General features: G+C 41.4%; 1 pseudogene; it reads right to left on the reverse strand.

Annotated features, from left to right (window-relative positions):
* Nucleotides 1-28,819: 28,819 nt before the first annotated feature.
* LOC133799919 (casein kinase 1-like protein 10) lies at nt 28,820-31,509 on the reverse strand (annotated as a pseudogene).
* Between the last annotated feature and the right edge of the window lie 40,580 nt (nt 31,510-72,089).

Here is a 72,089-nt window from a genome sequence, read left to right on the forward strand (position 1 = left end):
TAAATGAGAAGTTAGCCAAATTTGTCATTTACAATATTAATATACGGTTACCAAAAATTATCCATGAGAATCCCATATAAATACCAGGAGAATGGACAATTAAAGGGATCGACTTTCTGTATGCAAAAAGTCTGCTGAAATTGTCATAAACAATTTCTTCCACAGTCGTAAACAGCTCAATAAGAGTGACTCGTGGACTAGGTGGATTTTAACCACTGAACCACATAAAATTGTGTGAGCATTTTGCATTCTTGTTTTTTGCTACTTTTTATACATTCGGTTTACAAGTAGCCTAATATATCTATTGTCAGATTTTTAAATCCACTGTTGCGGAAAAGCCGCATCAACAGATTGGTTCTTTCATTGAGAGCATATTAGGCTTAATTTCCCACACAAATTTCACCCAACAAACACTATGGTGGTCACTCGATCTATGCACGACAATGAGACGGAGCAACCTGATGATACAAAGATTCACCATGCGGGCAACCCCATTGAAGAAGGCACATTTGCACAATGTCGTCCTAGAAAACGGCATGTGGACTAAGACGATGCTGGGAGCTCAGCCTCACACCTACCAAATCCCCATCCTGGGTACCTGACAACCATCGAGATGGAAAATGCCCAGTTAAGGAACCATCTTGCCCAGGCTAACAAGAAGATTGAGGAGATTTTGGCTCGATTACCCCTTCTTGTAACTTATATTAATGTCAGAAGGAGGCAAAGTGGGTCCCATAGATCCCACAGGACTAAGCAACCCAATATTAGTCACTCTGTCAAAACTGCAACTCCGAGTTCCATATGTTCTTAATGGATTCCATGAATCACTCAACCCGCGAATCCCCACAGGAATCATCGACCTCATGTCAGTCATTTTGTTCAAACTGCGACCCCGAGTTTTGTACCTTGTAAAGAGATTCAATGGAATGCTAAACCTATATACCCTCGCAAGAATAATAATTCAACTCACACTCCCAGGAATCAGCCTGGCTAGATGGGGTGAACTGAAGCTGACTAAAGGAGAAGAGACGTCCCAACAAATCCATATGTGCCTCGTCCTGCAGTTCCGGCACAGAGAAACAAATATGCATTGCCTCCAACCCATGAAATTTAAGTAGACCAAGGGAGAGGTAATCTAGTGCATCCTGATGGAACAAGGAAAGCTTCACTGATAAGGCATCCTCCATCGTCGATTCGACATCCACTGTCACCTCGCCCACAGAGGAATGCTTCAGCCCAAGGGAATAGTAGGAGAAATCCTCCCCCCTCAGAAGATGTTCATATCCCATGGTCTCGAGCTAATAATCCAGGTCCTCGGTCCCAGCCATGAGCTGTAAGCTTCATGAATGGAAGCTACTAGACAGAGAGCCAACAAAGAGGCATGCACAAGAGCGACCTACGGACTCATTTAATCTCCGCACAAAACCTTCTCTCCGACCCACATTCCGACATGCGTGATCATTTGAACTCAAAAATAGGACATCCATCTCGCCACGATGATTTGAGTTACACTCAGGAAATGGGAGACCCGTCTATTGTACATGACAATGGGAATGTCTCGCCTAACCAAGCTGAAGCTTGGAGGGCTAATAACCCATCTAGCGCATACAACATGATGGGAGCTGGTAATCAACTCCCAAATAACCTAAAGATCAAGGATCCAACCGTCGAGCAGTTGACCTTATTGGAGAAGCAGATGAAAAGACTTCTCTCTGGAAAATGCATCAATAACTATGATTCTGATGAGGAGCTCGAGCCTTTCGCTTCCCATATTGCGGCAACTCCGAATCGTGCTAGCTTCAGGATTCCAACCATGTGCACATATGATGGAACCATTAATCCTTCTAATCATCTAGTGACCTTCAACACACTACATCTCGAAGCCTAATGGAAAATGGAGAACCTGCATCAATTTCTCGGACCTCAATAAAGCATGTCCTAAGGATTATTTCCCACTGCCTAAGATTGATCAACTAGTAGATGTAACAACTAGTCAAGAGCTCATGTCCTTCATGGACACATATTCTGGATGTAACCAGATCGTAATGAACCCTGTGTACCAAAAGTACACTAGCTTCATGACCGAGTATAACATATACTGTTACAAAATTAGACCATTCAAGCTGAAGAATGCTGGTGCAACATTCTTGTTGATATGTTCGTTAACAAGGGTTTTGTTAACCATGTTGAGAAAAACATGGAGGTGTGTGTCAATGATATGTTCGTTAAGTCAAAGACTACCGATAATAATGTACACATCCTGGAAGAATGTTTTAGTGTGTTGAAAAAAATACAACATTAAGCTAAACTGAAGAAATGTACCTTTGGGGTGTCGTCGGGGAAGTTCTTAGGCTTCATAGTCAATGTGAGGGGGGTCGAGGCAAATAAAAAATTGAATAGGTCGCTATTACAAATGAACACACCAAGGTCATGAAATGATGTCTAGAGCTTAACTAGAAAGGTCGCTGCCTTAAACCAATTTCGTGGTTGAATGTACGAGATTCTAGGATGAACCAATGAGAGAACTTGTATAAAAATTGTGGAAACTCTTCATTGATGGATCGTCGGATGAGAACGTGTCTAGAACTGGAATAATTTTCATTTCACCTAAAGGGCATCGCTTCCATACAGCTCTGAGATTTGGTTTCGTCGCCTCCAACAATGAAGAGGAGTATGAGGCATTATTTGATACAGTTCAGATAGCAAAGGTTATAAAAGTGAGAGCAATTCAATGCATTAGCGATTCTCAGCACGTGGTTAATCAAGTATTAGGCGAGTACGAAGCTCGAGGAATCAAAATGGCAGCTTACCTAGCTAAGGCTAAAGATGAACAATCTGAATTTGAGTTCTATTTCGTCGAGCAGGTCCCTCGCGAACAAAATGCTAATGTTGATGCTCTAGCTTGACTTGTCACCACCAAAGAAGCAGACACATTAAATGTGGTCCCCATAGAATTCTTGTAACTACCAAGTATCGAGAAAGAGTTAGCTGAAGTCGGGGTAATTTGTAGAGAACCGACCTGTATAACTCCCATTGTCGAGTACCTCATGACTGGAAAGATACCAAAAGATCGAAAGAATGTAACAAAATTATTGTATCAGGTCCCTCGGTGTGTTATGGTTGAAGTAATTCTCTATAGGTGAGGCCATTCATTGCCCCTTCTGAGATGTGTTTTGCCCGAGGAAGCACAAACCATCCTTTGAGAAATAGATGAAGGGTTTTGTGGACACCATGCTGGGGGGAAATACTTGGCTCTGAAGGTATTAAGGCAATCTATATTGGCCTACACTCGAAAAATAAATGATCTCGTATGTCCTAAAGTGCGATTAGTGCCAACATTTTGCAACTATTTCTCGAGTACCACCCATTGAGTTGACCATGATCTCCTCGCCTTGGCCATTTGTTGTATGGGGGATCGACTTAATCGGCTCATTGCTAATAGTAAAGGGCGGAGTTCGCTATGCAGTTTTTGCCATCGAGTACATTACTAAGAGGGTTGAGGCAGAGCCCCTAGTGACTATAACCTCAAAGAGACTCTTAGATTTCATTGTTTTTAACAACAGGACTAAGTTTGACAGTGACCTATTCACAACCTTTTGCAATATATATATTGCATAATGAAGAGTTTCTCCTTACTAGTGTACCCTTAAGCAAATGGGCAGGTCGTGGCAGTAAAAAAAACATTGAAGGGGAGCTTAAAGAAGTGACTAAAAGATGGTAAAGGGCTATGGCTAGACCAGCTCCCACAATTTCTCTGGGCCTACCAGACTTCACATCGCACATCAACTAGGTACACACCTTTCTCTTTGACATTCACAAGTGAGGCTATGCTCCAGTGGAGGCTCTAGTGTTGTCACAAAGGAAAATAACCTACAACTAGGATCAGAATAATGACCTGCTTAATGCGTCCCTGATTTTATTGAAGAGCAGCGGGAGGAGTCTCAACTACAACTCGCCCATTACCAGCAATGGGTTACTCACTATTTTTACTCAAAAGACAAAGGACGAAGACTCGAACTGGTTGACTAAGTGCTCTGAAAGATTTTTCTAGCAAATAAAGATCCTAAAGATGGTGTATTAGGACCGTATTAGATTGTAGAAGTCTTAGGTGAAGGAACCTTCAAACTAGCTCGGTTAAGTGGAGAATCGGTCCCGCGGACCTAGAACATCTCAAAAAATACTATCAGTAATAGGTTGATTTTTTAGTTTTGAATGTTATTATTATTTTTCCGTGAAAGGATAATTTATAAAAGCCATTTTATTTTAATCACACATGATTTCTACGTAATTCAAACTTGGAATAAATATTTTATCTTAATCTTGTGATGTATCACGAGTACATTTTGTAAAAGCGATCTATAAATTTTGATCGCTTGGGGGGATATAACCCTCGAAGAGACTTTGAAGTATTCAATAAATTTAGAAAAAATTTGGCAACTTAGAATTTAGAAAATTGATTATTCTACGACATTTTAAAGCTCGAATTTTTAAAGAAATTCCAAATATGAACTAAGTTAAGAAAATTCAAAGTAAAACAAAACCTAGAAATCGACAAGGAAAACTCCTGGATATAACCAAGTATGAGGTCTGATTCCTAACAGGTATAACGCTATTAGGTAAGCAAACTCCTGGATATAACCAGGTCCGATGCCTGATTCCTAACAGGTATAGTGCCATTAGGCAAGCAAACTCTTGGATATAACCAGGTCATCGACCATAATTAACTAGCCAAGCCATCAGGCGTTAATCTGGACCTAATAGGTATAACGGTATTAGGCGAGCAAAGTCCTTGTACATTTGCAGTCATAGGGTACACCTGGCAGACAATTGTATGAAGAAAGCTAAACACTAACTCTAGAGTGAACAGGTCGAGTCAAACTTGATAGCTTACGATAACCAGATAATCTCCAGATCGCCTCTTGTGCCAACATTTTAGTTCGAGATGTGCGTCATCCAAATTGCCTTCGTTAAGCTCTGAACATGACTTGTCCTGAGAGGCCCTCTCCACTCGGCCATTCCTCAGGTGTCGGTCATTGCGAGTGTGGGGCACAAGAGGATCTTTTGACAACTTTTGGTGGGCCTCGATTAGTGGGGTTGACTTCGTACTCTCAAAAATCAACATTTCCCACAACGCCGCCCGACACGAGCAAACGTGCACCGCACCCTGACACACAAAGATATGTTCCCCATAAATTTTGTATGCGAATTGCTGCAATGGGCCTGATACAATATTCCTTGGCTGTAGTCTCTATTTAGTGCAGTCCTTTTTGTATTAATTCAGCATTACCACTCCAGAATAAGGGAATTTTGTATTAATGATAGATAATTAACATTAATGACCCCAGCCTCTATAAATAGGGATAATGTATCTCTTTGTAAAGGGTTCAGATTTTTAGAGAGAGAAACTCTGTAACTCAAGGCAATATATACATTGTTTAAGAATCACTATTGAATCTTGCTAAACAAGCTTCAAGCTCACTAAATACAAGAGACTTGTGGACTAGGGCTCTTTTATAGACTAAACAACGTAAAACCCTTGTGTTCTTTACATTATTTTATTTATACTCTCATATTTAGTTGATAGTGAAAAAGGCAATCAATATTTTGGTGCTTTCATTCAGAGTTTGAAGAGAGCTTGAAGAACATAGCCATGGTGTCCACTCAGAGAAATGCACCAGACGATGCAGCTCCTCCCTCCAGAGTTGAGGGAGGAGAAACCAGCCTTCCACCACCCAGGACCTTCTTGAGATGGTGGAAGACTAGGATGAAAATGTAGAATACGACGGCATGTCTGACTAGTATTATGAGGAGGAATACCCTCAGCCCATGGACGCGAAGGAGACGCCAGAGGTGCTGGTACTCCACGACCAGGTGGCCACTAAGCAGCAAAATCTCTACACCCAAGAGGGTAATATTACCATCCTATAGGATATGTTTACCGCCTTGAGGGCTACTCTGGCGGCCCAAGGGCTACGAGTGGACGCTCTGGAGAAGTACCTTCAAGGTAGCCAGCTGTTGTGCCATCAGTGCACCCAGCTGGAGTGCCACTTGTTGACCCATTCAGTGTGCCTCCATGGCACCCATATGATGTGGCAAAAGATCCGCCAGCTGGCATGCCCCCCGTGCACGCAGTTTGAGTTGGAGCCCCACCTGTGCCACAAGATCGTGGCAAGGGTAAGATCGACGGCAATCCTGCTCCCATGGAAAAGAAGGCTCGTCGGAATCCCGAAGACAACCAGACCTTAAGGTCAGCCAGTAAGGGTAAAGGCCTAGGTGCCCGAGGACACTGCCAGGTCATCAGCACCTGTGGAGGCCCGGAGGTGGTGCATGTTGGCAATAGTGTCCTTATATCAATTGTAGTTGAAAAATGTTTTAAATGAAATAAATAATTCAATTGAATTTTTATATATATAGACTATGTCCGATATTATGTTGATAATATTAAGTAAATTTCATAAAATTCCAAAGTTAGTCTATGTGGACATAATCTCATATTGGTATGAGAGGAGTGAGATTGAAATAATCAACTTAAAATAGTTCACAGTAAAATAAAGTTATGGAATCTTTAGATTAATTACTGCTAGTATAGTTCCCTACAGTATTTTGAATAGGCGTGACCTAGATCCGAGTCACTAGTGTAGTAGGATACTTTAGTGAAGGTACTTTATATATAGTGATATATAGAACTGGATCAGATGTGATTTTTTAATAGTTGATTAAACACCATGTTTCATAGTATTAATGAAACACACACACGATGATCTTAATCCTGAGGTTGCTATGAACTCCTATATATGTCATTTGATCCTTGGATTCATGCATTAGGTTTATCAGAATGATCACGTTAAATACAATTGTTTTGGGGACTCAATGATATATATGTCTGGGGACATAGTTTAACAAATATGGAATCTATACCTTCTAATAGATTGAATAATGGTTCCTTATTGGGTTGAGTTTTGGAACTAAAAAGGTTATGAGCGCTCACGTTGCAAACTTATTGTGACACAACCTTCACTAGTAAACCAATGGTACTCTATGAGCAAGATATAGCTAAAACAGTAACTTTATTTCTTTTTACTTATGAACCATTAATAGAGGATTAACTTTGCATGTAATGATTATAACAATTGATACTTTATTCTTTAATAAAGTACTATGTAAATATATGTCAATAATTATCAAGAGTTCAATCTCATTTTATAGTGGAGTAGTTAGGAGATTAATAAATATGATTATTTAATCAAAGAGCTTTGATTAATAATCTAATATTTATTGGAGTTTGATATTATAGGTCCATAGGTCCCTAGGGTGGCTCTATCAACACTATATCAAGGTAAGAGTTAATAAAGGGTAAAATTATAATTTGGAAATTTAAGAAGAGTTTTATTCTTCGGGTCAAGTATACAATTATATGATAATTGAGATTAAATAAAAAATTTATAATTAACTATTAAATTTTCAAAAATATGTTTATTAAATTAAATATATAATTTTGAAATTCATATATATATAAATAAATAAATAAAATTATGAAATTATTTATGTTATTTCAATGGGAGAGAATAAAATTGGTACGTCAAATAAAGTTTTTTTATTTATTGAATTTTAAAAGATGATGGTAATAATGATCATCAATTTGAATTTTGAATTGTGAATTTAAAATTTAAATTTTGAAATATAGTTGTCATCTTTTCCTTAAAAAGATAAATACCTTATTTTGTGGAAATATTGATTTTAGTTAAATAAATAAATAAAAGAAAAATGAAATATCCTTGAAAAGGGAATATATCAGGTCACACATGGCACAGTCCAGGCACTGTGCCATGTGTGTAGCAGTGCACTGGTATTGTATCAGTGATGTTTTCATTCTATTTTTTTAATTAATTAATAATTTGAAAATATATTTTTTCAAATTTGTTAAGTTAGATTTTTACCTAAATAAATTCATGTCATCATTATGATATTATTATATTACTATTATTATTAGGAATAATAAGATTATACAATAATCTCTATATATATGATATAGAATAATAAGAAGGAAATACACAAGTTAGTAAGGATTCAGAATAAGTTTCAAAATTTTTGTGAGACAAGATTATCTTCTTATTTATTCTGACATTTCTCAGACCATAATCCAAGTTCTCATGTGTTGAGAAATACTTATGATTACTAAATTATAAACTCATGTTCTCTGTGTGCCCACACACATCTTGAGGTGTAGAGAACACTCCGAAGATTGTGGTTTGAGTACTTAAAGCGTTGGATAGGAAGATCGATATATATATATACGAAAAGACTCAAAGACAATTGATAGGCTTCAAGATGTAAATACTCATGTTCTTGAATATTTATGTACGCGTTGCATGATTAATAATATTGTATTTTAGTGTTTCTGTCTGAATGTTTTCTTAATCAAAATGTTGTACACACTGGGCCCTCCACGCCTATTTCCCTGTGTACTCTGATGGTTTTTTCAACAATTGGTACCAGAGCAGGTCATTAATCTATGCATATTATTAATTACTGTGTGGGAATATGTGCATTTTTATATTATATGTGATATATGTTTGAATTGACGGATATTTATTTTCATGATGATAGATTCTTAAAGTTTCTTTAATAATGGTGCTTTTGGGTTTATGAATTGTTCTTAAAATTTCTAGATGAAAAATTGTAAGCCATTTTGGGGCAAAGTAATTTTGTAATTTATTTTTAAATTCTGGATAAAATTCTGTTGTGGCCCGAGCCCCGAGCTCGACCTCCAAGGCCCGAGCCTGTTCCCCACACCATGCGCGCCTGTACCCCGCGTCCATGTGCCTCGTGCGTGCCTTCACCTCGCGCCCATCCGCCCCATGCACGCCTGCACCCCACGCCCTTGCTACGCCTCCACGCCCAGCCACACGCCTCTGTCAGTCCCACCGGGGTAGTGGCCTCCTCCACCACCGGACCTCCCTGCCGCCGCCCCACATGGTCCACACCATACAAACCCTAACGTGTTGTTACCATAATTTTTTTCATTATTGATTTAATTAATAATTAGAAATTGAATTAAAATTGTTTAATTTGGAAATATCTTTAATTGAAATAATATTGATTATTTTCCTTAATTAAAAATATTTTAATTATTATCTTCCATAATTAAAAAAAATTATTTAAATATCCAAAATTGAAATTATCTTGAATTTTAATTTATTAAAATTAAATTGTTTAATTTTATTTTTGAATTAAATTACACAAATTCAAATTGGGCCTTAGCAACTTTTTGGGTGTTGTTATCCATAAAATTAGCATTGATGACGTGACAAGTGATCCCTGGACATGTGGCTGACACCTGGAAAGGCTCTGCTAGAGCATCGACCAGAAGACGCATTAGAACCAGTAAGCAGCGCAGTCTTACCTGCGACCAGTCTGGTCGATGGTTCCGCATACAAAGCAACATTACTGTGAAGATCTTTGTAAATCCTGAATTTAACTCACACAATCTTCTGAGTATCCGATTATTCTGGAAAGAATATCTGTAACAATCTTTTGTAATCCCCCTTGAGCCTATAAATAGCAAGAGATAGCTCAAGGAAGGGACTTTTGGCTTTTGAATCATGTGAGACTATAGTAATTCTCCTAGTGATATTGTATTGTTCTTGAGAGGTTAGTGAAACTCATTGAACCCTTGTTCTTTGATCACTCCTTTGGTTCTTATATCAATAACAGTCTAAGTGGACGTAGGTTATTACCAGATCCTGGGGCCGAACCACTATAAAAATATCGTGTTGTTATTACTTTTTGTCATTACGTTCTTCTCTACACATTCATTCATATCAAGCATATTATGACTCCGTGTCAGTTGGCCAAATCCTGGGTCAACATTCTGGTGCTTTCATTGAGAGCTTGATTTATCATTGCTGAGAAAACTAATGGCGAAAACTGGAAGGAAAGCTGGACAGGCGGCCGCTGCTGCGCCATCAAATCCACCTCCTCCTCCCCCTGCAAGCGTGGTGGAGGATGAGCCACATCTGGACTTTGAGGAGGAAGAAATGGATGATGCAACGCTGAAGAGTACCCTGGGCGCGTTGCAGGAAGAGCTGGCTAATCTGAGAGCCAGTCAGGAGACTACTGCCGGAGTTGTCGCACGGCAGCAGCAGGAGATTGAACGGCATCGCGCGGAACTAAGCGAAAGGCAAGCGGAGATGGACCGCCGCCAGAGCGAAGCCATGGCAGCCCTCGAGGCGGCCTTGCAGCAGGCAAGGAATCAGGCCGCACCTGTTTCGCAACCTGACCAACCTGGCAATGGGCCACCCCAGAGGGGTCCTAATCCAAGCCCACCGATCCAGCCTTCAAGTCCACAAAGGCCCGAGCAGCCTCAAGCGCCCCATGACGACGTCCCGCTGGACCCTGAGGCGCAGCCACCATCCCAGGCTGGTCGCGGCAATCCCCCGCAACAAAGGCAGAATAGGGCCGAGCATCAGCCTCGTAGTCCTAGACATCGTAGGGGTGATGAGCCAAACCTACCGAACAGAGGTCAGTATCCCCCTGGTAACAGGAGGGACTCAGAGTTAGGCTCTGCGGTCCGGGGTCCCCCACGGCACGATGATGCACGGGGACACCACGACCAGCGCAGGCCACCCTCTAATGCTCGGGACGTTTCAGCCAGGAATGGAAATCGAGGGAACAGTCGATCCCACCATAGCCAGTCGAGGTTCAGAGATGGCCATGGATATAATGAGGCTGACTCAGGCAAGGGGAACGCTGGCCGAAGGAATGAAGAAAGAGGTAAAGGCAGGAGCCAGGAACCTCAAGAGGACCAACCCAATAGATGGGATGCTGGGGGGCAGCCCAAACAAAATAATGTCTTCAACCGGCTCGGGGGTAGCGAGCAGCGGAGAAGAGATGAGGATTTGCGTGATGTACTTAATGATCGCCGCGAGCGGCATGGTGAGAACGTCCCCCCAGCAACAGTGGCCACAGCGATTCCTGCCGCTGTACAGGCCTAGATAGACGCCCTCAACCAGGCAGTGCAACAGCTGGTCGGGGGAAGGACATCTTACATCGACTACGATAGGAGGAAAGGCACTCCTTTCGTACAGAGGATAGCTAATGCCGAAACTCCAAGCAAGTTCAAAATGCCTACACTCCCAAACTTTGACGGGTATGGAGACCCAGTGTCTCATGTCAACAAGTTTGAAATTCAAATGGACATTCAGAAAGTGTCCGAAGACACTCGGTGTAGGATCTTCCCTGCAACACTTTCTGAAGCTGCGCAGGAATGGTTTTTTAAGTTCACTCCCGCAAGCATAGTTTCCTGGGAAATGTTCGTAAGGGAATTTTACGGACAGTTCTATGCAGGTCGTGTGCATCCAACCGAAGCAAACCAGCTGGTTGAAATTCGCCAGCAGGATGGGGTGTCAGTAAAGGACTACATCCAGCGCTTTATGCGAGAGGCGGCTGGAGCAAAAATGGTGGGGGACAAAGGAAAAATGATGGCCATTACCGCAGGGGTTAAACGTCGTTCTCCCCTCTGGAAAAGTCTCCGAAAGGAAGGAGTGAGAACTACCCAAGAATTTTTGGACCGGGCTGATCGCTACATCAAGCTCGAAGAAGCCATCGCTGACGACGGAAAGCCCTCAAGCAAGGATAAGAAGGCTTCCGAACCTACCAAAGCCGCCAATGGTTCCAAACCTAATGGCAACGGCAAAGGCAACAACAATGGCAAGAATGGTGGAAAACGACTGTATAACGAGCCTTCGACCTTCGACAATAAACGACCCAAGGGTAATCGTTATGAACCTCGATTCACTAACTACACTGCCCTCGTCGAGTCTCGGGGAGAGGTTTATCAGGCACAAGTTCTAGTGTGCCTTACAAAAAACTTGGCCCCATTCTAAAGGATATTTCGAAAAGAGACACTACCAAGTTCTGTCGTTATCATAACGACTACGGACATGACACCAATGAATGCAACCTATTAAAAGATGAAATCGAGTTCCTTATTAGACAAGGACACTTGAGAAGATACGTACGCGCCTCGGGAAATTCCCAACGAGAAGCTCCGGGTAGCAACGAGCAGGCGCCCACGCGCCAGCGCTCGCCACCCTTACAGCCTGCCCCCGTGACTAGCACACTCTTAACCATCTGTGGAGGCCCGCACCTCACGGGAAATAGCGGAAAGGCCAGGGAACGATATGCTCGGAATCTGTGCCACGACCAGGACATCGAGATGATGACTATGGAGGACCGTGCACCAAAAAAGGCTCGGTTAGAGGAAGGTGAGATAACCTTCTCTGATGGCGACGCCCAAAACGTCAAGTTCCCACATTCCGATCCACTGGTCGTGGACATCCAGATGGCCAACATGATGGTGAAGAGAGTACTGGTCGATACAGGAAGTTCAGTGAATATCCTGTATAAATCAACACTGGAACGCATGAAATTGTCCGTTAAGGACTTGGAGCCCTGCAACCAAACGAGATACGGCTTCTCTGGAGAAGGACTCGCCCCCGCCAGATTGATCAAACTGCCAGTAACGACAGGTACAGCGCCCGCAACAAGGACATTACTCACCACTTTTGTAGTGGTCGACTGTCCTTCGGCGTACAATGCCGTTATTGGAAGGCCTATATTGGTTGATCTACGGGCTGTCATCTCTATGTGGCACTTGGCCATGAAGTTCCCAACAGACGCGGGGGTAGGATGCATGTTGGGGAACCAGAGGGAAGCCAGGGAGTGCTACAACGCCTCAATCACAAAGGCAAAGAATGGAACGTCGAAGAGCACTACCTCAGACAGGTTGTAGATGGCACTAGATACACAAGCCCAATCCGGTGATGAAGTCACCAAATAGGGTGTTGCCCAAAGTGAGGATAAAGATTTGGATCCTCGCTTTGGGGATTTTGAAGAAAACGTTGGACCCGTCGAGGACCTGGAGGAGGTCCAACTCGACAAAGAAGACCCGACCAGAGTCGTAAAGGTTGGAAAAAACTTAGAGCCTACCACGAAGCATGCACTAGTGGAATTTTTGCGAAAGAACCAGGAGGTTTTTGCCTGGTCGCATAAAGACATGGCTGGGATAGATCCTGCAGTAATCAGCCATGTCCTGAATATAGACAAGACCTTTCCACCCGTGCAACAAAAGAGAACGCTGCTCGATAAAGATAGATCGAGAGCCTTAAAAGAAGAAGTCGAAAGACTAAAGGAGAATGGGTTCATCAGGGTGGCATTTTATCCATCGTGGGTCTCCAATCCAGTGCTGGTTCCCAAGCCTAACGGCAAGTGGCGGACCTGTGTTGATTTTACAGACCTCAATAAAGCCTGCCCAAAAGACTGTTTCCCACTCCCGAGGATCGACCAGTTGATCGATGCAACTACAGGACACGAGATCCTCTCATTCATGGATGCATATTCAGGCTACAACCAGATTAGCATGCATCCCCCTGACGAGGATCACACCAGCTTTCGAACCGATACCGGCTTATACTGTTACAAAGTAATGCCTTTCGGATTGAAAAACGCAGGTGCAACTTACCAACGGTTAGTCAACCACATGTTTAAGGAGCAAATCGGTGTAAACATGGAGGTATACGTGGACGACATGCTGGTAAAGTCTAAGAAGGCAGATGGACATGTGAGGGATTTACAAGAGTGCTTTGATGTATTAAACAAATACCAGATGAAGTTAAATCCCCTCAAATGTTCCTTCGGAGTTGGATCAGGGAAATTTTTGGGGTTTATTGTAAATTCAAGAGGAATCGAGGCCAACCCCGACAAGATAAAAGCCCTGATCGACATGAAATCGCCTGAAAGGATCACAGATGTACAAAGTTTAACTGGGAGAATCGCAACCCTAAGCAGGTTTATTTCCAAATCAACAGACAAGTGCGTCCCTTTTTTCAACCTACTTAGAGGAAATAAGAAGTTTGAATGGACATGAGATTGTGAGCAAGCATTCCAGGCCTTGAAAGCCCATATGGCACAACCTCCCATCTTATCAAAGCCAATCGAAGGAGAAACTTTGTTTATTTACCTGGCGATCACTGAAGTTGCTGCTAGCGCGGTACTAGTGCGAGAGGAAGAAGGCGTACAAAAAGCAGTCTACTATGTTAGCAAGAGACTGATCGGGGCAGAATTAAGATATCCACCAATTAAGAGGTTAGCATATTGCTTGATCCTGGCCTCTAGGAAGCTACGCCCTTACTTTCAAGCCCATCCTATTACAGTTCTAACTGACCAGCCCCTTCGGCAAGTCCTCCAAAAACCAGAGGCGGCTGGGCGATTATTAAAATGGGTAGTCGAATTAGGGCAGTTCGACATAACTTATTCACCGCGAGTAGCAGTCAAGGGACAAGTCTTGGCCGACCTTATTGCAGAGTTCACCGAACTCCCAGACAGCGAACAGTGCGAACAGCCTAAAGCGCCTGAGCCTCGAGACAAAGCTCCTTCGTGGAAGTTATTCACGGATGGTTCATCCAACGAATCCCATGCTGGAGCGGAAGTGATATTGATAACGCCGGAGGCGCATCGATTTCACTGCGCCATGAGGTTCAACTTCACCGCGTCAAATAATGAAGCGGAATACGAAGCACTCCTCGCTGGGTTGAGAATGGCGAAGGATATGAGCATAAAGATGCTTGATATCTACAGTGATTCACAGCTGGTGGTGAATCAAGTTCTAGGAGAATATCGAGCACGAGGTTTAAAAATGGTGGCCTACTTAAATAAAACAAAAGACCTGCTAGCCCAGTTCGCTAAATATACCCTCCAGCAAATTCCGCGAGATCACAATTCAAACGCAGATGCCTTAGCCAAACTCGCGAGCGCGAAGGATGCTGACACTTTGAACATTGTGCCAGTAGAAAGACTGAGTAAGCCAAGCATACAAGCGGCCGAATCCAGTATGGAGATTTGAACGGAAGATACATGGATGGCACCTTATTTGGAGTATCTGACAAATGGTACGCTACCAACAGATAGAAACAAAGCCAGAACTCTACAAAGGCGAGCTGCTAGGTACATACTGGTCGATGGTGTTATGTACCGAAGAGGATATTCAATGCCACTACTCAGATGCGTTACACCTGAAAAAGCTAAGGAACTCATGAAAGAGGTGCATGAAGGCTTCTGCGGGGATCACGCAGGGGGGCAAAGTTTGGCAAAGAAGATTCTAAGGCAAGGCTACTTCTGGCCAACTATGAACGAGGATTCGATGGAGTTTGTACGAAGATGCGATAAATGTCAAAGATTCTCCAAGATTCCACGAGCAGCTCCAAACGAATTAAAACAGATGCAAAGTCCGTGGCCTTTTGCAGTATGGGGGATAGATTTGATTGGATCCCTACCTAGGCAGAGTAAAGTACGCAGTCGTAGCAGTCGATTACTTCACCAAATGGGCCGAAGCTGAACCGCCGCTACCATCACGACCAAGAAAATCCTTGACTTCGTTATCAAGAACATTGTCTGTCGATAAGGTTTGCCTAGAAAGATAGTTTCAGACAACGGGACCCAATTTGACAGCGACTTATTCACCGATTTCTGCGAAAGACATAGAGTCATTAAAATCTTTTCTTCAGTTGCACACCCCCAGGCGAATGGGCAGGTCGAAGCCGTGAATAAAACTCTTAAAGACACCCTGAATAAGAGGCTCGAAGAAGCTAAGGGAGCGTGGCCAGAGCAATTGCCTGAAGTCCTCTAGTCATATAGAACGTCTCACCGAACAGCGACAGGACATACCCCATTTTCCTTGGCCTACGGATATGAGGCGATGTTTCCTGTCGAATTAGATCCCCCCTCACATCGACGTCTAACATACGAACAGGACCAGAACAACCAACTGATGATGGAATCCCTAGACTCGATTGACGAAATACGGGAGAAGGCCCAACTCCGAGTTGCTGCATACCAACAAAAAGTCGCCCGGTACTTTAACTCCAAAGTTAAAGAAAGAAAATTCAACGTCGGAGACTTGGTGCTACGACGAGTTTTCTTAAATACCCGCGACCCTACTGCTGGAGTGCTCGGACCTAATTGGGAAGGACCTTACCAAATTGAAGAAGTCCTTCATCCGGGCACCTACAAACTTGCATGCTTAAACGGAGATCTCGTTCTGCATTATTGGAATGGAGAACACCTGCGCAAGTATTATCAGTGAACAGTTCTTCTAAAAGGACTGGCTTGTATTAATTTTTCTTTTTACAAGTTTAGAAAAAAGGGTTAGCCACGCTATATGGCTAATCGCTCGTATATGTAAGATTCTATTTCAGAATCACTCGTAAAGACATGTTTAGTCCATTCTTAATATGAGATTATAAGGGACTGTGCGCAGCCAGTCATTCTTGCCAACCTTTGTGAATTTATATTTACAAATATTTGTTCATTACGTGTGTTATTTTGCTGTAACAAGTATTATTTTTCACCCGAGCAGAAATGTTCGAACAGGTCGTGGTCAAGGCAAGTGACCAAGGACCTAAAGCTCCTCGATCACTTGGGGGGCATATAAGGCACATCGATAGCAAAGCATACCATGAGGTATGTAAACACATGAACAAAATGAGTGAAAGCATGCTGAGGTACTTAGAAGTATTTTTCAAAATTTATATTTTGTTAAATCATGCCAAAGTACTATGCTAAGTTCGGTCATACGGACAAATGTTATAAATGAAAATGTTACAGCATCATGCAATCTTTTACATCACAAGCATCACTGCTTGGATATAATTGTTCAAGTAAAAGAGAAAAGATTTACTGCCCGTGCAGCAAAGTTTAAAATGAAAATATTGTCTTTACATCACGACCCGTGGGTCATGTAATCAAAAGAAAAAATAAAAGAAAAAGCTTAAGAGGCATTGGGAGCCGGAGGGTCCTTAGCAGCATTCTGGGTGACAGCATCCTCAGCAGCCCCTTCTTCCTCTGCGCCAGAGATGCTTGGAGAAGCAGGGATCCTTGCTCTTGCCTCCTCTTCAGCTAGTTGGGTAGTGCAGCGAGCCAGCTCGGCAGCCCTGACATCCTCTGAAAGATAGCTGAAGTCGGCTCCCTGATTGTGTTTCCAGAAGTTGTAGAAACATCAGAGCGTCGTCCTCTTATACCTTTCCAGATTTTTGGAGTTGTCGAGCTCCAGCTGCTTTATTTTGCCCTCAAGAGTGGCGATGGCCACGTCCTTGGGCTTAAGCACCTCTTCCAATCTCCTGACTTCGCGAAGATGGGTTCGGCTGGCATCCTGATACTCCTGCCTCGACTTTATCGCATCTGCCTTTGCAGCTTCAACCTCTGACAACTTGGTCACCGCAGCATCCCTCTATTGAACTATCGCCTCCATCTCCTTAGTATGCCTGGCCTCTGCAGCCGAAAGCTCCTCGACTGCTTTCACCTGATACCTCTCAATGGCCTTTGCCCTAGCCTGCTCGATGGTGGCTTGGGTGCGAGTGCGAGCAGTGGTAGCAGACAGCAATGCCTGAGAACAGAGGATAAAGGTTAGAACCTTTGGCAAAGACCAAAAGACTGAAGCTAAAAAGATTAAAGAAGTACTTACGCTGGCTATTTCGTTTAAGGTCCTGTTCAGGATCAGGTCGACCATCATATTTTCTGCCTCAACCATTGCATCCTTGACGCGATCATTTTTCCCGATGTGCGTAATGCGGTCTTTGGCTGCTTGTATGGCACAGCTCGAGAGTTTGGCCCCAAGAGTTTCCTCCCGTCTGTCTTGTTCCCTTCTGGGCGCAGCCGGAGGAGGGTTCATTAGAGCAGGGGGAGTCTCCTTCCCGACAGGGGCCGGAGGATGAACAGAAGTTTGCCCAGCAGGCATGTCTCTAGGAGGTCTTCTGTTCGACTCTTTCTCGCAGGACCCTGGCTCGTCTCGCCAGTTTGTTTCCGTGACGACTTCCTCCGAAGCTGAGGAACTTCCTCTTCCTCCTCAATCTGGTATAGGTCGATGACATTGGGAGTGGCCATATCTGCACACAAGTAAAAACATGCAATGGGTAAAGATAAAAGTAGATGAAGACTCTCTATCAAAACGAAAAAGAAGGTCACAAAGTTAGTACCTGAGCTACAACTACTGGTCGGTATACTATTGACTCTATTAGTCACACACTCATTATCTGGCATGAAGAACTCTGGCCCTAAATTTGGAGTATATGTAAAGTTGCCCTCCCCGTCAAACAAATGACAGGGAATTGGCAAGCTACTTAAAAGAAAAATAACTTTACCATTTTCATCAGAGGATTCCCCCAGGTCCACAACTGGCTCTTTGGCCTTTTGTTTCCCCTTGCCTTGGGGAGCAGAAGGCCTTTCTGCGGAAGGATTTCCCGTGGGCTCCCTGATTGTAACCCCCGTTGGCCTCCTTCGAGGAGGGGACGCGGGAGGTTGCTGCTCGGGAACCCCCTCGGCAGTGGCATAATCTACCACAGACCCTCTTGTTTCACGGCGAGGAGCCAGGAGGCCAGACAACCTCAAGTTTTCATCAGTAACCAGGGACTTAACGCTTTTTTCTGCGTCTGTCATCCTGGGCAGTCTATTGGACCTCAACACCATGTCTGGTGTTGGGGTCGGACGTAACCATGGGCCTGAAAGATAGATTACAGTTTGAAAAAAATGAAAGGAGACACCTTGATTAAAAGTATCGACCAGTCAAAAACGGCACTTACCTCCTCGAGCGAAGGCCAGGTTGTTGCTGGTTATGTCCGGTGTAAGGAAGTACTCCTTACTATACTGCCCCACATTCGATATATGCGTGGTGTCACTCAGGAACGTCTGGTTGGTCTCCTGGTGACAGAAGTGGAAGAAACCCGTTCCATATTGTTGCAGGTTGGATTTAAGGTCAAAAAGATAGTTAACCTCATGAGGAGTAGGTTCTGGCCATTTCTTAAGTTTGTACAGGATATAGAGTGCGACCAGCATTCTATATCCACTTGGAGTAATTTGGAAGGGGGCGACACCGAAATAATTGGCCACCCCCTCATAAAAAGGATGTAGAGGGAGGTAAGCCCCCGCCTCTAGGTGATACCGAGACCAGGCACTATATATGGCCCCAGGGAGGTTAGCCCTTTGGTCCGCGGCAGGAATTGTAATGGAAACCCCTGTAAAAGGGTATTTCCTGAAGTAATTAGCAACCATCCGAAGGGTCACTGAGCTGGTCGGGGAAGTATACCACTCGACATCAGGCAGATTCTGATGGCGAGGGCGGGCCCTGGTTTGGATATTAGGGTCAGGAGCAGGATTTTCTCGACCACTGGTCGAGGGAACCCTAGCCTGCGAATCAGGCTGGGCAGGAAGGTTTGGACTGTTTTCAGACTTAGGCCTTTTCTTGCCTACGGATTTGGAACGGGCCATTTGAGGAGGAGAAGGACGAGGTCTAGTAGAGGATCGTGAGAAGGGAATCTCGTGAACTCGGTCGGCCGGTTGTTCTTCGCCCTCGAGAAGCTGGGCGAGAAGGTCGTCTTCGATGGGCCGTTCACCTCCCCACAAATCTGGCATCAATGTCTGCAAACAGAAGAATGGGGAGGTGAGGATAAAGAATTTTTAAAGGCTTTTTCGAATGACGATGTTCGTGTATAAAAGCCAAGCTTTTGTACAACAACATTCTAACGAAAAGCTAAATTTTCCGCACGAATAGTTTGAAAGACGGAGTAAAGGGTGAAAGTAAAAAGTTTTTTCAAGAAAGCTTTTTCAACTCCCCTTAGGGCGGGAAAAACCTATTTTCCAACTAGCCTAAAGATCGAACTTTTACTTCGATTTTACGTCCTAAAAGTATGATCCTGACTATTAAACTAACTTGTAACCCTTTTTTGCCTACAAAACATTCTATTCACAAGCGTCTCAAACTAGAAACAGATAAACTCAAACAGTCAACATACAGAAGCATGCACCGCGAAAATTTGAAGCATGAGAATTCAGAAACTTACCAAGAAAATGATCGTGGAGATGGAAAAAGGGTCTTCGGAGATCAGGGAAATCTCGGACTGGGTCTTGCAAATGCAGAAGAACGGTCTCCGGAGAAGTTAAAAACTCTTGTTTTTAGGGTATCTTGTGAAGACAATGGCGTGCGTAAAAAGAAAAGGAAGATTTCGAAGGTATTATATAAGTTTGTTTGTGGCATTAAAAAGGTGTAATCATCAGTTTCCCTTTTTCGAAGTATGGGGAAGCGGAATGGCCGTCGAATTATTTCTGGGGAACCGAAAAGATGTGATTAGACAGAAGTAGGTTACTTTTTCCGAGAACACACGAAGGGTTCTGACACGTAAGGCGAGGTTACTGAAGAGTCGTTCGTTCAAAAGTTTATTTATTGCTCGTGATAAATAAACTTGGGGGGCAAATGTTATCTAAAAAATTAGCATTGATGACGTGGCAAGTGATCCCTGGACACGTGGCTGACACCTGGAAAGGCTCTGCTAGAGCATCGACCAGAAGACGCATTAAAAGAGAAAAATGCATTTTTAAGTTTTCGCATATGAAATTTAGATTCATCTCAAAATTAATTTGGAGTTAGTCTGACCTACCCCAAGGTGGTCCATTAATTTTGAAATTAATTTATCATGGATTAGTATATATTTTAAGTGTTTTTATATGTTGCATTCATGCATCATGTTTACTTTTCCAAATAAAATATGATATTTATTATGTGTTTTAATCAATTATATTTTATTTATTTATTTCCAGCAACAATTCTCTTTATCCTGATGAAGAACCTCAAAATGTGAAAGAACCAGTGAATCCTTGTGACAGCTACCTAAGTAATTTTCATTTAGACTTCAATAATCTTGATGTTTGGTACAGAAACATACACATAGTTATGAGTGAACTAAAAGTGTATGATGCAATCATTGATGTGCCTCCAGATGAGCCATCAACTTTATCTGATTATGATAGTCATAAAAAATATGTGAATTGGATTAGATATGATTATTTGGCTCGTCATTGCATACTAAAGACTATGTTTGGCGATATTAAATCGAGATATATGAACCTTAGATCTACATATGAGATATGGGAAAGGATCAAAAGAGATTCTTTTGATCACTTGAGAAGTTTGCAAGAGGAAAGGGTAAGTATGATTTGCTCATCTCCTTTTAATATATTTGAATAGTTTATTCAAATTTTTATGCCACAAACCATATTTTTGTCATGTTTTTAGGGACACATTATCCAAGAAAAGAAAATAATGCAAGAGAAAAACAAAAAAATGATTGCAGATTGGTAGACCAAGAAATAACTGACATGAAAATTAGTTTTTTTCATTTTCAACTTTGTATTAAGTCATTTCTTTTAGTTAGTTCTAGAATTCTTTATAGAAACTATGTTTTTAGATTCCTTTATTTGATGAATGAACAAGTTTAACATTTCTTTTGAATAATAAATTCAGTTGTTATCTTTGGAATTAACTTGTTCCACCTATTTCATCAATGTGTATAAATGATAATTATGAATTATTCATTATTGTGCAAATCATAGATTTAATAAATAAGACATGTTATTCCAACCACAATTAAGTAAAAGATATTTGTGAATTATTTTTGAGATTGACTTGTAGTTAATTAGACACATAAAACAAATAAAAGAGAGTATTTTATTAGAACCATTCATTGGTTCTCACCCTGTCTATATAGTTTGTTAATTAAAGTTAACCAAAAGACCTTTCTCTTATAATGGCTCAAAAATAACATAATCATTAAGTTAATACATAGAGATGTTTATCGAACCTTTTAATGTTCAACGCTAAAAGAAATAATAAATAGTAAGTCAATATTGATTGACGTTTATTTAAGATATGTTTAACTTTTATTGAATGCAAAGAAAATTTCTATAAATTTTCGTGCAACATTCAAAGTAAAGTCACTTAGAGACTTGTTTGACCTGATCAAAAGGAAGTCTAAACTCGAATTTAAAATTCAACTAATTTGCATGTGAACTTGGAATTCAAACCCAACTCACATACAACTATTGCTAGGAAAAACTAGTATTTTGGAAATGGAGTATAATCATATTAGATAAGATTAAATAGATAATGAGTGATCATTATTGTCTTTGTTATTTCTATTATTTTAACACTTGTTATACTCTGTACATGTTTGATTGTACAACATCAAAGACTTAGAAGGTGAGGTTCACAAGTGATTATGTTAATAAATTGAAATTTTTTCCATGAAGTCATTTAGTGAAACAGTTTAATAATCATAAAAGATTACAAAAGAGTTTGATCTCTTCAATGCTACTTTAATGAAGCACGGTTATTATAATCACTATATTTTCTAGTTAAGTTGTACTAGAAATAATGATTGCAAGTCAAGTAAGCAAGTTACTGATAATGAACAATGATAAAACCAAAGAATATCACAAATTCTTTAAAGCATTGTTGTAGTGGGAGCTTTAGTTAGTGACTACTCCATTACAAACGTAAAGATAGTTAAATTGTGTGTAACAAAATCTAACTATACTTCATTCACATACTAGTATGAAATGAAAAAGATTTTACGGAAAACAATGGTTGAAACACCATGAATCTAGAAATGGAATTTGGAATTCTATGACATCTGGATTCTTGAACATCCAACTAAAGTTCATTGAACTTCAGTTTGAAACATGATATTCAAGATGAAGAGCAGAACAGAGGAAAGTACAGAGTTTTCAAAGTTAGGTTAATTTCCTAAGGATGTGAACAGAAAGAAGAATTTATTACTTGAATAAATATCTTCTACTGTAACCAAACTTAAATTTGTTTACATATTCGTATCCATTGCTTTATGCATAGATTATGAGATTAATTTAAATGAATGTATAAGGCTATGAATGGTTGACATGACAAAATCATTTGAAGATCTCGACCAAAAAGATTTTGTTGTGATTCTTGGGAATGATGTAGAGAAATTGTCAATAGAAAAGAATTGGTTAGCTGAACATTTCTAAATATTAGATTTAGAAAAGGCAAGAATGTTCTATACATTCAAGTCTATAGAGATTGAGAGAACAATCCTTAGGTACCGTCTCAAGCAACTTATATAGATAAGAATCTTAAATGCTTTAGTTTGCAAAATCCAAAAAAAGATTTTTTCCTTCTCAGTCAAGAGTATGTTTTATCTAAATAATAATGTCTATTTATTATTTTACTAGAAAAGGAGGACATGGGACAGTATTCCTACAACTCAATGATAAACTATTTTATGTATCAAATGTTATGTTTTCGAATCGACATTTGTTAGATGGTGGGAATATTCAGCAGTTGTCAATCCAATCACTACAAGAAAAAACAGTGTTCATAACACTTAAAAACTGCTAACCGGGAGTATTGATAACGCTTCTGAAAACGCTAACATAGCCCATGTTATTAAAAATTCTGTCCTTTCTATAACAGTATTCAAATGTTATGTTCGATGTTATCTTAAACTATTCAATAACACATTTTTAGTTGCTATAATATTCAATTAATAACATTTAGTTAGAGTATTTGGTTATAAATTTGAAGTTTAATCTTATACTTTATGCATAACACTTTCCAACTGTTATGAAAATTGTTATATTTGATCATTTTATAACGTTTTTAGTTCATTCTATTATATAAATCATAACTTTTTGTCCCAATTATAATATATTATACAAAACAACCATAATTATTATAAATTCTCTAAGTAATAACATTTTGTTATTTTGTAGTATGCATTTTTAATTATTGTAAAAAGTTTTTATTATTGTATTTTGATTAAAAAAATCACAATTGATCACAAGTGTAATATTAAATAGATAAAAAAATATAAAATATTCAATATATATGATAAACCATGAGTATTTTTACATTTGAAGACGAACTACTTCAAACCATGACACTGTCCACTTCAAAAGTTCTTAGTTCGAACTTGAGTTTGAAAGCATACATAATAAAATTCTATAGTCTTGCACATCTTTTGCTTCAAAAGTAAAAAACAGAAACATAACAAGATACACAAAAAGTAAACCATGAAGCTTGCTCCGCCCTCCAATTCATCCATTCCATTGTGTACTTGTCTTTGTTGTGAGGTTGATTTGCTTAGCTACACAAGAGTTTAAATAATTAATGCTTAAACTTAGAGTTAATAGTAAACTAAAAGATTACAAAAAGAAAGAAAGTTAATAACCTCCTTACGACTTTATAAGCTGGCCATGCAATTACACTAACTAAGTTGGCCATGCAATTACACTAACTATAGCACATAGGCATGAAAGATTGAAGATTTATGCTTGGTAAAATACTCATTAGAAAAGTTAGCTCAAACACTTTATGATTATGAAATGAAAATGAAAATGATACACCAACCAAACATATAAATATATATATATACAATACAACAACTAATTTATAAAGAAAACCAATAGCATAGACACATGCACTAGAATTAGATCAAATATAAAGTTCCAAATAACAAGAGTAATGAATTTTCCATTTTTATTGTAGATTTCACTACTGGACAATTAAAGGTCTCTCAAAATCCTACATACCTAGTTTCCATAAGCTAATCAACTAAATTAAAATGTCACAATGGAGTGAAAGTATTGTTCTATTGAGATTATATATGAAACACTACAAAGAGTACAAAGCATATACTAAGCACAATGATAGAAGTCAAAGATAAATGTATTTCTAAGAATGAGACAAATTAAAAGCATTTAACAACATGGTATTTAAAAGAAAAGGAAAGAGACTTGACAAGATGCTCATCCAAATAAGCATAGATTCTTTACACATGGCTAAGAAACTAGTAGTCATCATGTATTAAGATCAAAAGTTGAGAACATGGAAGGATTCTAAGGCCTCAGACACATAATTATTTTAAACCCATTCCAGCAAAGAAATCATCCTAAAAAATAGTACAAAAGAGGAGGTATGTTGTTCCCATTTCATTGCTTAACCAACCTTCATTTAAATAATTTCTAACCATCCAATGAGTGGCCTAACAATCCCTTTTAGAGAAGACTTCTTTATTGATCTTGCTTCACTCTTGAATGAATTGTGATCTACAAATCCATTACAATCTAGAAATTAGCATAGACAATTTTGGCTCTCTTTTTTTTCTTCTTCTTCTTCTTCTGAGAGAAGAAGAAAATGGTTTAGAAAATGATCTAGCCACTAATTTTGAGAGTTGTGTGTTCATGTTCTCTTCCATTACTTTCTGAAGTTTACCACACTTTACTTAAAGTGATATATTCCAAAAAATTCTAGTACTGTTTCATTCACTTAAGGTATATTTTGATGAAATAATTTACTTTTAATGAATAATGACCTAATTACTTGAGTTGAGATTATTAAGCTTCTTGAACTTTGATTTAAAATGTGAACTCTGCTAGAAAACATTCAGGCAAGGATTACTTTAGCTTTGATAAGAAAAAGTTTGTGTCCCTGTGGATATGGGACATGCCTAACACATCTAATTGCAATTGTATCATGTGATTGCACAAGGACTATGCCTCACTAGACCCCATCTAGCAAATTTCCTCTATATAGTCTAGACCATTCATTTCAATACAAAAGATATATCTATTTTACATATCTTTTCAAGGTTCTGGAATATAAATACACATAAACTTGAGATCACTACCATCCCAAGTCCTCGAATTCCCAAGTATCAAACATTCTTACTTTGCTTGACTTAAGCAGTTGCTGAAATAAAGTTACAAATCTTATATTTTGGCTCTTTCTAAAAAACAAACTTTGCTACCTTAGCAAAATACTTGGCAGTACTATAGTCACATTTCATAATCTAATTGTGATATACATGAAAAAAAGTTACTTTAGTTTCACATGTACAACCACATTGTAGAGAAGAATTCATATAGGAAAACCTCACTTATTAGTTTTATTTGTGTAGAAAGAGGCTGTGACTTTTGTGGCAAGTCAAATGATATTGGTATTGAAAAATATTTCTCTACATTTTGTTGACAAAAAATAGCTTGTAAATAATGAAAAAAGCCTTCAATATGCAGAATTCTAGTAGAAAATGAGATAAGTAAGCAACCCTTAGTATAGCAGATAATGACATGTCCTATTATGCATCAATAAGATTGGAAGAGAAGATAATGGTTTTAAATGGTTATGGCTGCTCTAATTTTGATATGAAAATGTGTCCCTTCAGATATTAGACATGCCTAAGACATCTTATTACAAATTTTAAATTTCATGTTCTGAGGTTGTTTGGTGGGGTTGGGGACCAAGAAAAATGAACTGATATTTTATTTTAGGCCAAGCAAACACAATTCAATTATAAAATTGTTATACTAGATAAGTCTATATAAAATCAAACACCATTTCCCCTAGACTAGCAACTAACCATCTGCCAATATCAATTCAAGTAATTCAAAAACACATGCATATTTTCTTCCTTATCTCGTCACAGCACACAAATTTCTCAGATCCTACTTCACTAAGACACACAAGTTCTCAACCTTCCTTTATCACCGCAACACACAACAATGATCTCAGAACCTATTTCACCATGGATGAATATTTAAGATATTCAAACTCCTCTAACATTTGCATAATATTAAAACAAAGGTGTACGTCTTGGAAAATGCAAACAAAAGTATGAATCTCTCATGAGAGATTGCTTGCACACCAAATATCTTTCCTCTTCTCTTTGTGGCAGCCTACCAGAAAAGTTTTAACTATATTTGAAAGAGAATAAAAATATAGAGATAGAGACATATATAAGCAATATGACAGCACCAAACAAAAATCTCATTATTTATGATCAAAACCCATACAATCAATATTATATATTGTAAAGACCCAACTACTCTAGACTTTGGACCATTAACGAAAACTATACATAGACCCTAATCTTTAATAGAACTTACAAGTGAAAAAGATCATACTTTATTAAAAACTTGTAAAAACCAATGTTTAAACTTACATAACTCAAAGCAGGATATGGGATCCCATTGTTTTAAAAAGAAAACATATCTTAATTGAAATGAAAAGAGATTACATAAATAGGTGCGGAAAAATACACATAAACCATAAATAAAGACTACATCCTCGAAATCGAACTCTCGACTCCTTGAATCCATGCATCACCGATACACATTCCCCAAGCATCCACGAACCTTACCCGCCACTATAGCTATTTTCCTACACATATAAACGAAAAGGAATGAGCCTAATGCCCAGCAAGGAAAATCTACCACATAGTTCATATACATAAATTTCATAAGAAACATAAAAACATAACATAACACTTATATCATACACATACTATTATGGCCATTATTACTTGGGGTCCCATAGACTAAACAAGTCATATGCCCATTAGATTAGTGGGGTCCTACTAGCTAAGCAGGTCATATGCCCATAATCTATTTGGGGCTTGTTAGTCATATGGGTCATATGCCCAAGCCTACATACATACATAACATAACACATTTCATAACATAAAACATAAGATAACATATAAAACATATAACATATGAATTCTACCCTATTTTCCTTACCAAAATTACCGGGATAAGAGGACAGAGTTGGGACTTTCAAACACTCCTAAGAACCATTTGAAAAAGAGTGAGTATAGTGAAGAAGAGAAATGAAAGGAATGGAAGGACTAAACCATTGAGAAAATACTTACCAAAAACTTATGTGCAAGTTCTTAGATTTCCTAACCAAAATAAAGATTAAGGTTAGAAGGCTGAGTAGAAGACTATGAGAACTTAAAATAATACCAATGAACTAAAGTGTGGAAATACCTTGAAGACTTGTAAGACCAATCTAAACCTCGAACCGAAATACTATAAAACCTTACTTCCCCAAGTGTTTGATAAGCTTATGATGATCAAGCTTATGATTCCCAACCCAAGTGTTTACACTCTCACACTCACCTAGCAACTTGCAACCTCTGAACTTAGAGCAAAAGATGAATAATGGCTGGGTACTAGGTTCTATTTATAAAGTTTAGGAATGAAAGGATCTTAATTTTACTTGAATAAAAATAAAGGCTTTTTAGGTGAAAATAATTTGAATTGTTGTTTAGCAGAGGCTGAAGACTTGTTTAGAAAGGTGCTGGACTTATCAAGAGGTTGAAGGGTTGAATGGAAAATGATTTCAAAAAACATTCAAAATATGCTGAAGGAGGCGATATATTGCCCCCTATAGGCGATATATCACCTAGACCATTATGCCCGAGGCAAACGTGCATCGTTTCGTGTTTTCCGTATTTACGTGCTGCGATATATCGCCCCCTTTAGCTGCGATATATCGGCATACGCTGATTATTTAAACACGAAATTACACATTTTTAGCTTAATTCAAATTGAGTAAACAGCCTTGACTAAGCCCTCAAACGTATTCAAAGCTGCTGACTGACCTTAGAGCATTCAAATTTTACCCTTATTAAATTTAATCCTCAAAATACTTAATCCTTAATCACCCATACATAACATGTGCTTAAAATCCTATTGGTTCTTATCTAAACCTTATAGTATAATAAATATTATCCTCAATATCAGCCATATTAATGAAACCTTAAGTTAAAAATTAATATTTTTAAACTATAGGTTAAACTTAGAAAATCTACAAGTACTACTATGAGTGTCCAAATAATTCCCGGTCTGAACCAAAAATCCACAGTCATAAAGATAATACTATTAATACTATAATACTACTATCTAACTAGCTAAGTAAAGTTCTTGGACTCTACAATTCTCCCCTACTAAAAAGAATTTCGTCCTCGAAATTTACTTACCAAATAATTCCCTGCAAAAAATAAATTCTCACTCAGATAAGATTAACTCTCAAAAGATCCATCATCTAAAAAGTCAAATGCATCACTAACATAATGGTGACAAAGGCTTTGAAATTGAAGGCTTAAGAATCTTTTAATGATTAACCTTCTCGAATAAATAAGTCTCAAAAAAGCCTCTTCAGATATGAGTAGTCTGGTTTGTCTTCAAACAGTAATGACAAACAATAATAGAAGTACGATGTAAATTCTGATGGATATGATTTACAAAGAACCTGTCAAAGTAGTAGGCATATCAGTATCTCCCATGCCTTTACTTTAAAAAATAACAATACATGGTATCAATGGAAATGAGCTACAAAATTCACCACCAACCATCTGTAATGAGCTAATAATACCATATTCTCATATGAGAGTTATAAATGCTAACTTCACCCTACACTACTTGTAAGAGCTTAAGATCATACCTGTATGGGAGTAAGCATCTTCTTTTCACTGATCTTGTCGTATTTCTGTTTTTTCGTACCTGCTTTTAATCCCTGCCAAGGAAGACTAGTAAAGAAAATAAAATAAGTAAATAATATGGTGAAACAGAGCAATGAAACAAAGGAAAATGGATTTCAGCATATCACATAAGTATTCAACCGTCCCCTGAAAAAATACATAAGCACATAACCAAGAGACTCCAAATCATCTCTTCTACTTTGCTCTGCATAAAGATTACATTCACAATTAGATAAAGCCCAAAAGTCTCAAGCATTACAGGGAGAAAGAAATAACATATTCTCTAATTATGAATTATAAATGGCTCACCAACTCCAAGGTGAGTGTTAACACTTGCATAACAAGTTGTTCCTGTGAGATTCTTGTTTTCCCTGAAGCAATAAATGAACATAATGAGCAGAAATTTGAAGGTTGAAGCAAATTTGGATCCAAGAACACAAAATTGATAATGAGAAACACATAAGTGTCACCCTAATGTTTGCCCAAACCAATCTAAAAACTCAGCACCCTAATGTTATTTAATATTAACATATATAAGTTAAAACTCAGCACAGTGATAATCATTATACATGATATAAACACCTTTCAATTTACTTAAGACCATACTATTTCTCAAATATCTGTTACCTATATGGACTGTGCTTGTGCGTCTGAAGATCCCTATACTTTTTTCGCAAGACCGTAGTCGATGATATATACCTGCAATAAAGATTAAAAATAAAATTAAAAAATAGAGTGTTAGGCTGTCCCAACATCAAACTGTGAATTAATTATTCTAGCTTTGATTGATAGCATAACCAAGGTCAGGTGAACTTAACAAAAGTGACTCATCCCTACTCCAATTCATAAAGGTTCACAATCAATGAAAATATGAATTCAAATTTAAGGTGTAGTAACACAAGAGCCAAGGTTCCAACTATCCTAGTTTATCATTATATGAAATTCTGTTCTTAGAAACTACAACTTACAAAAGTTAAATAACAAATAAAGTTTAAAACACAAAGGCGAGAAGTTGGGAAAGTAGCTAGCAAACTGAAAAAAAATAATAGTAAAGACCAACAACAACACAACAAATGTATCAAAAGTAGTTTCCAGATGTATCAAAAGTCCAAATGGAATATTTAAAGCACGAGGTCTATTGATTTTGCCCAAAAAAAAAAACAGATCTACTAGAACTCATAAACCAACCCAGAAAGTTATTAAAGTCTAAACCCTTATGTTCAATTTAATTTTTAGCGTAAAAAACAATTGGAGAAAAATCGCAAACCAGTACAAATATTAAGAAGAATAAATTTGAACTAAAGGGGAAAGGGCTTACCTTCATCAACTACAGCAAAAGAAATTATTAAAAACAAAAGCAATAGCACAAACCAAAGAAATAATATTTAAGCAAAACCAACAAATTAAAGCCCACTTAAAGGATCTTGACACGACCATAATGTGAAAATATAAGGTTTATCTATAAAAGTTCTAGCAACAAAAAACAAACATATTATAAAGCTGAAAATATAAATAATCAGTATTAAAAAAACACATAAAATTATGTCAAATAATAAAACATAATGAGTCATGTAATGAAAATTTGTTGCATAATGATTAAAAATAAATCAAAGATCACTTTAACATACATTTTAAATCAAGTTAATGGTACTATAGTACTTTAGAAAACACAATCAAAACTATTGTTCTTTTAACTATACTTTAGAAGAAAAACTGTTAAAACAACACTACATCTGTATGAAAAGAAGAAAGACTTAAAATTTGTATATTACCAAAACAAGCTAAACCAGCAGCAGAGGAGGCTAATCCAGCAGTGGTGGGGAAGTTGTTGTATGAAGAAATGTGTATATGAAATTTTCCCCAGTCCTCCTTCAAAATCTTGATATCCTTTTCCTTGTCCTCAACATCACCAGCACGACTGCGAAGTTCCCTAAGACAGCTTTGGAACCTGCCTCCAGAAAGGGAAATCTCCTACACTAACCAGTAAAAGTGCCACGAATCAGCACAAGACCAAAAGGGCAGTACATGTAATGAATGGGCTTAAAAACAAGAAAAATTCAGTTTTTACACAAAATTCATTGTTAAAAAGATCAAAAATTCACCTTAACCAAGTTTAAATAACAAATATGGCTGATTCTGATCATATTCTCTTCATTTTTGGAATAAAATGATTTAAAAAAAATATGATATTCTTAAATTGTTTGCATTGCTTAAAAATTGAAAAGAAAAAAAAAATTGTTACCTACATGGGTTAAAAGCTAAGGATACAATTGACCTGATAAACAAATTTTCTTCTCCACTGACTTTTGTTAATTCTTCTAACCTTCATCTCCGAAAGACATTCTCTAAACAACCAACCAAAAATAAGGATTGAATTTAACACCCACAAAATTCAACTCCTCCATATTATATTAAACCCAGAACCATAGAGTCTACTTCAAAACCAAAACCCCATAACTATTTTTTTTTTCCTTCAAATGCAAACCACAAATCTGAAAAAATAAGAACCAATCCTAACCAATAACCTAATCAATTTCATATGACACAACCAGACCTAAGCCAAAAATTTGTAGAACTTTACCCGTTGCAGAGATGAGACAGCAGCGATCACGGGCTATTCCTCAACATCGCACTCTGAACCAAACCCAAGTGTACCTCCTTCTTCATGACTGGAGTGCCAAAGCTCGGAGTTTGGAAAGACTGTGACAGAGAAGGGAAGAAAAGGGAGGGAAATTGAATGTTAAGAACAAATACTACAGAAATTGGAATGCTCATGAAAAACAATAATGGAAAATCACTTGTAGAAAAATTAGGTTAAGGGCATATAATAATCTGAGCAACAAATCATCTCGTGTACCAAAAAATTAGAAACAAAAAAAATGACAAAATCACTTTCTAAATCCAAGAAAGACTCACCTGAACTACTCCATGAAAGACATCACCCCTGAGAGCTTTATTAGTTGCAGATACGAGACAACTGTGATGCCCGGTGCTTCCTCAATGTCGCACTCTAAACCAATCCCCAAGGGTGTCGCATGCTTCATGACTAGAGCGTCAGATCTTGGAGTTTTCCAAGACTACGATGGAGAAGGAGAAGAAAAGGAAAGGAAATAGAAAAAGGCAGAGAGACGGGAAATAAGAAGAGAAAGAAAGAGTTAACAAAGAAAAAATATGATATTATATTATTAGATTGAAAGGATAGAAAATGAGAATGATGAGTAAAATAATGGGGGAAAAAAGACTAAATGCGCCATTATATTCATTCACTTGGCGCTAGAATTTCGTTCCCTCCGTGTTTTTTTTTTATTTAGCAAATCAGTAATAACACTTTTAAAAATGTGTAATATTATACTGTGATATTTAGTACAAATTGTTGTAGTGAATGCTGGATTGAGTCATTAAATACTTATAAGGACATAATTTTGAGTATCTTGAATATAATAGAGATTATATGTATGTGGATTTAGGCAGTGACCTAAAATCCCAAAGGATGAAGTGATTTTATATCTTCAAAGATTGATATCAAAATAAACTTCCATAACTATGGAGGAGACACATTAATCTGGATATGTATTAGAAATTTCAGATTTGTATGTCTCTCCACTAAATCCAAAATGTAATAGCTATGAGTAGTTAAATAGGCTAATTGATTTAGTTGAGTTCTTTGTCACTCTAGAAAGGGTTTCAAATTAATAAACAACTAGTATATCATTGCGAAAGCAATGGAGATACAACTATTCCATAAGAACTAGAAATCATGAGAGGGCAAAGCACATAAAATAAAGTATCATTTAATTCAAGACAAAATTACTTAATTGATGTAATGATCTTGAAGATCACTTCTAAATAGTTTCTTACAAAACTGTTACAAAGACTTTGTTAGACAAATTCGGTCAGGAGAATGTGAATGACATATTGAAAGAGATACCTCAATTTGCTCTAGGGAAAGTGGGAGACTGTTGGGAATAGTGCCCTTAAAGCAATTGTAGTTGACAAATGTTTTAAATGAAATAAATAATTGAATTGAATTATTATATATATATAGAATATATCTAATATGATTTTAATAATGTTAAGTAAATATCAGAAAATTCCAAAGTTTATCTATGTGGTCTTAATCGCATATTGGTATGAGAGGATCGAAATTAAGATAATAAACTTAAAACAGTTCACAATAATATAAAGTTATGGAATCTTTACATTAATTACTGCTAGTACGGTTTGCTAGTATTATGAATAAAAGTGACCTAGATCCGGGTCACTAGTGTAGCAGGATACTTTAGTGATGGTACTTTATATATAGTGATATATCGAACTGGATCAGATGTGATTTTTTAATACTTGTTTAAACATCATTTCATAGTATTAATCAAACACATCAAACGATGATCATATACACGTAGATCTTAGTCATGAGGTTGCTATGAACTCCTATATATGTCATCTGATCCTTTGATTCATGCTTTAAGGTTTGTCATACTCATCACGCTAAGAACAATTATTTTGGGGGCTCAATGATGTATATGCTTGTGGACGTAGTTTAACAGATATGGAATCTATACCTTCTTATAGTTTAAAAAGTTATGAGCGCTCACGTCGCAAACTTGTTGTGACTCAACCTTTACTAGTAAAGTCAATGGTACTCTAGGAACAAGATATAGCTAAAAGGGTAAAACAACCATTTTATTACCTTTTAATTATGAACCATTAATAGAGGATTAACGTTGTATGTAATGATTATATCAATGGATACTTTATTCTTAATAAAGTACTTAGTAAATATATGTCTATAATTATCAAGAGTTCAATCTCATATTTATAGTGGAGTAATCATGAGATTAATAATCTAATATTTGTTGGAGCTTGATATTATAGGTCCATAGGTCCCCACAGTGGCTTTATCAACATCATATTAAGGTAAGAGTTGATACAATGGTAAATCTGTAATTTGGAAATTTGAGAAGAATTTTATTCTTCTGGTCAATTATACAATTATATGATAATTGAGGTTAATTAATTAATTTGGAATTAATTATTAAATTTTTGAAATTATGTTTATTAATTTAAATATATAATTTTGAAATTCATATATATAAATAAATAAATAAAAATTTTGAACTTAATTATTTTATTTGAGTGGGAGGATATAAAATTGGTAGTCAAAAATAGTTTTTTATTTATTGAATTTTAAAAGATGATGACAACGATGATCATAAATTTGAATTATGAATTGTGAATTTAAAATATAAAATTTGAAATATGGTTGTCATCTTTTCCTTAAAAAGATAAATAACTTATTTTGGGGAATGATTGATTTTAGTTAAATAAATAAATAAAAGAAAAATGAAATATCCCTGCAAAGGGAATATATCAATTCACGCATGACACAGTCCAAAGAATGTGCCATGCATGTAGTAGTACATTGATATTGTATCACTGTTGTTTTTATTTATTTAATTAATTAATTAATAATTTCAAAACAAATATTTTCAAATTTGGTCCTAAATCAATTCCTACCATGATTATGATATTATTATTATTATTATATTAGTATTATTATTAGGAATAATAAGGTAGGACAATAATCTCTATATATATTATATGGAATAATATGAAGGAAATATACAAGAAGCAATACACAAGTTCGTAAGAATTCAGAATAGTTTTCAGAATTTATGTTAGACAAAAGATTATCTTCTTCTTCTTTATTATAACCTTTCTTAGACCATAATCTCAGTTCTCATGTGCTAAGAAATACTTGTGATTCCTAAATTACAATCCCATGTTCTCTATGTACCCACACACATCTTGAGGTGTAGAGAACACTCCCGAAGTTCGTGGTTTGAGTACTCAAATTGTTGGATAGGAAGATCGATATACATACGAAAAGACTCAAGGATACTTGATAGGCTTCAAGAGGTAAATACTCATGTTCTTGAATATTTATGTATGTGTTTATATGATATATATAAATATATTGTCTATTTATATATATGTTGCATGATTAATAATATTGTATGTGAATGTTTCTGTCTGGATGTTTTCTTAATCATATAAATTGTTTATATGTGAGATGGAAAATTAAATTGTTCTACACATTGGGCCCACCACGCCTATTCCCCTGTGTACTCTGATTGCTTTTCTAATAGTGCTCCCTCAACAACTCGCCATCACCATAGGAACAATGGCCAAGGTGCCAACATGCGAAACTTCTCCATTAGCTGAGAGCGCAGCATCAACATCTTTGTAACAGTAAAAATGTTGAGTCCGATAGAGAAATGGAAGTAGCATACCCCGAGGGCAGTGGTGCATTCCAAAGCCAAATTGACATGTGAGAAGGCCTGAACACTCATAGGTGTAATAAGGCTTTTGGGCATAAACCCAGGGTGAAGAACTAGTCAGTCCTCCATGACATCATCAATGCCTGAAAGAAGGATAACCTGGCACAAATTGCGAACCAAGATCGTGACCCCCTATGCACACAATTAGAGAGCTTGAAGAGGGTAATGCTCATAATGGCCCGACATTAGGGCCATGACTCCAACTCGAAGGACGAGGATGGGGAGTCGTGTGCTCCTAACATTTTAGAAGCCCCATTACCGCGAGGCTTTAAGATGCCTACCATCATGTGCTATGATTGCAGTACGAATCCCACTAACCACCTTTCGAAGTTCAATAGGTTGATGTCCGTGCATGGCGTCTCCAAAGATGCCAAGTGTCATGTGTTCCCGATAACCTTGACAGGGCCAGCAGATGAATGGTTCAAGAAGCATGGGCCAGGATCCATCCATTCGTGGCAAAAAATGTCGTCTTCATTCCGAAGAAAATTCATAGCAAATCGGAAGGTGAGATTTGAGCTCAATTCTTTGGCCAATATAAAGCAAGGACCCTTCAAGACCTTCAAAGCTTACATCAAATGCTTCAAGGAGGAATCTACAAGGACCAAGAGGGTCGACGACAGCCAGCAGTTAATTTCCTTATAGGCCGACATCCATGTAGGGTCCGTGTTGTGGGATGACCTCTAGCAAAGAAGGTGTCGAAGGCTCAAAGATTTCATTCGTCGAGCATAGGAATATATCAGTTGGGAGGACGCCCAGATCGAAGCATTTGGGGGGCCCATCACCTTTCCCACTATTAAGACGCCTGGCCCCATGGATTCGAGCACCTAGTATCCACCCTACGCTCCTATCCAACCAGGTATTACAGGAGCCCAATCCAGTCCAAGCGTCTCGACAGCTGGGTTTTGTGCTCTGCCGCTAGCTGGTTTCAGTGCAGCTTCGATGGGATATGGAGCAATACCTACTGGATACAGTGCTTATCATCCTCCATAAAGAGCTGGAGTTATTGCTCCCTCCCAGTTCCTTACACCCAGTTGGACCCCCAGCAGTAGTAGATGCGGGGCAAGGGCAAGGACAAAAAGCTTAAAGGAAAGGGGACAACACATACTAGACAAGGAACTGCCCCCGATGGGATGTATGTCTCACAATATTCCAAGTACACTGACTTAGTGGACTCTCAAGAGAACATCTATGTGGCCACGGAATAACACGTCCATTACCGGAAGCCATAGCCCATTCGAAGAGACTGAGAAAGGAGAGATCCCATAAATTTTGCTGTTTTGATAACGATATGGGGCACTACACCAATGAGTGGCTCCAACTAAAAGAGGAGATCAAAAACCTCATCTAGTTGGGACACCTCCACCAGTACGCTCAGGATGGAGTATAACAAGCATAGCTACTGACCGTAGGAGCCCCATCTCCTGCAGCTCCCCCGGCTCCAAATGCGATGCCCACAGCTTCACAGTATTAGATAGTCCACAGACCTCCCCCAGTGAATGGGCGAGTAGGGACCATCTCTAGAGGACCCCACTTGGGGGGCACCTCCCAAGGCTCATAGAATAGGTATGCGCAGACCTTAAACCCTGATGATGACATGTTGGCATTAGCTCAATTGCCATCCCTGATGCCATGGAAGACCGACCAAGTCATCACACCCTTCAAGGACGACGCTCGAAGAGTGAACTTTCCACTCCTTAATCCTTTGGTGATCGAGTGCTAGGTTTCCAATAAGATTGGGGCTCAGATCTTGGGGCACAGCGGGAGTTTTGTGAACATCGTGTTCAAGTCAGTCTATGAGAGGATCGGGTTAACCACAAGCGACTTGTCCCCATGCACCTCTACTCCCTACGGGTTCTAGGGGGAAGGTGTCATCCCAATGGGCCAGATAGACAATTAAGTATTGCACATTCGTGGTAGTGGATTTCTCCTTGGCATATAACACCATCTTGGGGTGTCCAACCTTAGAGAAGTTTAGGACAGTTACCACCATTCGGCACCTATGCATGAAGTTCCCCACGGAGTCGGGGATCGGCACAGTTCGAGGAGAAAAAATAGAGGCAAGACAATGCGACAATGTGTCCCTTAGGTGACCAATAATGGTTATTAAGGTGTTGGCCCTCGAACACCCCCCTCCTGAGGAACTAGAGGTGCATGTTGCTCGGGATGATGAAACCATCGAGTTAGACCTGCGGGTTCAAGAAGAGAGGGCTATTGAGCCCATGAAGGAGGATGAGGAAGTGACCCTCAATGCCCCCTTCCTTGAAAGGAAGACAAAGGTTTGGAAGTGCCTACAAGCTGAAGTTCGAGAAGCCATAGTGGGATTTATACGAGACAATTAGGACATTTTTCCTGGTCTCACTCCGACATGACTGGCATTGAAACGAATATAATTTGTCATACCTTGAATGTCGATCTGAACATCTCTCCATCCCAGCATAAGCAAAGGACTTTCGACTAGACCAGAGATGAGGCTTTAAAGGTAGTGGTGGACAAGCTACTTGCGAATGGATTCATTTAGGATGCCCAATATCCCAAGTGGGTATCTAATCTAGTCCTAGTGGCCAAGCCAAATGGCACCTGGAGGACCTTCATAGACTTCTCTAACCTCAATAAGGCATGCCTTAAGGACTGTTTCTAGCTGCCAAAGATAGACCAGATGGTCGATGCCACCTCTGGGTATGAGCTCTTGTCATTTATGGATGCGTTCTCAAGCTATAATCTGATTTCCATGCATGTCGCGGATCCAGAACACACCATCTTCTAAACCATTAAAGGAGTTTACTATTATATATTAATGCCTTTCGGGCTGAATAATACTGGTGCCACCTACAAAAGGCTTGTGAATCGTATGTTCAAGGAACAACTGAGATGGAACATGGAGGTTTATATAGACGACTTGTTGGTCAAGTCTAGAACAGCCCCTGGCAACGTAAAGGACCTGGCAGAAATGTTGTTCATACATCGCATGTTTGGGATGAAACTAAATCCCAAGAAATACACTTTTGGAGTTGCATTTGGAAAGTTCTTAGGGTTCATCATTAGTGCTTAGGGATAGAGGTAAACTCCAAGAACATCAAAGCCCTAATTGATATGCCATCCAAGAACATCGCATGTTCAAAGCCTCACAAGGAGGATCGCTGCCCTGAGTCACTTTGTTTCCAAGGAAACTGACAAGTGCATCCCATTCCACCAGTTGAAGGCGCACATGGAAAATCAACCTATCTTATCGAACCTTGTAGATGGGGAGCCCCTCCTACTTTACATGGCTTCCTTGTAGTGTGCCATCAGTGCTGCCTTAGTATGGGAGGAAGGCCACGTCCAACATCCTGTATACTATGTAAGCAAGATACTCCTCGGAGCGGAATCCAGGTACCTACTCATCGAGAAGCTAATCATTTGCCTAATGGTAGATTCTTAGAAGCTAAGGCCCTATTTCCAGGCTCATCCCATAAAGGTCCTCACAAACCATCCCTTGCGACACATCCTCCAAAACCGAAGTCATCTGGCATCCACAAGTGGTTTGTCGAACTTAGTCAGATTGACATCACCTATCATTCGAGGACTGCCATAAAGGGGCATGCATTGCCAGATTTCATCGCCGACCAAACGAGAAACGACGAGAGACTAGAGGACGCCCCAGAGGATGGGCCTGTGTGGAAGTTATATGTCGATGGATCGTCGAGTGAAAATGGTGCTGGGGCAGACCTCATTTTGGTATACCCCAAGGGGCACAAGGTTCACAGTAGTCTGAGGTTTGGGTTTGGCACCTCAAACAACGAAGCAGAGTATGAGGCGCTCATTGCTAGTTTCTAAGTAGCACTAGAGCTCAAATCTGAGAGCACTGAAATTTTCAGTGACTCGCAGCTTGTAGTTAATAAGTTACTCGAGGAAAAAGGCCAATCTAAAACTCAGAGAAGTCCATGAGGGTTTTTTCTGGGACCATGTCAGGGGGCAGAGCCTCACCAAGAAGATCTTGGGATAAGGATACTTTTGGCCCACCATGAATGAAGATGCAATGGACTATGTCAAGAAGTTTGACGAGTATCAATGCTTCACTAATATACCTCGAGCTCCTCCAAATGAGCTCACCCTAATGACCAGCCTTTGGCCCTTTGCTATCTGGGGGATTGACCTTATCGGGTCATTGCCCATGGGTAAAGGAGGCGTGAGCCACTCGCTACAATCACTTTGAAGAAGGCATTGGATTTTGTCTTGAAGAACATCATTTGTTGCTACAGGCTCCCAAGGAAAATAGTCTCCAACAACGGCTTGTAGTTTGACAATGAAGTTTTCACAGATTTCTGTCAGTGGCACATGGTTGTGAAGAGCATTTCCTCTGTGGCCCACCCGGAGGAAAATGGTCCGGTGGAAGCAATCAATAAGATGCTTAAAGCCTCCTTGAAGAAAATGCTTGAATAGACAAAAGGTGCTTGGCCCGAGCAGTGGCCTAGGGCATTGTGGAGCTACCGTACCACTGTCAAGACCTCCACTGGCCACTCACCATTCTCTTTAGCATATGGGTGTGAGGCCATGCTCCCAGAGTAGGCAACAATCTCCACGGACCGACGGGATACGTATGATCCAACCACAAACCACGGTTTACTCCGAGAGTCCCTGGACCTTGTGTTGGGGCTCCATAAAGCTTCTCAACTTCAAGTAGCATCGTACAAGAAAAAAGTGGCTAGTTCAACTATAAAGGGAAGGATAGGATGTTTGGGGTCGAAGATTTGGTGTTGGAAGAGTTTCTTACCCACCTGTGACCCTAGTGTGTGAGTGTTGAGACCCAATTGGGAGGCCCGACTAAGCGGGGAATTAATACCCAATGCCTGGAATGTCGAGCATCTATGCCAGTATTACTAGTAATATGAGCAATAAATTTGTTAATTTTTGTAATCTCCTTGTATCATTCGGGCACAGTTAATGGAAACCGTGTAGACAAAACACAGTAAAAAATTTCAAGAGATTTTGCTTATAATGTTTTAGTTTCCTATATTATGTATGTACTACTCGTAGAGCACCTGCTTGCAGGCTTGGACAAGTGAACGAAGAGCAGTCTCCAATCACTTGGGGACATGGAGTTAGGGGAGCCTCGCAAAGTTAGACTTAGGAAGCTAAGCTTGTAAAAAGCGGAGTAAACCTTTTGTCAATGTCTCGATAATAGAAAAAAGTCTTGAGTCTGTGACCTAAGAAACCAAGCTTATTCAGAGCGGGGTAGGCTTAGAGTCTAGGGAATGGATACTAAGAATCCTAGTAGTGCGAGAACAGACTTAGGTCACCTCCCGTGGACATTGCGTCCAAGGAGAACAAACCAAATCTTTTGATCTCGAGATGCGAATTGAAGACCGATTAATCTGTACTCAGTCCTGAGTCATAGGATTAGGTTACCTCCAGTGGAAACTAGGCTCGGGAGCGCTGTCCAAGTCATTGGTAACCCTAATATCATGAGACCCCATAGCTAACTGGCATCGGAAATACCCATTGCCAAATAGTATTATGCTTAGGTTGTTTAAGACTTAAGAAAAATACTCTTCAAAAGCTTGTACGAATTACCCCAAAATAGTGCGAGAATGGACTTAGGGTTACCTTCCGTGGACTTTGTGCCAAAGAAGTAACAACCAAGTCCCTTGATCTCGAGATGTGAGTGGGGGCTTGAGTCACTAGAACTCAGAGTCAGGAATTGAGCAAGAGTAAAAAACCCAAGTAGCACAAGAACAGACTTTGGTCACCTCCTGTGGACATTGTGCCTGGGGAGCCATAACCTAGTCCTATGATCACGAAATTCCAACAGAAGGTTAAGTCATTGAAACTCGGAGCTAGGCCTTGAGTGCTGAAATTTGAGTGTCGCGAAGTCTAAGGGCGGGGAACTCGATCGCTTGAACCTAGGATGACAAGTTCACGACTTCCTCGTGATTAAGTCCAGAGTTGCATACTCAGGAGGAAAATCGAAAGGCCTAAGCTGACCCATCGATGGTCACGTACCCCGGGGGCAGGTGGCTTAGTGTGAATGACCTCCTAGGGACCCAAGTCATTGAAACTCGAAAACATAGGAAGACATTAAAGTTACTTTCAAGGACATCGAGACTGGAAGACAAAACTAAATTTCCCAAGCGTCGAGCACTAAGACAAACCATATAGTGCAAACAGACCTCATCAAAGCCCGAGTCATTAAAACTCGAAGGCACAGCATAGTTAAGTGCCCTCACTTGACCACCCATCAAAGTTACTCTTAGGACCACAAGCCAAAGATGAAACACTAAATGCATAAGCGTGTAGAGACTGTAGGAAGATCCTCAAGCTCTAAGTACCGCAAGGCTGAGCCCGTCCTAAGTCATTGGAATTTGAGGACGTAGGGCCGCATCAAGTTTTAATTGACTTCGCGTTAAAGTTACTCTTGAGGACCATGAGGCTACAGAGCAACACTAAAGACCTAAAAATTGTCTATGTACTAAGAGAAGTCAATAAAGACTCGAGTATTCAGGACTCGAGCACGAGACCTAAATCGATGAGTTGGAACTATCGTGAGCTGTGTTATGACAAGTTGCATTAACAAAGTCCATGTTGCCTAATTATTAAATATAAATTTGATAACAATACATGAATCATGGAAATAAAGTACTGCAAGCTACATAGGTTTAATTGGAAAAATAGTTACAAAAATTCTCGGGGACTCAAGAGTTGATTGTCTATACCCAATAAATTATGCCACGCAAGCCTACTTAGCTAAATATGTATAATACAGGAAATTTTTTTTGGGGCCCTTGGCCTGGAGGCACCTCTGCCACTAGCTCGATCACAGGGTCGTATTCGGGGATGCAACCCGCCACCGAAGTTCCCTCTCCTAGGTTGGCCTGGCCTCCTCTACCTCAAGGAGCACCTCAAGCATTGTCCTCATGTAGGCTCCACGATGAATGAGAGATCCATATTTCAGTTTCTCTACCACGCAACAAAGAGTGTATCGTCAACTATCATGTCATGATCCTCAACACGAGCAATGGCTCATGGAGCATCCTCCCTGGGCTTGATCATCTCCTCAGGGAGGGCCAAAGACTCTGCCCAAGTCAGCTAGAGTTCCTTACGAGCCTTAGTCAGTTCCTCCTCCACGGCCTGGGTGCGACCAGCGGTGTCCTCTAGCAACTTTGAGGAAATGTCATCTAGAATGGACAACTTTGACCCCTGAGTGGCCAAAAGACTCTGCACCTAGGGGACACAGGCCCTCATGTCCTCCACTTCCTTCTACAGTCGTGAGTGCTCCTCCAAAGGGTCCACGATTTCCTGGAACCGCGCCCGCTTCTCCAGAGCCTCCGTCAGCTCATAGAACTGCATCTGTGCGATGTCTCCAAGCCGTTGATTGAGAGTCGCATTTTGCACCACATTAGAATATCATATCAGTAAAAATATGAAGAAATAGATAATGAACTGGGATAAAAATTTGAAGACTTACCCTTATGGAGGAATGGCGGCTGGTGATTACTAGCAATACCTCATTGTCGCTGGCATAACGACCGAGGCTGCGAGAAGGAAACTCGCACAGGGACCCCACAATCCCTTGGAGAAGCTCCACTGCGAGCGGACAAGCCTTCTCTCCTACTCTCCCCACGAGGAGTGGCTCTAACTCCTCACGGATAGGAGGAGTAAGTCCTCATCGACCACATCGATACAGACATTGTAGTACTCAACAACTGCTTATGCTACTCAAATTCTTCCCCATCATAGTGTTCGGGAAGATTATTAATAGAGGTGCCCTGAACGGAGGGGAGTCGGGCCTCTTAGAATGGATTTCCTTACCCTTCCTGGAGAATTCACCATCTTGAGGGGAGGAAACCTCAAGGTAAATGTCCTCATCTAGAGCCACCAACCTCGGGGTGAGGACCGGTGGAGCAGCTGCACGGGCTGCGGGGGCCACCAGGGCTAGAGCTGCAGCAGCTAGGAGCATGGACGTCGTGTTTGACACCATCGAGAGATCTATCTCTGAGGGTCCCGACACCTTCTGACGCTTTGACCTAACCAATTCGGACAGACCCATGCTTTCTGCACAAAGGAAACGAGCTGGTTAAATCCTCATAAGGGAAGGAAAGCAATAAAAAAAGTAAACATGCATGCAAGACTAAGTATAATTCTCCTCGGGACCCCATCGCGATCAGGATCCTCTAAGTGGAGGATGGAGTGGGTGAATTTTTAGATGAGCTGACCCAGCTCCTACGTAAGGTTGGTCTCATACTAACAAAACCAAGTGGCATGCATAGACGTCACATCGTCCAAAGGCACAAGACCTTGGGGGTGTCTCTTCCTCTTTAGATTGTGGAGGGATACATAGATGAGATCCTAATAGAATTGATACTCTTCCGTGGACCAACAATGCCCCAAGATTAGCCGACAATTGAGAAGCGAGGGTGAAAACAAAGAATGGTCGGGACTAATACCCTCCCCTACGTGCTTAGCATAATGAAGAACAATTAGGGATTTACCTTGAGGCATGGAAGATGACTAGATTCCCGCCTCGAGTTCCACCATGAGCTCTTCGTCTTCCATTGCCTCCGCAGTGACAATGATGGCAAGGATGCTCTCTGCATGTTCCTCATGAAGGTGTTGCGTGTATATAAATTGCGCCTTAACTGCCATATAGTTCTTGTGGAGCCTCACCTCATGGCATGATTACTTCGAGTTCCAAATTATGGTGAGGACCACCGGGCTTATACTCTGGAGGTGGGCATCAGTGACGAGGAAGGTGAGTTCTGTTGGATAACCATTTTGGAGCACGTAGCGAAAACTCATGCGTTGTGAGCCTATTGTTGTTTTATATGAACAACAGAACAACTATAAAAAAAAATTCAATGATCATATAAACAATTTATATGACTAAGAAAATAATCCTAAAATATTATCATACAATACTATTAATCATGCAACAAATATGTATACAAATATACAATATATTTGTATAAAATATATAAATAAATAAAAATAAAGAACGTAAACTTTTACCTCTTGAAGCTTATCAAGTGTCCTTGAGTCTTTTTGTAATTTTAATGATCTTCCTATCCAAAGCTTTAAGTACTCAACCGCGATCTTTCTGAGTGTTCTCTACACCTCATGATGTGTGTGGGCACATAGAGAACATGTGTTTGTATTTTCGGGGTCACAAGTATTTCTCAACACATGAGAACATGGATTATGGTCTGAGAATGGCAATAATAAAGTAGAAGAAATAGAGAGAGTTTTTGTCTAACAAAATCCTCTGAGAACTATTCTGAATTGTATATTGTAGTATCTGATGTATTTTTTTTGTTCTCTTCTTCTATATCATATATGTAGAGATTTATGCTACCTTATTATTCTCAATAATAATAGTAATATAAATATATTATAATAATGATGACAGGATTAGATTTTAGGTAAATGTCTAACTTACCATATTTAAAAAATCTATTTTCAAATTATTAAATAATTAAATAAATAAAATAAAAACTACATAGATACAATATCTTTATAGGTAGTACAGGCATGGCATAGTCCTTAGATTGTGTTAGGTATGTACTTGTATTCCATTTTCAGGGATTTTACATTTTTCTTTTATTTAATTATTGAACTAAATCAATCTCTCAGAAAATAAGGTGTTAATCTTTTAAAGGAAGAGATGACAACCATATTTCAAAATTTAAATTCTAAATTAAAAATTTAAAATTCAAATTGATGATCATCATTATCATAATCTTTTAAAATTCAATAAATCAAAAACTATTTTTGACTTGGCAATTTTATTTTTCTCCCACTTGAATAAAATAAATAATTACAAAAATTAATTAATTTATTTATATATATGAAATTCGAAAATTTATATTGTTATCCCGAAAATTAGAAGTGAATGACGTGGCAGGAATTAATTGCGCGTGGCTGACACCTGGAAAACCAGTGTTCGACTATCAACCAGGAAGATGTTCGGAGTTATGCGATCAATCTCTTCATACGACCAGTCTGGTCGTATGCACGTAACACGCTGAGGAAATCTTAGGCAGTTATGATGGAATCCGAAATTCTCTCCCATAATTTCCTGAGTATCCGATTATTTAGGAAATAATATCTGTAACAAATCAATGTGAATCTTCCCTGAGCTTATAAATAGAAGAAGAAGGCTCAGAGGAGGGGATCCGATCTTTTTTCTCCTTTTCTGACTTCTAAATCGCTAGAGTTTAGAGTTATCATATCAATCATATTGTATTGTTCTTCAGAGGTCAGTGAAACTCATTGAACCCTAGTTCTTTGATCACTCCTTTGACTCTCATATCAATAACAATTTAAGTGGACGTAGGTTATTACCAGATTCTAGGGCTGAACCACTATAAAATATCGTGTTCTTATTACTTTCGCTATTACGTTCTTTTCAACGCATTCATCCACATCAAGCGTATTTCGACTCCGTGTCAGTTGCCCAAAATCAAGGTCAACATTCTGGTGCTTTCATTGAGAGCTTGATATATCATAGTTGAAGAAACCAATGGCGAAAACTGCAAGGAAAACTGGACAGGCGGCCACCGCTGCACCATCAACCCTCCTCCTCCTCCCCCTGCAAGCGTGGCTGAGGATGAGCCACATTTGGACTTTGAGGAGGAAGAAATGGATGACGCGATGCTAAAGAGTACTCTGGGAGCGTTGCATGAAGAGCTGGCTAATCTAAGAGCCAGCCAAGAGAGCGCTTCCAAAATCATGGCGCGGAAGCAGCAGGAAATCGAACGGCAGCGCCTGGAGTTGAGCGAGAGGCAGGCAGAGATGGACCGCCACCAGAGCGAGGCCATGGAAGCCCTAGAGGCAGCCTTGCAGTTGGCCAGGAATCAGGCTGCACCTGTCTCGCAGCCTGATCAACCTGCGAATGGGCCACCCCACAGGGGTCCCAATCCTAGCCCGCCTATCCAACCCTCGAGCTCGCAAAGGCATGACCAGCCTCAGGTGCCTCATGACGATGTCCCACAGGACCCTGAGGCACAGCCTCCATCCCAGGCTAGTCGCGGCAATCCCCCGCATCAGAGGCAGAATAGGACCAAGCATCAGCCTCGTAGTCCTAGACGCCATAAAGGAGACAAGTCGAACCTTCCGAACAGAGGTTAGAATCCTCCTGGTAATAGGAGGAACTCAGAGTTAGGCTCTGCGGTCCGGGGTCCCCCACGGCATGATAATGCACGGGGACACAACGACCAGCGCAGGCCACCCTCTAACGCTCGGGACGTTTCAGCCTGGGACGGAAATCGAGGGAAAAGTCGATCCCACCATAGCCAATCAAGATTTAGAGATGGCCATGGGTATAATGAAGCCGACTCTGGCAGAGGAAATGTCGATCGGAGGAATGACGAAAGAGGTGGAAACAGGAATCAGCCACCTCAGGATGACCAACCCGGCAGACGGGACACTGGGGGGAAATCCAGACAGAATAACGTCTTCAACCGGCTCGGAGCTAGTGAGCAGCGGAGAAGAGACGAGGACTTGAGAGATGTGCTCAACGATCGCCACGAGCAGCATGGCGAGAACGTTCCCCCAGCAACAGAGGCCACAACAATTTATGTCGCTGTGCAGGCCCAGATAGATGCCCTTAACCAGGCTGTGCAACAGCTGGTCGGGGGAAGAACATCTTACATCAACCACGACAGGAGGAAAGGTACTCCTTTCATCCAGAGGATAGCTATGGCAGAGACTCCTAGCAAGTTTAAAATGCCTACGCTTCTGAATTTTGATGGATACGGTGACCCGGTATCTCACGTTAATAAGTTTGAGATACAAATGGACATTCAGAAAGTGTCCGAAGATGCTCTGTGCAGGGTCTTCCCTGCCACACTTTCAGACGGTGCGCAAGAGTGGTTTTTCAAATTCCCTCCTGCAAGCAAAGTTTCCTGGGAAATGTTTGTAAGGGAGTTTTACAGAAAGTTCTACGCAGGTCGTGTACACCCGACCGAGGCAAACCAGCTGGTTGAAATTCTCCAGCAGGATGGAGAATCGCTGAAGGAGTACATCCAGCGCTTTATGCGAGCAGCGGCTGGAGTGAAAACAGTGGGGGATGAGGGCAAAATGATGGCCATAACCGCAGGGGTTAGGCGTCGCTCCCCCCTTTGGAAGAGCCTTTGCAAAGATGGGGTTAGAACTACCCAGGAATTCTTGGACCGGGCTGATCGTTACATCAAGCTCGAAGATGCCATTGCCGATGATGGGAAGCCTTTAGGCAAGGATAAGAAGGCTGCCGAGCCCGCCGAAGCTGCCAATGGGTCTAAACCCAATGGTAATGGCAAAGGCAATGGGAACGATAACGGAAATGGCAAGAATGGTGGTAAACGGCCACACAATGAGCCATCCACCTCCGACAATAAAAGAGCCAAGGGTAACTGTTATGAACCTCGGTTCACTAACTACACTGCCCTTGTTGAGTCTCGGGGAGAGGTTTATCAGGCCACGAGTTCCAGTGTGCCTTACAAGAAGCCTGCCTTGATTCGAAAGGATATTTCGAAAAGAGACACTACCAAGTTCTGTCATTATCATAATGACTACAAACATGACACCAACGAATGCAACCAGTTGAAGGATGAAATCGAGTTCCTTATTAGACTAGGACACTTGAGAAGATACGTACGGGCCTCGAGAAATTCCCAATGAGAAGCTCCGGGTGGCACCGAGCAAGCACCAGCATGCCAACGCTGGCCAACTTTGCAGCCTACCCCCATAACTGCCACGCTGTTAACCATCTGTGGAGGCCCGTACCTCGCGGGAAATAGCGGAATGGCCAGGGAACGATACGCTCGGACTCTGCGCCATGACCAGGACATCGAGATGATGACTGTGGAGGACCGCGCATCAAAAAAGGCTCGGTCAGAAGAGGGCGGGATAACCTTCTCTGATAGAGATGCCCAACATGTCCAGTTCCCACATTCCGATCCGTTGGTCGTGGATATCCAAATGGCCAACATGATGGTCAAGAGAATGCTAGTCGATACAGGAAGTTCGGTGAATATCCTGTATAAGTCTTCGCTGGAATGCATGAAATTGTCCGTTAAGGACTTGGAGCCTTGCAACCAAACAATATACGGCTTCTCTGGTGAGGGACTCGCCGTCACCGGATCAATCAAGCTACTAGAGATGACAGGTACAGTGCCAGCTACCAGGACATTACTCCCTACTTTTGTAGTAGTCGATTGTCCTTCGGCGTACAATGCCGTCATTGGGAGGCCTATACTGGTTGATCTATAGGCTGTCATCTCTATGTGGCACTTAGCCGTGAAGTTCCCGATGGACGCAGGAGTAAGATGCGTGTTGGGGAACTAGAGGGGAGCCAGAGAGTGCTATAACGCCTCAGTCACGAAGGCAAAAAAGGGAACATTGAAGAGTACTACCTCAGAAAGGTTGCAAATGGCAGTTGATACACAAGCCCAATCCGGTGATGAGGTCACTAAATAGGGTGTTGCCCAAAGTGAGGATAGAGATTTAGATCGTCGCTTTGGGGATTTCGAAGAGAACGTTGGACCCATTGAGGACCTGGAAGAGGTCCAACTCGACGAAAAAGACTCGACCAGAGTCGTGAAGGTCGGGAAAAACCTAGAACCAACCACGAAGCATACACTGGTGGAATTTTTGTGGAGAAACTAGGAAGTCTTTGTCTGGTCGCACAAAGACATGGCTGGAATAGACCCTGCAGTTATCAGCCATGTCCTAAACATAGACAAGAATTTTCCACCCATGCAACAAAAAAGAAGGCTGCTCGATAAGGATCGATCGAGAGCCTTAAAAGAAGAATTTGAAAGATTAAAAGAGAATGGGTTCATCAGGGTGGCATTTTATCCATCGTGGTTCTCCAATCAAGTGCTGGTTCCCAAGCCTAATGGCAAATGGCGAGCCGTGTGGATTTTACAGACCTCAATAAAGCCTGCCCATAGGATTGCTTCCCACTCCCAAGAATCGACCAACTGGTCGATGCTACCGCAGGACACAAGATGTAACGACCCAAATTTGCTAATAAGGCTTAAGGACCTTGATTAGCGTGCCAGGAGGGCATGATGGGAATTATGTGTGATTTGTATGAATTAAATGCATGATTATGATTTAAAGCATGTTATATGACTATTTGTTTATCTGAGATGCATGACTATGTATATTCGTATGCATGTAGGTCCGGATCGTGTTAGAAGGGCATAACTGTAATTTTGGCCTTGTTGGGCATAACTGCATTGATATGTGATAATTGTATTCCGTGATTTGTACCACGTGAGTGTTGTGTTATTGTTGTGATGCACGTGCCGAGACGGTCCTAGAGAGCTAGTTAACTTAAGAGTCACAACGGGATTTCTATACCCGGCTCGGGAGGAGCCTAGGGGTACCTCGGGATTTTATGGTTAAGTTGAGATTTAGCGGGTAATGGTTATTGGAGATTTAGTAACCTGGGTAACCATTAGTTACTGCTGAGAGTAACAAGTTTTAGAAAGAAAATGGTAGAAATGAAATAGTAATGAAAGGACTTAAGTGCCCTTGAGGTTTAAGTAGGAAAGGATAGGCAAGGAGGGGCAAAATGGTCATTTGGTTGGGAAATAGATAAATGGCAGCTGGGATTTAGGGGTATGAGGTTTGGGGCATTTATGCCACTTGAGGCTTGATAGAAATTGAAGAGAAGCTAGAAGAAGGAAAGAAGAAGAGGGGAAGGAGCTGATTTTGGAGACTTGGAGATGGGTTCAAGGAAGCAAAGGGTGGGTTCTCCACTTAAAGGTAAGGATCCTAGACAATTTTAAGAGTTTTATCTGTTGTGGTTTAAGATTTTTGAGGTATGGTTTGGGTTTTTCAAGTTTGGGTTTGTGTTTTTGGCCTATGGGTTTAAGTTGTTGAAGTTGAAATCAATTGGGTGGATTTGTGAGTGTGATTGTGTTTTGAGCTTGAATCTAGTGTTTATGGGTTGTTAGAGGGTCCATTTAAAGTCTTAAATTGATTTTGGGGTTTGGGTATTGGTTTGGTATGATTTGGGAAGGTTTTAGCTCGGTGAAAACGCAAGAGAAAACCCAGAAATCTGGGTTCGCGTATGAGCGCCGCGGCCCTGTTCTTGGGCGCCGCGACGCGAGGAGGCTTCAGGATGGGAGCTTGGGCTCTGGGCGCCGCGGCCCTTGAGGGGTGTGCCGCGGCCCTAGGCCAATTTTGACACCCAAAATTCTGGTTTTTAGGGCTTTTGCCCGGGGACTCGGGGGATGATTCCGGTGTATTGTTTTAGGGAATTAGAGGTGCCGAGAGTGCGGGATTGGTCCCGGGAAATGGTTTTGGGTTGGTCAGTATTAAAAAGTGTTTTATGTGTGTTGTGACTAGGCTATTGGAGAGGCTCATGCTTGAGGACCGTGCTCGCGGCTTTAGTGCATCAGGAGGCTCGGAGTACAGGTAAGAAAACCGTAACACTCGAGATTGGGGCATGGCCCCACTGTGTGATTGTAGGGCATGGCCCCGGATTGTATTACGTGCAAATGCTTAACCTTAAATGAACCGTAATGTGTGTGAATGTTTATTCTGAATGTACTATATGTGTGATTATGATGAATTGAACGGCAAGGGCCGAGTACGGCGTAGGCCGGGGCGGCCGTGGGGCCGAAAGTAACACACAACACATGGGATTCTTATATTCAGGGTGGGACCCAAGGGATACATGAGTTATCCTCGCGGTGAGAACCGAAACTCCTGGCTTTGGTAAGGCCTTGGGGGCGGCATGGCCGTACTTGTTTATTATGATGGTTTTTCCTATGTGTCAGTGAATTATGCCAGCTATTTGATTTGCATATGTTATGTTCTGCATGAGTTTTCTTGCTGGACTTCGGCTCGCGGGTGCTCTGTGTTACAGGTAAGGGCAATGACTGAGTCAACCAACCATGAGTACGGAGAGCGTGAAGCGACGCGTACATGTTTGGCCTGCCCGACTGCTTTGGTTGGGGGTTTATTTGAAAATGGCTGTAATAATCTATAATTTTATAATTTCTCAACTGTAACCTTATTTCAAGATGTAATTAGTTTTCAAACCTTATTTTGGGATCCCAACTGTTTAATAATAGAAGTTTTGATGAAACGACGCATTTTCAAAGATTACAGCCTTAACTTTTAATTAGTCACACTTTTGTTTCAAAACCTCGGTTAGCGAGTTCATTGCACACTGTTTTGTCTTAAAAACTCACTTAGTAACGGCTCTAAGGAAGTAGGACGTTACACGAGATCCTCTCATTCATGGATGTATATTCGGGCTACAATCAGATTAGCATGCATCCCCCTGATGAGGATCACACCAGCTTTCGGACCGATACGGGCTTATACTGTTATAAAGTAATGCCCTTCAGAATGAAAAACGCAGGTGCGACTTACCAGCGGCTAGTCAACCACATGCTTAAGGAGCTGATCAGAGTAAACATGGAGGTGTACGTGGACGACATGCTGGTAAAGTCTAAAAAGGCAGAAGGACATGTGCAGGATTTATAAGAATGCTTTGATGTACTCAACAAGTACCAGATGAAATTAAATCCTCTAAAATGTTCCTTTGGAGTTGGATCAGGGAAGTTTTTGGGGTTCATTGTAAATTCAAGAGGAATCGAAGCCAACCCCGACAAGATAAAAGCCCTGATCGACATGAAATCGCCAGAGAAAATTAAAGATGTACAAAGTCTGACCGGGAGAATCGCAGCCCTAAATATATTTATTTCGAAGTCAACGGACAAGTGCGTCCCCTTTTTTAATCTACTTAGAGGCAACAAGAAATTTGAATGGACAGAAGACTGCGAGCAAGCCTTTCAAGCCTTGAAAGCGCATATGGCACAGCCTCCCGTTTTATCAAAGCCGGTCGAAGGAGAGACTTTATTCATTTACCTGGCGATCACTGAAGTTGCTGCTAGTGCAGTATTAGTACGAGAGGAAGAAGGCGTACAAAAAGCGGTATACTATGTTAGCAAGAGGCTGATTGGGGCAGAACTAAGATATCCGCCCATTGAAAGGTTAGCATACTGCTTAATCCTGGCCTCGAGGAAGTTACGCCCTTACTTCCAAGCCCATTCCATCACAGTGCTAACCGACTAGCCCCTTCGGCAAGTTCTCCAAAAACCAGAGGCAGCTAGATGATTATTAAAATGGGCAGTCGAACTAGGGCAGTTAGATATCACATATTCACCGCGAGCAGCAGTAAAAGGACAAGTCTTGGCTGATCTTATTGCAGAGTTCAATGAACTCCCAAACAGCGAACAGTGCGAACAGCCTAGCGCGCCTGAGCCTCAAGAGAAAGCTCCTTCGTGGAAGTTATTCACGGATGGGTCATCCAACGAATCCCACGCAGGAGCAGGAGTGATATTGATAACGTCGGAAAGGCATCGTTTTCACTGCGCTATTAGGTTCGACTTCACCGCATCAAATAATGAAGCCGAATACGAAGCCCTCCTCACTGGACTGAGAATGGCCAAAGACACGAGCATAAAGATGCTTGATATTTATAGCGATTCACAGCTGGTGGTGAATCAAGCCCTAGGGGAATATCAAGCGCGGGGCTTAAAAATGGTAGCCTACTTGAAAAAAACTAAAGACCTGCTAGCCCAGTTCACGAAGTATACCCTCCAGCAAATACCGCGGGATCAAAATTCAAACACAGACGCCTTAGCCAAACTCACGAGCGCGAAAGATGCTGACACTCTGAACATTGTGCCAGTAGAAAGATTGAGTGGGCCGAGCATACGAGCGGTTGAAGCCATTATGGAAATTCGAATGGAGGATACATGGATGACACCTTACTTGGAGTATCTGACAAATGGTGTACTACCAACGGACAGAAACAAAGCCAGAACTCTACAAAGGTAGGCTGCTAGGTACATACTGGTCGATGGTATTATGTACCGAAGAGGATTTTCCATACCACTACTAAGGTGTATCACACCAGAAAAAGCTAAGGAGCTAATGAGAGAGGTACATGAAGGCTTCTGCGGGGATCACGCTAGGGGGCAGAGTTTGGCAAAAAAGATTCTAAGGCAAGGATACTTCTGGCCAACTATGAACGAGGATTCGATGGAATTTGTACGAAGATGTGATAAATGTCAAAGGTTCTCCAAAATTCCATGAGCAACTCCAAACAAGTTGAAACAGATGCAGAGCCCGTGGCCTTTTGCGGTATGGGGGATAGATTTGATTGGATCCCTGCCAACGGGAAAAGGCAGAGTAAAGTACGCAGTCGTGGCAGTTGATTACTTCACCAAATGGGTCGAAGCTGAACTACTCGCTACCATAACATCCAAGAAAGTTCTTGACTTTGTCATCAAGAACATTGTTTGCCGGTATGGCTTGCCCCGAAAGATAGTTTCAGACAACGGAACCCAATTTGACAGCGACTTATTCACCGACTTCTGCAAGAGGCACGGAGTTATCAAAAGCTTTTCTTCAGTTGCGCATCCCCAAGCAAACGAACAGGTCGAGGCTGTGAATAAGACTCTTAAGGACACCCTAGAAAAAAGGCTTGAAGACGCTAAAGGAGCATGGCCGGAGCAGCTGCCTGAAGTCCTCTGGTCGTATAGAACGTCACACCGAATAGCAACAGGTCATACCCCATTTTCCCTAGCCTACGGATACGAGGCTATGCTACCTGTCGAGTTAGATCCCCCCTCACATCGACGCTTAACATACGATCAGGACCAGAATAGCCAACTGATGATGGAGTCCCTAGACTCAATTGATGAGATACGAGAAAAAGCCCAACTCCGAGTTGCTGCGTACCAGCAAAAGGTCGCCCGGTACTTTAACTCAAAAGTAAAAGATAGAAAATTCAACGTTGGTGATTTGGTGCTACGACGAGTTTCTTGAACACCCGCGACCCCACTGCTGGAGTACTCGGACCTAACTGGGAAGGATCTTACCAGATTGAAGAAGTCCTTCATCCGGGCACCTACAAACTTGCACGCCTAAATGGAGATCTCGTTCCATGATTTTGGAATGGAGAACACCTGCGCAAGTATTATCAGTGAACAGTCCTTTTTAAAGAAATGGCTTGTATTAAAATTCTACTTTTTTCAAGTTTTGCAAAAAAGGGTTAGCCACGTTGTATGGCTAATCGCTTATAAATGTAAGATCTTTTTTAAGATCACTCGTAAAGACATGTTTAGTCCATTTTTAATACGAGATTATAAGGGACTGTGCGCAGCCAGTCATTCTTGCCAACTATTGTAAATTTATTTTTACAAGTATTTGTTCATTACGTGTGTTGTTTTGCTGTATTACAAGTGTTAAATGTTGCAACGAGCAGTAATGTTCGGGCAGGTCGTGGTCAAGGCAAGTGACCCAGGACATAAAGCTCCTTGATCACTAGGGGGGCATATAAGGTACATCGATAACAAAGCATACCGCAAGGTATGTAAACACATGAACAAAATAAGTGAAAGCATGCTACGGTACTTAACAGTATTTTTCAAAATTTATGATTTTGTTAAATCAAACCAAAGTACTATGCTAAGTTCGGTCATGCGAGCAGGTATTATAATAAAAATATTATAATATCAAAGGCGAACGTTTACACCGCGAGCATTAGCGCTCGGATGTAAAAATAGAATTAAAAGGAATAAAAACCTTTACACCGCAAGGATTATTGCTCGAATGTAATTGTTCAAACATAAGCAAAAGAGTTGCCCTCGTAGCAATAAAATTAAAAAAGGATTGTCTTTACTAAAAGAACCGTAGGCCATAAAGCGAAAAAAAAGAAAAAATAAATATTAATTTTTCTGGGGTGCAGGAGGGCCTTCTGGATTAGGAGCGTTTGGACCAGCCGGAGGTTTAGCCACAACAGTAGCAGCAGGAGTTTGGGCCTTGGCGGCCTTGGCTTTCTCTTCTGCTTCCAGCCTAGCAACACACTGCGTCATCAGCGTCTCTTGCAACTGCTCGGAGAGATAGCTGATGTCTGCCTCCCGATTGCGCTTCCAGAGGTCGTAGAAGCTGAGGAAGGTGGCTTCCTTATACTTCTTCAGAGTTTTAACTCCGTCCTCCTCGAGCTTGCGCACCCGTTCCTCAAGCTTCTTTACCTCATCCCTGCTAGTGGTCAGGTCGAGTGTGAGCTGCTTGCACTCTTGGGTGTTGAGTTTGCAGTTCTCCTTCCATTTGTGCCGCTCGTCGATGGCTTTGTTCCAGGACACTTCGCTCTCCTGAAGCTCTCGGGTGAGAGTGGATTGATCCTCACATAGCTGCTTGTTCAGCTTAACCAGCTCCCTGTTCTCCTCGAGCAGCTTAGCCTTCTCATCCTCAAGCGCTTGCGTGGCCTGGGCAAGCTTGGAGTCAAAGTTCCTCTCTCGAGAAACCATCGCCCCGGCTCGACGCCAACTGGCAGTCAAGGACAAAAACCCCTGAAGAAAAAAGTGAGTTAAGAAAGGAAGTTTAGCATAAATGACAAAGCAGCGAAAGACGACTTACACTGGCTATCTCGTTCAGACCCCTGTTGATGATTTCGTTGATGTCCATCGTGGCAGTGTCAGTGATGGCGACCTGGGTGCGCTTGTGCTTGGAGAGCCGATATAATCTCTCCCTGGCCATGCCAACTATGTGGCTAGGCAGGGAGCCTTTGGACAATTGGTTTGTGGTCTCTTTGTCTGCGGCCTTTGAGGAAGGCCGAGGGTCGACAGGCATGGGAGTTTGCTGCTCGGGGGCAGGCGGATGTGTTAAGTTCTCTTTGGAGGGGGCGTCGGTGGGAGCGTCTTCTGTTCGGGCTTTCTTTGAAGGGGTCTTGCTACTTTCCCCGCAAGCTCTTTTGTTGTCCTTCTTCGGGACAGAAGCTTCGGCAGTAGCTTGGTAATGAGCAAAGAAGTCTCCGGGGTCCATGCCTGCACAAAGAATGACATTTCAAACAATGAGTTTAAAGGGTCGCAGAGAAACAAAGGATAGAATATAAGAGATGCAAAAGTAAGGTACCCGAGCTACACCTACTGGTCGTAACATTATCTACTGAACTACCTAGTTCCTGGAAGAAATCTGAATTTAAAGAAGGAGCGTTCCTAAAGTTGCCGTCCCCATCAAACAAGTGGATGGGAATGGGCAAGTTATTTAAAAATGATAATGGTGTACCGTATACATCCGACGAGTCGTCAGACTGTTCGGCAGGCTCAGCAGCCTTTTGTTTCCCCTTGCCCTTAGGGACCGACGGTTCTACTACTCGATGGGGAGCAGCGAGTTCCCTAATTGTAACCCCAGTTGGCCTCCTCCTGGGAGGGGGTGACTGAGGTTGCTGCTCAGGACCCTGCTCGCGTCCCGCGCCAGCATGGACACCACCCACTGTAGGTTTGCTAGTCGTAGGAGGGGAGCCCTTAAGGCCAGCCAACCTAAGGTTAGCCTCAGTGATTAGGTTTTTCACACTCTTAGTAGCATTTGGCATACTGGCTAAGAGTGCTGCCCTCGACTCCATTCCTGGAGTGGGGTTCGGGCGCAACCATGGACCTGGAGTACAGTGAAACAGTTGAGTATTATGACAAGAAAAAATTTAAAGGGCATGAACTACTGGCTTAAGGCTCGTTATTCCTCTTACCTCCTCGGGTGTATGCCAGGTTGTTCGCAGCAATGTCAGGTGTGAGAAAGTATTCCAGGTGATACTTCCCCACATTGGAGATATGGGTGGTCTCGGACAGAAACGTGTGTCCAGTCTCCTGATGGCAAAAATGGAAGAACCCCGTACCGTCTTGATTGGGGTTGGACTTAAGGTCAAAAAGATAATTGACCTCATGAGGAGAGGGGGCTGGCCAATTCTTGAGTTTGTAAAGGTTATAGAGCGTTGTCAGCATCCTATATCCATTCGGGGTAATCTGGAAAGGGGCCACCCGAAGTAATTAGCCACCCCTTGGAAAAACGAATGCAGAGGCAAGGTGGCACCCACCTCAATATGATATCTCGACCAGGCGCTGAAAGCCCCCCCTGGCAGGTTGGCTCGTTGGTCGATGGAAGGCCTGACTAGGGTCACCCCCATCAGATTGTACTTGGTTAAATAATTAGAGACCATGTGAATGGTCACCGTGCTCGGAGATACTACGTGCCACTCGAAAGCCGGCTGGACAGCATGACGAGGACAGGCACGTGCTTGGACTTCAGTCTCGGGAGGAAATTCTCGTCGACCACTGGTCGAGGGGGCATCATCAGGAGGCTGACTTGGAGAAGGGTTGAGCCTTTTTCTGGCCTTGGTTTTAGTTCTGGCCATTTTCTGGGTAAGAGCTGGTGGAGGATTTGGGTTAGAGCATGAGAATGGAATTTATGGGATTAACGTGGATGGATTCTCTTCGCCTTCGAGCAGTTGGGCTAAGAGATCATCTTCGATAGGTCTTTATCCTCCCCAAGGGTCTTGCATATGAACTGCAAACAGACAATGGAGGAGATAAGACAATCCGCGAAGTAGTGTTGGGAAGCTGGGATAACGTTGTTCGTGCCTAAATAACCAGCAGCATCCTAATCCTACGCTAACTTCAATGCGGGTAAATAACAAAAAAGAGCAGGGAAAGAAGAACGCATTCTGAAAAGAACCTTTTTTCAACTCCCAAAGAGCGGAAAAAAGTTTCAGTTTTTTCGTCTAGCTTAAAGGTTGAATCTTTCGACAACCTAGCGTCCCAAATCAGAAACTCTATCTATCAAAGTACTAATCTAACCCTTACAAGGCATGACGATGTACTTCTACAGAATATTAGGTGACTTATACTAAAAACCCTAAAAACCCTATTCAAGAACGCAGACATATCAAAGCAAGAAAATAACATGCATGGCGCAGTACAGAGCTTAAAGGATGGAATCCTTACCTGAGAGGAGGAGGGGATTCGCGAGAAAATGAAAACTTCAGGCGGAAGACCAGCAGCACGACGTCGGACTGGTTTTCGAAGCTCTGAACACTGGTGCGAGTTCTTGAAAATTTTGGCGAAAGTGACGGGAAAAAGTTTCTTGAAAAAGAAGAAAGGCTACTTATAGAAGATCAATGGGGTAGCCAAAAGGCGGTAATCATAACTCTCTACTTTCAAAACGTGGGGAAGTGGACAAGCCGTCAGATTGCCTTTTTGGAAACCGAAAAGACTTGATTAGATATAATTACGTCGCAGTTTTCGAAAATGCACGAGGATTCTGACAGGCGAAGGAAGACGAACGGTTGTTTCCTTAAGTTTCTTTATTACTAGTCGCGGTAAACAAACTTGGGGGGAAAATGTTATCCCGAAAATCATAAGTGAATGACGTGGCAGGAATTAATTGCGCGTGGCTGACACCTGGAAAACCAGTGTTTGACTATCGACCAGGAAGATGTTCGGAGTTATGCGGTCAATCTCTTCATACGACCAGTTTGGTCGTATGCACGTAACACACTGAGGAAATCTTAGGCAGTTATGATGGAATCCGAAACTCTCTCCCATAATTTCCTAAGTATCCGATTATTTAGGAAATAATATCTGTAACAAATCAATGTAAATCTTCCCTGAGCTTATAAATAGAAGAAGAAGGCTCAGAGGAGGGGATCCGATCTTTTTTCTCCTTTTCTAACTTCTAAATCGCTAGAGTTTAGAGTTATCAGGTCAATCATATTGTATTGTTCTTCAGAGGTCAGTGAAACTCAATGAACCCTAGTTCTTTGATCACTCCTTTGACTCTCATATCAATAACAATTTAAGTGGACGTAGTTTATTACCAGATTCTGGGGTCGAACCACTATAAAATATCGTGTTCTTATTACTTTCGCTATTACGTTCTTTTCAACGCATTCATCCACGTCAAGCGTATTTCGACTCCGTGTTAGTTGCCCAAAATCAGGGTCAACATATATATTTAATTTAATAAATAAATTTACAAAAATTAATAATTAATTCCGAATTAATTATTCACCCTCAATTATCATATAATTGTATACTTGACCCAAAGAACAAAATTCTTCTCAAATTACCAAATTACAGTTATAAGCTTGTATTAAATCTGACCCTGATATGGTGTTGATAGAGCCACTTAGGGGACCTATGAACCTATAATATCAAGCTCCAATAAATATTACATTGTTAATCGAAGCTCTTTGGTTAAATAATCATATTTATTAATCTCATGATTACTCCACTAAAAATATGAGATTGAACTCTTTATAATTATAGACATATATTTACTGATTGATATAATTATTACATACAGCATTAATCCTCTATTAATTGTTCAAAATTATAAGGGAATAAAATTATTGTTTTACCCTTTTAGCTATATCTTGTTCCTAGAGTACCATTGACTTTAATAGTGATGGTTGTGTGACAACAAGATGGCGACGTGAGCACTCATAACCTTTTCAGTTCCAAAAGTCAACCCAATAGGGAACCATTATTCAATCTATAAGAAGGTATAGGTTCCATATCTATTAAACTACGTCCCCAGCCATATACATCATTGTGTCTCCAAAACAATTGTTCTTAGACTGATCATTCTGACAAACCTTAACGCATTAGTCAAAGGATCAGATGCCATATATAGGAGTTCATAGTAACCTCAGGATTAAGATCATCGTGTATGTTATCATCGTCTGATGTGTTTTACTAATACTTTGAAACGGTGTTTAAACAAGTATTAACAAATCACATCTGGTCTAGTTCTACATACTCTCAGCATGTAAAGTACCTCCACTAAAATGTCCTACTACACTAGTGTTGACGCGGTTTTTCAACAACAGTGTATTAAGAAATAATACAGGTAGATTAGTGCTTAATAAACCGAAATGAAAAATAAATGTTTTCACTCAAGAACACAGGATTTTTATGTGGTTCAGTGGTTAAAAGCCACCTAGTCCACGAGTTTATATTATTGTTGTTTCACTCTCTCTATTTTGGCAGAGTTTCGATATTATAGAAAGATTGGTCTCCTTTACTATCCAATATTCCGAGTATTGATAAGGGAATTTCATGGACAGGTTTCGGTAACCATGTGAGTCAATCACGCATTTACATAATTATTACATTTAATACAAATAATTCCCATTTATATTGTGATATGATCTAATCACAAGGTAAATGTACTTCTAATATCTGGGATATTTAATATTATAGCTTGGTCATAAATATACGTATAAAGGGATCCCGAGTCTCTAGGGATCCGTGAATATGCAATGCACTAGAACTACCACGAGCTGGATATCTCTTCCAAGCTTGTGCTTCAACAGCTATTTTAATATTCTTAGCTCCCGCTTCATAGCCTTCGTGTTTGTCGCTCGGGTTAAACCCAGGATGCCTAACACCATGCGTGACCACATGAAACTGGAGTTGTCCACATGGATAATAAGCAGATATCATTCCCTTGGTTATTTCTCCATATATTTTTTTGTTGGTTGTACCCTAGCTAAGTGAATGAACTCGATCTAAAATTAGGGTACAACATTTGCCCTCCAAGCTCTTGCTCATGTATGACGTCATCACTTTCGGACCTACACAGTAGGGGCTTTTAGACTTCCATTACATAAAAGCACGCCTACCCACTAATTGAGTACTGGACACATGGTGTACTGCAATTGGCGTCTGTTCGGGTTTCGAGGACTGTAATAAATATCTTGTCACCTTTTTGCTGCCGTTTGGTCTATTTAACCTTGTCCCTTGGATCTTGAACTAACCCAATTGGATATCTTGGATTAATCTACACAATTTACGTATAAATAGGATGGACAAATTTCAAACTTCATCACCTTTCACTTAAAACTTTTCCTTTTCTGCACTTCCAAGCCTCTCTTCTCTCCAAAAAATCCCAAAACATCGTCCATTGTGCCCAGTCACTTAGAAGCTTTCCAGGTGGTTCCCGTTGTTGAGTCTACATCTTACCGTCGATGAACACACTTCTTGTAAGTATCTCATTCTCTGGTTTGAGAAGCTTTTTCCTTTTCCTTTTTTTTTAAATGGAATTTTTGTTCTTCACCATGTTCATCAACACTTATTGTAGTCACTAGTAGGCTATTTCTAAATGTTCTTAGGTTGAATGGGTGAGTCCAAAAATGTCTTAGAAATAAAACATTTATAAAACTGGGAAATTTCTGGGTAAATCTGGGTAATCCTAATGGTGTATTAATTCAAAGAATACCCATTTGGGGTAAAGGAAATGAAGGGTTTTTAGGTTTAGAACCAGATAGATTAGAGGTTACGTTTTCGTGGGTGGTTTTGCACTAAATCGCCTCCCAAGGAAAGTAGTGGTCTGACATTCTGACACACGGATCCCTAAATATTAGGGGTTTGTTAGGAAACCGAGGCTCATAGCTTAGGATATTGTGTGGCATCACGTGATGGGGCTGAGGCTAACCTTAGCTCGTGTATCAAAAGTAAATTGTTTCCTTCATACTTTCACGTTATAGTTTTAGATCCTAATATGTTGCTTGCTAACTAGGTTGTTCTGTCGTTAGGCTATCTGATGGCTCCTCAAAAGAATAATGCCCCAAAGAAGAGTGATTCGAACTTGTCCTCTCAACAGAAGAACAAAGGGAAGTAGATCGTCCCAGAATCTCCCATCCCGCACTTCGGTCCGGTGGTGGAGAAGGAGATCGTGGTCAATCCCAACGCATACTTCGAGGCAGGGCATATCATTTCAAAGATCACAACTCAGGGGAGAGTGAACAAGATCATGTTGAGTCACAATATAGAGGTCAGAACTGGAACTTTCCTCGTCTAACCTGCATTCGAAGGGGAACGGAGTTGCTCCCCTCTCCAGACTTTTCGGGTTGGAGCGACGAGAATCTGAAGGCTGGGGCCTTCCTCCCTTTAGATCAGTACTTTGCGGATTTTTAAAATTATGTGAAGCTGGCTCCATTTCAGCTCCCCCCAAATTCGTACACATGGCTGAAGTATTTGTTCTAGAAACACGAATGGGAGATCCCCACTCCGGCAGACATTTTGTATTTTTTTCTGCCCCAAGGCAAACCCCGACTAGAGGGGATGCGATGACGAATTCTACTACTTCATGCGATTCCCTAACTCGACCTCCGTCATCGAGCTTCCTAGTCATCCAAACGACTATAAAGATTTGTTCTTTATGTTGAATGGATTCCAAAATTTTGAACATTGCTACTTCAACCTACCTCGTAAGTCTTCCATCCTTGTGACTTTAGCTCGTGACTATTCATTTAGGATTTTTTTTCTCTTAACTGAATTTGTTTGTCATGCAGCCATATTTGCAAGGACAGGAAAGTCCGTGACACTTAGGGGTCAGTATGAGAAGTTGTATGGGCTTCCCCCCACTGAGAAGGACTACCGCCAAGTCGTGAATGACATCACAATGCTGGCTTACATGTTGATCCCTGCTTCCGTCCTCTCAAGAGGCCTTGCTAGTCATTGAGGACGAGGAGGATGAAGAGGACTAGGTGCCTCTAGTGCGAAAAAGGGGGGCTCCCGAGGCTGTCCGAAAACCTGATCTAGAATGAGTTGCGTCAGAGGCAGTAGCTGGCCCTTCCAGCCAAGATAAACCATACCCCTTTAGGGAATTAGATAGGGGTTTTGCCGATTTTAGGTTAGTTCGTTTTAATCCAAACCAGCTCGTCCATCGTCATCCCTATAACCTAGATCGAAATATAACCCTGCTCCAGTGAATAGACCACCTAGTAGTACGCCATGGTAGCAGTTATCATAAGGGCACAGTCATAGTTGATAACACTTTAAACTTTCGATCCGCCATTTTTAAGGAGTATGGGACCAACCGTAGGACCTGACCTTCTCTGCTCTAGGTTGCATTTTCCCTTGGATTTAGACAGTATGTAGGTGAATCCATCCTGAGAAAGGACGTGATCCTGAACACCTTAGGATCCTAGGAATATTAACTATAGACTCCCCTTCTCCTCAATTAATTCCAAGGTCGGAGGTCGTGCCTATCCCAGCCAAAATATCCGAGCTGGTGATAATAGACTCCTCCCCCAGCCCGGAGGGTAGGATCTTTGTTTTCTTTCTTTCTTTCTTTATAAATGATTTTTGAAACATTATTCTTGTGAACTAACTCTTTTTGTTCTTTTTATGCAAGGAGATGGAACAACGAGGAGCCCCCGATCTCCGAACTGTTTCCAGACTAAGAAAGTTGGCTCGGGCCCCGTTGTGAAGAGGCCCAGGTTTACGAAGAAGGCAACCTCTGCAGCAATAAAAACCTCAAAATCCCCCACCAAAAATAAGGAGACCAGCTCGACTTGGGAGTCAGCTTCGGTGGCTACGGTTACTACCGAGTAACTTCCTCTTCCCCCACCTCGCTTCATGCCTCCCAAGGCTTAAGTGATACAAACCGAGCCCCCAGCTCCAACCATCCCAGATCCCACCGTCCGAATACCAGTAGATCCTTAGGACCTGGAGAAGATCCCTGAAGCCTTGAGGGATATCATTTACGAAACTGGGAGCCATATGGTGGGGCACGCCTATAAGGCCAGCACGAGGGATCTGAGGACCATCGAGGTGCGCAGCCCGGAGAATGTCATAGAATCAGCAATGGGGATGAACCTCACTATAAGTTTTCTTTCCTTACTTGGAGAAGAATTTCTTTTTATTGTGACCAAGGGTATATCTCTAACTTGTTTTGTTCTTTTGCTGTCAGTCCTGGCCCAGTTTCGCAGCATAGCCCATGCTAGGGCTAGAAATGATGAGCTCCATGCTGAATTGAACGTTGCCCAAACCGCCATGACTGTAGCTCAAGAAGGTGAGTAGGCCACCAAAACTGCCTTGGCAGCTGCTCAAAAGAATGAGCATGATGCCAAGGCTGCTCTCGCCTCGTCCAAAGAAAGCGAACAGGCTAGAAAGACTGCATTATCTACCTCCCAGGCTCAAAGTGCACAACTTCAAGCTGAGGTTGATGAATCCAAAGCAAAATTGCTCGAGGCCAAGGCTACAGTCAAAGAAGAAAAGGCGGCCTCATCGTCGACCATGGAAGAGATGATGTACCACTGCTGGGCCTTCAATCCGGATGGGAACTTCTCTTTCATGGGACCTGACTGTGGGATCTGTACCTTTCAAATATTGAGGCTCGACTCTTGCAAGAGTCGTTGGAGAATGGCAATGCATCTGGAATGGTAGAGGGAGATGGCTAGGAGGTCACATCTTCGGGGCGAGCTAATGGAACCCACTGATCTCCTTTGTATTTGTTTTTCTTTGTAATTATTTAACAATTTTTTTATATTAAACAATTTCCTTCGGGCTAAGTTCGAGGTTTTTTCTCCTCATGATAATTTTCTTGCTTTATTTCAATATACATCTTTTTGATTCATTTATCTTTCCTTTACTTTCTCTCATGCTTATTAATCCTTAGACTTGTACATTTGAGCTTTTAGGAATTGATTTTTAGATCGGGATAGATTTTATTGCGCTTGGTTATATCCAAGTTTTATTTGGTTATTTTTACCTTACTTGTCAAGAATCAGGCCTCAAACCTGGTAATATCAAGGGTTTATAATGTTTTAAACTTAGTTCACATTAGGTAGATTGAAACTCGTGCTTTAAGAAGCCGTTGAATAATCAAATTTTCCAAACTTCTAAGTTTTGGACCTGGTTACGTCCAGGATTTTAATTTTTTTCGTGCTAGGTTTATTGAAAATTTGAAGTTTAAAATGCCATTGAATAATCAATATTTCCAAGCTTCTAAATTTCGTGATCCGTAGGGGGAAAGACCGGGTAAAGCTATGCAATCCCACACTACCTGGGGAAGGTCAAGTGTGATGATTCTAAGATTGTTTATGTATGGGACTACACAGTTGAAGAGGGCATAAATAGATTGATGGGTACTACCTATATCAACAAAATGCATCTTCTTTTCGATAGCCCATCACTTGAGAACTCCAAAGTTAAGCGTGCTTGACCTTGAGTAATCTCAAGATGGGTGACCTCCTGGGAAGGATGCGTGTGAGTGAGGACAAAGCACGCTGGAAAGACTCATGTTGGTTTGTAGGGTCAGTCATCATTCCAGGAAGCATCCATAGTGACATGGGGCCTTACACACTGAGGAGAAACTCTTCATAATGTCATATTTTCCCCAGAAATCAGTAAAAAGATCGTTGTTGAATTGGTCCCATTGTCTGACACGATCTTTTTAAGACGCCAAATCGACATATAATACTTTTCACCACGAAGTCTAGGACTCTTTTTGAAATGATGGTTGCCAAAGATTCGACTTCTACCCACTTCATGAAATATTCGATTGCCACCACCGCGTAACGAACTCTTCCCTTTCCCATCGGTAGGGACCCTATTAGGTTGATTCCCCATACCGCGAATGGCCACAGGGATGAGATCATCGTTAGCTCAATTGGAGCAGCTCGGGAAACTATGGTGAAACGCTAGCATTTCTTGCACTTCTGAACATATGAGATTGAGTTTTTTGTTAGAGTGGGCCAAAAATTGTCCTCCCTTAGTATTTTCAGTGCTAGGTTTTGCCCCCCAGCATGATCTCCACAAAAACCTTCGTGCACTTCATGCGAAATGGTTTTAGCTTCCTCGGCAGAACACATAGTAGGAGAAGAAATGAATGACCATGTCGGTACAAGGTCCCATCCACTATCACATACTGCGGAGCTTGATAAAGTATTTTTCTTGCATCCTTTCTATCGCCAGGTAGCCTTCCTGTTGTGAGGTATTCCATTATGGGAGACATCCAGGTCGGTCTTGTGTTGATCATTTCTACTTCTATTATTTCTGTCACACTTGGATCTCCAAGAACTCTATTGGCACTACATTCAATGTCACAACTTCTTTTGTGGTGGCAAGTCGTGCCAAGGCATCAGCATTTGAATTTTGCTCGTGAGGTATCTGTTCAACAGAACTATACTCAAATTCAGACAGTTCTCCCTTCACCTTAGCTTGGTATGCCATAATCTTTGTACCTCGAGCTTGGTATTCTCCAGATACCTGATTCATCACTAACTGAGAATCATTATAGCATTGAACAACTTTTGCCTTGAACTCCCTTGCCACTCTCAGTCCAGAGAGTAAAGCCTCATATTTGGCTTTGTTGTTGGATGCCTCGAATCCGAATCTCAGAGATGTATGAAATTGATGCCCTTCTGGAGAGATTAAGATGATCCCAGCTCCCAATCCATTCTCATTTGATGATCCATCCATGAAGATTTTCCATAACCCTTGAAATCCGGTGCATTAATCCACAAAATCAGCAAGTGCTTGACTTTTGATTGAGGTCTGTGGCACATACAATATCTTAAACTGGCTAAGCTCGATAGCCCATTTTAAAAGATGTCCCGACGTTTCAGGTTTTTGCAATACCTTCCTTAAAGTTTGGTCGGTCATGACGTTGATTGAACGGCACTGGAAATATGGCCAGAGCTTCCTTGAAGCCAATATTAGATAGAATGCCAGCTTATCTATCAGCGGGTATCGTGACTCAGCTTTGAGAAGTCTCTTGCTTATATAGCATATTGGTTTATGAGCACGGTCTTCTTCTCGGACTAACAGGGCACTGACTGCATTTTTTGTCACGGCCAAAAAAAGGAACAAAGGTTCTCCAGACATAGGCTTAGATAACACTGGGGCTCAACCAGGTGCATGTTTAGGTCGAGTAATGCCTATTCACACTCAGTCCACTCAAATTTTTTATTTCCTCTGAGCAAGTTGTTGAATGGCAGACATTTGTTAGTATATTTTGAAATAAAACGATTCAAAGTTGTCACCTTTCCAGTCAGGCTTTGAACTTCTTTACGCAACCTGGGCGAGGGAATTTCTAACAACGACCTGATTTTCTCAGGATTTGCCTCCATTCCCCTTGTGTTGACTATAAAACCCAAAATTTTTCCAAATGCCACTCCGAACGTGCACTTCTGACGATTCACCTTCATGTCATTCCTCCTTAAGATTCCAAAACATCCTAGATCGGATACATGGTTATCGACAATCTTTGATTTGACATGAATATCATCGACATACACTTCCATACTTCTCCTGATATAATTAGTGAACATTTTGTTGACTAAGCGTTGATATGTAGCTCCGGCATTCTTCAGCCCGAAGGGCATGACTTTGTAACAATATACTTTATTTGGGGTCATGAAGCTAGTATGTTCTTGGTCCGCAGGATTCATCGCGATATGGTTATATCTAGAATACGCATCCATGAAGGACATGAGCTCATGACCTGCCGTTCCATCTACCAACTAATCAATCCTTGGTAGTGGAAAGAAATCCTCGGAACAAGCTTTGTTCAGGTCAGAGAAGTCGATGCAAGTCCTCCATTTTCCATTTGGCTTTGGGACCAGCACGGGATTGGCGACCCAGATCGAGTATTTTGCTTCACGGATAAACCCGCACTTTAGTAGTCGAGGTACTTCTTCCTCAAGAGCCTCAGCTCAGACTGTTCCCAAGCATCTCTATTTTTGGGATTTTGCAAAGCACGTTCCTATCCAAATTTAAAGTGTGCATGATTACACTCGGGATTATTCCCACCATATCTTCATGTGACCAAGCAAAAACGTCCAGATTTTCTTGTAAGAAATTGACCAGCTCATTCTTCCTTTTATCATTAAGATTCTTCCCAATCTTTACGACTCTTGAAGCTTCATTAGGGTCAATGTTTACCTCCTCAAGCTCCTCTAGAGCTTGGAGTTCTGACATGTCTTCGCCTATCCGTGGGTCAATGTCATCGCGTTGGGTGTTGTTACTATCCTCTTTTTACTGAGGTTCTTCCATCCTGCAAGTAACTTCTACTTCCTGGGACTCCTCACCTCCGTCATTTATGACCATAGCTTGCTGCCCGGGTTGTGGTTTTCCCATCATAAAAATGCTATAGCATTCTCTGGTAGGGAGCTGATCACCTCTGACGGTGCATATTCCCGTAGCTAAGGGGAATTTTATTGCTAGGAGGTAGATAGATGTTATAACTCCAAATTCCATCAACGCAGGTCGGCCCAAAATTGCATTGTATGCTGCTGGAAAGTCGATTACCATGAACTCAAGTAACTTGGAGACAGTTCGTGAGCCTTCTCCCAATGTTACCACTAATTTGATCGTCTCGATGGCTGCTGATCTTTCACCAGAAAACTCGTACAGAGTCATTGGGGTTGCCTTCAATTCTGTTACAGACAACCCCATTTTTTCCAAGGTGGACCTAAGAAGTAGATTCACAAAACTCCTATCATCTACTAGTGTCCTCCGGACCCTCCAGTTGGCGAGTTGAACGGTCATGACCAAGGGATCGTTATGTGGGAATTGGACGTGGCTAGCATCCTCTTATGTAAAAATGAATGGTTGTTTTTCCAATTGTTGTTGTTTTGATAATCGTTGTTCCAGAATGAACTCCATTCCATTATGGGATTTTAGTTTGTTAATGTACCTCTTCTGGGACACGTTGCTCGTGCCTGCTACATGAGGTCCTCCCGAAATGGTGGCTATATTTCCCCCTATTATCAGAGGAGGTTCGTCCTGATTCGCTTGAGCTCCGGTTTGACTTACTGGAGCTTCGGGGAATGACGGAGCATTTGGTCCAGCGGGCTGATTAGGGACCACCCAATTTCGGGCGTACTGGGCCAAAGGTCCCACTCTAATGAGAGTTTCGATCTCATCCTTCAGCTGTTGACAATCATTAGTGTTGTGACCGATATAATTATGGAATCAGCAAAACTTCAAAAAATCTCTCTTCGAGCCCTGGTTCTTCAACGGTTCTGGCTTCTTCCACGGAAGGCGAGCAGAATTTGCCAGGAAGATGTCCATCCTAGTGTTTGTTAGGTTGGTATAAGTATCGTAAATAGGTTTGAATTTCTCCCAGACTTTGTGCGCAGCATGGTTGCGAATACGAGGTTGTCCCTCGAGAGGCCCGTATGGTGCGAGATGGGGCGTGCGTGATGGCCCCACAATACCCTTGGCGCGCGACGTGTTTCTGGATGTGAAGCTATCCCACGCAAGGCCCGTACGGTGCGAGACGGGGCATGCGTGATGGCTCCGCGACACCCTTGGCGCACGGGGTCTCGCAAGGTCACCCCTTGCACCTGGCGCTGCGCCTTGGATGGCCTCCCATCGATGGTAGTGCCTCAGGGAGAAGGAGGCACCTCGTGCCTCAGATGGCCTCGCATCGATGGTAGCGCCTTGAGGAGAAGGAGGCGCCTCACACCTCAGATGGCCTTGCATCGATGGTAGCGCCTCGGGGAGAAGGAGGTGCCTCGCACCTCAGATGGCCTCGTGCCTTAGAGGATGCCTTGCAGAGTAGTGGCCTCGCATTTCAGAGGGTACCTCATAGAGGAGGTGGCCTCGCGCATACACCTCGACCTCACACCTAAAACATTTTGTGAATCTTCTCACACCTTGCACCCCTTAACAAACTAGCAAGGCCATCATTTCTTGAGCCTTGCTGACGAGGCCCTACCATACCATTTAGGGTAGGTGTCACCAGCAAAGCTTACATCCCATATATATCCTTTCCAGTCAATAAGTAATCTGATACTTAGTAAGATATAAGGAGGCTAGATCAACATGCACATCTTCGAAAGGTTAAAATATCCACTAGGTGCAGGGTACAGGTATAGGTACCGAATGTACATACAATTCAAGAGGTGTCTGGATACAAGGACAATGCCCACACCAAATAAGTAGTGGAGGTACGACATGGTACCAAGGCAGGAATACCTTTGTAGACCCCTAACACGTACTAAAGCTGACCACCACTCCTCCAACACCACAACCACTCGTACTACTACACCTGGTGCCACTTCTCTGACACTTGTACTAAATAAGTAGTGGAGGCACCCCCACGGACCCTGACTATGTACCAGAGCTGACACCACGACCTTCTACACCATTACTACCTCTGCCACCACCCTGACAATGTACCCATGTACCATATGGTCCCTTGGGACCACAATGTATCATAAGCCATTAGAGCTTCACTATAAACTGATCCTGACCCCTCAAACAAAGGGGTTAGAAAATTCTTGTAAGATCAAATTAATCTAAGAGCAAAATATGAGTTTCTTTCTATTTCCTACTTGCAATTTTCCTTCAAGTTTCTATAAGTTCATTTGTGTTCATTAGATATTGATATAAGTTTTTGAGTATACCATCCATATTTCATTGACAAGTTCTTACTGTCAACAGTTTGGCACAGTCTGTGGGAAGGATAAGTGCCAAGCCACTGTTCTTCCATTAATTTTGGCAGGAAAAAAATGCCAAGACGTTCTAAATGACTAAGCGAGCCACAAGAGGTGGAGGTCCACCTTGAGGGAGATCAGTTGAAAGCCTCCATGAAGAATCCTCCTCCACCCAATAATGTGGATGCCACAAGGAGCCGGGGGTTCACAAAGATGAAAGGGAGGCCTCATCCCCAGCCGTCCCACCTGATGAGAATCGTCCAAGGTCAGTAGCCGGCCTTGCGAGAGATGCCGGCGTGAGTTCTCGCCCCGAAGGCCGCCACAGGTGCCGAACTCCGGTCGGCATGATCCGGGCCCATCGACGTGCAGGTCAGACAAGTATCCCCAAGTCCATTCTGTGAGCTCGAGTTCTAGATCTCAATTTTACGAAGAGGAGATACGCGAACTGCACCGTAAGAACCAAAGGCTAGAAACCACCTTATAGAACATGCAAGAGGTGTTAAATGGCCTGCTACAAGGGAAATCAAACATATCTCTCCCTACGCAAAAAGAGAGAGGTCAAGAGGGGGCAAAAACCACAGTCCCAGTGGACGATGGGAGGACTCGACTCTCCACCAGTAATACCCCTTAGAAAAAGCAACGCGAACATCCCGGCCCACCGAAGCAGCCCCAGAGCCCAGAGCAGAAGAACAACGCTGACCCTCATAACGAAGTCGAAGTCACTTCAAAGAAAACACCCTTAGACTTACTGGAAGAGCTCAACAAGAAAAGGGTGGATAAAAGGACTACACCTCCTATGGCGCCCCGGGAAGACAAAGGAAAGGGAAACGCTAACCCATCCACATTGAGAGACTCGTTGAACAAGAGGAGACAAGACCTAGACACAGAAATGAGGAGCCTTCGGAGCAAGATAATCACCGCATCTGGGGGAAGCCATCAATGATGAGTTCGACCATGAATCACCCTTCACTAAGGAAATCCAAGCCTGCTGGCTCCCAGCCAACTTCAAAGAGCCTCATATGACCCCATATGAAGGAAATACGGATCCCAAGTACCATCTGGACGCATTTAACGACCTGATGAAATTAAGGGGTATTAGTAGCGGGGTCAGATGCCATTGCTTTGCTGTCACATTGAAAGGACCTGCGTACAAATGGTTCAAATGACTTCGACCAGGTTCCATCAGATCTTGGCATCCATTTTCTGATGAATTTCTCCAGCAACATCACGCCATGCGTGATTACACAATGTCAAGCACCAGCCTCACTAACATGAAGCAGGGAGAAAGCGAGGGTATAAAGAGCTATATTCGCAGGTTCAATATGGAGGAAGCCAAAGTAGGGAGCTTTACCCGAAGGGAGTTAAAAATGGCCATCATGGTCGGAGTACGGCCGGGAAGTAAGTTATGGGATAACATGCTTAAGAGAGAGGTCACAGATTTTGACGATTTCTATGAGCGGGCATAGAAATATATTCGTGTAGAGGACAGTCACGAGAGCCTTAAGGCCGGAAAAGACCGGTCCCCACGGAAACCCTCAACCCTAGAAAGCCAAAGTGGTACAAAGAAGAAGA

Source organism: Humulus lupulus, chromosome 9 (assembly GCF_963169125.1).
Source record: "Humulus lupulus chromosome 9, drHumLupu1.1, whole genome shotgun sequence".
Lineage (NCBI taxonomy): Eukaryota > Viridiplantae > Streptophyta > Magnoliopsida > Rosales > Cannabaceae > Humulus > Humulus lupulus.